Source organism: Natator depressus, chromosome 13 (genome assembly GCF_965152275.1).
Source record: "Natator depressus isolate rNatDep1 chromosome 13, rNatDep2.hap1, whole genome shotgun sequence".
NCBI lineage: Eukaryota > Metazoa > Chordata > Testudines > Cheloniidae > Natator > Natator depressus.
Genome location: NC_134246.1, coordinates 1,288,899 through 1,357,716, shown reverse-complemented (window position 1 = coordinate 1,357,716; position 68,818 = coordinate 1,288,899). Strand labels below are relative to the sequence as shown.

At 56.4% G+C, this 68,818-nt stretch overlaps 3 protein-coding genes across 3 annotated transcripts; 1 reads left to right on the top strand and 2 right to left on the bottom strand.

Moving 5' to 3' along the window:
* Positions 1-9,947: 9,947 nt before the first annotated feature.
* Positions 9,948-21,646, bottom strand: LOC141997644 (uncharacterized). Its single transcript, XM_074970071.1, has 6 exons — positions 21,568-21,646; positions 15,354-15,494; positions 14,371-14,511; positions 13,839-13,982; positions 13,503-13,673; positions 9,948-9,988 (listed from the first exon to the last, which is right to left on the bottom strand). The coding sequence occupies exons 1-6, from the start codon at positions 21,644-21,646 to the stop codon at positions 9,948-9,950; spliced, it is 717 nt and encodes a 238-aa protein (XP_074826172.1).
* A 5,227-nt stretch (positions 21,647-26,873) lies between these two features.
* LOC141997354 (uncharacterized) lies at positions 26,874-42,836 on the bottom strand. The gene is made up of 7 exons (XM_074969680.1): positions 42,644-42,836; positions 36,202-36,342; positions 35,153-35,293; positions 34,621-34,764; positions 34,285-34,455; positions 28,270-28,410; positions 26,874-27,009 (listed from the first exon to the last, which is right to left on the bottom strand). Exons 1-7 carry the CDS (start codon positions 42,720-42,722, stop codon positions 26,969-26,971), a joined length of 858 nt encoding a protein of 285 aa, XP_074825781.1. The 5' UTR covers positions 42,723-42,836; the 3' UTR covers positions 26,874-26,968.
* Positions 42,837-58,438: 15,602 nt separating this feature from the next.
* LOC141997356 (WAP four-disulfide core domain protein 18-like) lies at positions 58,439-63,845 on the top strand. The gene is made up of 4 exons (XM_074969681.1): positions 58,439-58,534; positions 59,087-59,230; positions 59,629-59,763; positions 63,550-63,845. Exons 1-3 carry the CDS (start codon positions 58,459-58,461, stop codon positions 59,760-59,762), a joined length of 354 nt encoding a protein of 117 aa, XP_074825782.1. The 5' UTR covers positions 58,439-58,458; the 3' UTR covers position 59,763; positions 63,550-63,845.
* The last annotated feature ends 4,973 nt before the right edge of the window (positions 63,846-68,818 follow it).

Here is a 68,818-nt window from a genome sequence, read left to right as displayed (position 1 = left end):
AGAATACTTCGCTCTCCCCGGCAGCTGCACTGCCCCTGAAGCTGAGGGGCCTTGCCCCTGCCCCGGCAGCCAGAGAGGAAAGGCCCAGCATCTGCTAGCAGGCAGGGCCAGCGAGCCACAGCCCGGACAGGCCCTGCCAGCTTGCACCGAACCCTGGAGCCTGACCAAGCTGTATGGACCCCGGCACCTTCCCAGCCCCGCCAAGCCCACGTGAGGGGCTCTGAGCTTGTACAGCCAGGGGCAGACAAGGCTCGAGATGCTCCAGAGCTGACTCTGTGCCTACCAGGCTAACACAGCGCTCAGCCCCCGAGCCAGCCCTTCCCCCTCACCACCCAGAGCCAGTCCTTTGGCAGGGAGGGCAGGTGCCCGGCGGAGGTTCCAGCCAGAAGCCCGCATCGCTGTGACCAGACTTGGATAAATCCTGTGTGTGCAGGGGGCAGCGTGGGCAGTGGGGAGTGCATGCACTCGGGACACACCAGGGCTCAGTAGCTGTGCGTCGCACACACGCCCTGCAAGGCGGGAGGGTCCTCAAGCTCAGGCCAAACATCTACACAGCCACGTTTAGTGCCCTGGTCCGAGTCCCTTGGGGGCCTTGCTGCAGGGCTGTTATCCCTGTGTAAACGGACCCTCTGAGCATGGGCGAGTCCAAACCCGGCCATAACATTCGATAGGGCGCTTTGGGAAGCCTGGCCAATAACCCACCGCGCCTGCCGCGCCCCGGCCAATAACCCACCGCGCCTGCCGCGTCCCGGGCAATAACCCACCGCGCCTGCCGCGCCCCGGCCAATAACCCACCGCGCCTGCCGCGTCCCGGCCAATAACCCACCGCGCCTGCCGCGTCCCGGCCAATAACCCACCGCGCCTGCCGCGTCCCGGGCAATAACCCACCGCGCCTGCCGCGCCCCGGCCAATAACCCACCGCGCCTGCCGCGCCCCGGCCAGCAGTTCCTCCGCCTGCATCTCCCTCCCTGCTGCCTGCCGCAGGTGCCCACATGTAGACTGGGGGATTCCTGGCCCTGCCAGAATTAGTGTGACCTGTGACCTGCCCTTGTCCCCACGAGGTGGCGCAGAGCCGAACCAGCGCATCCCGCCCCCGGCAGCAGCGATCAGCGACCGCGCTGTGATGAGCTGGCCCGCAGCGCAGCCCTACGCGGCGTGTCCTGCTCATTGTCACTTTCCGACGGCCCGCTCCAGAATTCAGGAGGCGCCCATCAAAGCACGCTCGCTGCAGAGCCAGCCCGGCCCGGGGAGAACGGGCAGCTTGCGGCCCACGCCCCACTCTAGCCCACTGGGGACTTTCCCCTTCCACAAAGGAGGAATTTCCGTGCCGGCTCCAGGGCTCCGTGGAGCAGGTAGACATTGAGTTGAAGAATAAACTGGCCCTTTCGGGGGCTTTTCATCTTTTCTGTGCAAAGCTGCTCACTCTCCCCGTACCAAGCTTGCCAGAGGCAGCGAGCACGGCACGCGGGCGGCGATGGGGCGTGGGGGAGGGGATGCCCGTGGCGCGCCGTCTGTGCTCGGTAATTATAATCCAGAAGAACAAGCTGAGCCCTCTTCAAAGCAAAGCCCAGCAGGGAGGAGACGTGGCTCGTGAGTGCTGTGGGGCTGTTCCTGGGGCGTCTAAGCGTCTGGGTGCGATGAGCTCGGCCCTGGTGCCCGGGAGACCCAGACCTGCCCCATCCCAAGGCACGGCAGGGGCTGGGGGCGCTGGGAAGGGTGCGTGGATCCCCCCAGTTGGCCCCAGAAGGGAAGGTGACTCTCATGTGGCCCTTCAGTGACACCGGGTGATGACAAGCCCCGCAGAGCCCCGGGGCTCAGGGAAACGGGCCCGGACTTGCGGGTGAAACCAGGGGAAGGGGGGGCCTCTCCTGGTACAGTCACTGTCAGGAGCGGGGGTGCGGAAACGCTGGCTGTGGGGGAGAGCTCCCAGCTACTGCAGCCCCGGCCTCGCCCAGCAGGGGGCGCTGTGGGGGGGAGCTCCCAGCTACTGCAGCCCGGCCTCGCCCAGCAGGGGGCGCTGGGGGGGGGGAGAGCTCCCAGCTACTGCAGCCCCAGCCTCGCCCAGCAGGGGGCGCTGTGGGGGGGGAGCTCCCAGCTACTGCAGCCCGGCCTCGCCCAGCAGGGGGCGCTGGGGGGGGGAGAGCTCCCAGCTACTGCAGCCCCGGCCTCGCCCAGCAGGGGGCGCTGGAGCTCCCAGCTACTGCAGCCCGGCCTCGCCCAGCAGGGGGCGCTGGGGGGGGGGGGAGAGCTCCCAGCTACTGCAGCCCGGCCTCGCCCAGCAGGGGGCGCTGGGGGGGAGAGCTCCCAGCTACTGCAGCCCGGCCTCGCCCAGCAGGGGGCGCTGCAGGGGAGGGGTGGGGGCTGAGGATGCCAGCACCAGGAGGGGAGTTCACAGCTGCTGCCGCAGGTCTAGCAGTTCCCTACAGCTGGTGCAGCCAGGAGCAAACCTCGGCTAGATCTGTCCCGCTCCATTACCTGGCTCAGCTCCTGGGCAGAGGCTGGTTTGTGCCATGGCCGGGTCTCGGCCAAGGCTGCAGCCATCTCCTCCCCCTGTGCCAAACAGAAACTCTGCGGAGACACGGCCCTTAGCAATTCATCATCCCACCGACTCCCTTCGGCGCCTCCTTTGTCTGGAAACCAGCTACTGTGCCGGGCCGCAAGCGCTGGGGGGAGAGGAAGGCTGTGCCAGCTCCGAGGCCGCAGCCCCCCAGCCCTGCACTCCCTCCCCTGGGGGTGGGAGGGTGGACAGGCAGACACAGCACCGGCAGCAGCTGTGCCAGCTTCCCCCCAGCTTCCCTCCATGGCCCCAGCAGCCCTCAGTCCCTCTGCCGCAACAAGAGCGCCCCACAAGTGCCATGCACGGTGCATTGTGACATGATCACTTGTCCCGCTGCCATCTGGCCTGAGACCCCCCCAAACTCATTGCCAGCTGCCCCCGGCTTCCCCTTTGCCCACCCCAGCCACCCCCCAGTCCTGCCCGAGCCGCCGGGCAGAGCTGGTACCTGACCAGAGAGTAGGCGAACACATGGGCCCTGGCTGCTATGCCAGCCCATGAGCAGGGCAGCTGCACGGCAGGAAGGGCCATTGCCCCCCTCGTAGGGCGCTGCCTTCCCGGAGTCCCCGGCCGCAGGAGGTGCGACTGGCTGCCACAGGCGGGGGCAGCTCCAGAGCTTTTCCAGGCCAACCTCTTGTGTATAAATACGTAGAGCTGGAGCCAGGTGTCATGGCCCCCTCCATCCCACTTGTTAAAAGTGGGACAGCCGGGCTGCTGCGGGGGCCTTGGCTCTGGCATTATTGGGCCCAGAGAGGGAGGCTCTGCTGGGGCTGTATTTGGCGTTTTCCAAGAGCCGGGACATGTGGGAGGCTGGGAGACGGGAGGCCAGGTCCCAGTAATGGCTGAGAGCCTGAGTCTGCTGGCAGGTGCGAGAGAGATGAGCGTGGGGGTGGGTGTGAACGGGACGAGGGTGGTTTCTGATCCTCTGAGGGAAGGCGAGTGCAGGTATGTGGAATCTCAGCTTTCCTTTGGGATTGGGCTCTGGCTGGGGCCGGGTCTGTGGTGCAGTGAGTCAGAGCACCAGCCCGCGGATCGCGAGCCATCTTCATGATAATACTTTGTGCTGTGCGAGGCCTCAGCACCCCGCGCGAGGGGCGGCGTCATCCCAACAGGTGCACAGTAGGGAAACTGAGGCACCGGCCAGTTCAATGACGCCCAAGGTGCCATGGGCAGATTGGAACCAAACACTGGACTCTCAGCTCCTGAGTGCACTGTCCAGCTCCGAGGCCCAGCTCGCATCCCGATGGGGACCAGCAGGGGGTAAGGAGGCAGACAACCTTGCGGTGCAGCTCGCCGGGCAGCATGAAGAAGAACACGTTTGCTGTTGGGGACTTGCCCAATCCCACGCCTCATCCTGCCTTGTGAGCTGACGTCTGGCTTCCTCTTCTGCAGCCAGGTGTGGACAGAAAATGTATCATGCCCATGAAGTGCCGAGTCCCTTTCACACCCCCTGGAGCTGGCAGGTGTCTCACTGCCTTGATCTTGCTGGGATCTGCTTTCAGCCCCTCAGCTGTGAGCAGAGGGCGGACGCATGGCAGCTCACGCTGGCTGAGTCAGTTATTCCGGGTTGAGTTTTACGTTCGTGGCCCTGCTTGGCTGTAGAAAAGCTTTGTTCCCTCAGCCGTGCTGTCACACCAGGTCTGAGCGGGCGCGCAGGGCTCGGCGCAGGGCGCTCGGCCGGCGTCCCCCAGTGCTGGCAGGCAGCACGCACACGCGGCCAACCCCCTCTGGCAGCTCCAGTGACTATCTGTGCTGCGCCCCAGACGCTCCCTGGCAGGGGAGTGATGCTGTGCAGGAGGTGATGTAATACCAGGATGGGCGGGACTATGCTAATGCCCGTGTTGTGCTGCCGAGCATGCTCAGTATGAGCTAGCGGCCGAGCTATTTCCAGGAGCCTGAGCTGACTAGGCTGAGCTGAGTGTCTGAGCTGTTAATAGAAGGGGCTGTGCCGTTAGGTGCCTGCGTGTGCCCATGGTGCCCTCTACCAGCCCTCACAGGGCTTGTGGCTCACAGCCCAGGGAGTCGCTCCGTTCGCTGCCACGCTAGAGGCTGTTGCTGAAGGTCCAGGGTTCAAGTCCCTGCAAGCTAAGGGCAAAATCATCACCTTGGATGCAGGTGTGGGGGGCCCGGGGCATCCGTACAACCCCGTGAGCGCCCTTGGGCGGAGTGTGTCCACAAGGATGGCAGTGAACGTGGTACTGGGCACGTGGCAGCTGCCCTCTGCTGAGTGGACCCAATGAGCGAATCCCCGTCTGCTCTCGCAGCAGGGCCTGTGCTACCCTGGTGCTGCTGGGCCATTCCGGGAGAGCCGGAGCAGGGGCAGCCAGGAGCCCTAGCTGGCTACGGGTCTGTTACAGCACCTTTGGGTCAGATGCCAGGGCATGGCAGCCTTTGCGGCATGATGGTGTGATGCTGACCCAAGCCAAGGGCATGGTGGAAATGCCCCTGCTGCAGGGCGACGCACCGGGAAGGACCGGTCCTGGGAGAGGTGCTTCTGGTAAGAGGTTGCACCAGATCCCCTTTCTCCCTTCTGCAGTGCCTGGGGTGGGCTCAGCGGGCAGCACAGGCCCTGGTGCCGGCGGCTGTCTGCGAGCTGTCGCAGGGCACACTCTGCCTGGCACATTGGCTTGCACTGCCAGCACCTCGGGCTTTGAGACGCACGGAGCAGGAAAGGCACTGGGCACGGAAAAGAATCCAGAGCCTAGAGAGAGGCACAAAGGGGCCGGGGATCAACGGTGCAGCAGTGCCACCTGCCGGCGGACGAAAGGCTGTAGCTTGTTGGGAAAAAGCCCCAGGAATTTTCCACTCCCTGGCTTCTGTCTGTCTCACCAGGACTTGCACAGTTAGATCCCACCTGCTGTCCAGCAGCACGTTGGAAGCCCGCATGGACAGGCCGAGCACAGTTCATTGCAAGGCTGACTGAGAACCGGGTTCCCAGCAAGTCTCTGGTCCCCTTCCACCACCTCATGGGGCTCCCGGCAGGTGCCCCTGGCATGTCGCGGTCACACAGCAGGAAGCTGACGACAGGTTACATCGAAATGTGACACTTTCCTAAACCCTGTAAATCTAAATCGCCAGTGACGGGGATTCGAGCTGTCTTCACTGGCGCTTTTCAGCGCTAACACTTTTGTCGCTCAGGGGTGTGTTGTTTTTTCACACCCCTGAACGACTAAAGTTTTAGCCCTGAAAGTGGCAGTGCAGACACAGCCTAAGCTGGCTCCCTGCCCGCGCGCTCCGCACTGCGCCAGGAAGCGGCCAGCACATCCCTGCAGCCCTGGGGGGCGTGGGGGGGGCCTTCACGAGCTGCCCCCACCCCGAGCCGCTGCCAGAGGGGTGTGCAGGTCGCTTTCGGGAGCCGGCGCCGCCCAAGGTAAGCACTGACCCCCTGCCCCATCCCAGAGCCCGCACCCCACACCCAAACTCCCTCTCACCCCTCACCCCTCCTGCACCCAAACTCCCTCCCAAAGCCGAACCCCATCCTGCACCCCAACCCCCTGCCCCATCCCAGAGCCTGCACCCATACTCCCTCCCAGAGCCTGAACCCCCTCCCACACCCAAACTCCCTCCCAGAGCCCAAATCCCCTCCTGCACCTCAACCCCCTGCCCCAGCCCAGAGCCCACCCCACCCCCAAACTCCCTCCCAGAGCCTTAGGCGGGGAGCGGGGGACTTGGACCCCTTCTGGGCACCACCACAAATTATCCAAACCTGCCGCAAGTGTCGGGATCTGCTGCTGCAGGGGTGAGTGTGGGGTGGGTGCGCTCCCCCCGCCCCCCGCCGTCTTTTTTCCTGCACTTTTGCTGTGAAATTTACTAAAGTGAGCGGAAGGAACAGGGGATGCCAAACCTGTAGCTTCATCATGATCCCGCTTCCCTCCTTTACAAACGCGCACATTAAAAACAAAGCCCTGACGCCCAGCCCCAACCCCGTGTCCCTTCAGCCAGAGGCTGCTAGCACAGAGCCGAGCTGGAGTCCCGCCTTTACCACACGCTCAGCGGGTTCTCAACAGGAGACCACACGGGAGCGACCTGTCTCTGTCTCCCTGTCACCTGCCTCCGAGTCCAGCAAACCACGATCTCCGTCTGCTGGCGGGTCTCACACGACCAGCCATGTCACAGCCTTCGATGGAGGAGCAGAGCTGTGTACTCGTTCCTGGCCAGTAAACACACTCTCAGCCCATCCCAGCCAGCTGTCAATGTCCAGACGTGAGGCGTGTGTTATTTGCACGAGATCCCTACGTACTGAGGCGGGGACAACCGCTCGGTGTTGTTTTTCTGGGTTGACTTTTATGTTCTTGGCCCTGCTTCGCTGTAGAAAAGCTTGTCGTTTTCTGCCATGGTCTCATTCAGCTCGTAGGTCCTTGCTCCCTTCACCTACAATGAGGATATTGTCTGCAATGATTTTCAACCCAGGCAGCCCTGCCGGCACTTGGGTGAGTCTTCTCTGGAACAGCTCTGGTGCTGGGCTTATGCCATCTGCATGGGCAGCCATCGGTAGTGACCAAATGGTGTTGTCAGCAGGCTGGACCCTTTACCAGGCTTATGTGCCAAACCCCCATGCCTCACATCACAGACCGTAATGATTCTGGCTGGGGCGAGTTCTGGCAAGAGGTCAATTGTGGGCAGTGGATAGTGGCATCTAGTCAATGCCTGGTTCAGTGGCTTGGGTGTATGCAGATGCGTCACGTCCCGATGGCTTCTTTACCTGCACCATGTTGCTTACCCAGGCTGTAGTGGTGCTAGGATACCTCAAGCTCCTTGTGTACTGGATAAAGTAGTGCCATGGGATGTTTCCTTCGTGGTAAGCACACAGGTTCCCCGGTGGGGTCTCTTTCCAGTTGCAGCTTTCCTTCAAGGCTCCTGTTGCCTTTGGAAACCTCCCCAAACGCTTTTACAATTGTCTCCATTGTTCTCAGGAGACTCCTCCTTTTGCTTCTTGCACTGCAGCTACACAATTCTGACACGGCATCCTGAACAGAGCCATGGCTCATGTGGCTGTATTCCCCACGAGGGTCTGTGGCACTTGCCATCTGTGACCCAGAAACCTCTTGGAGCCAGCTGGCAGAGAACACAGGGAGTGCATGGGGCCTGACAGGGATCCCCTCGGTCAGATATATGGATAACGGTTCACCAAAGAGAAGAATGTGAGGTCTCTACCACCAGCCAGTAGCCCACTGGTCGTCATAATCATTGCAAAAAACTGCACTGAAAATTATATTCTCAAGGTCCTGGGAGGGAGGTCACCAGGAGGTAACAGCCTTGGACATGTTCCTTGCAGGCAGGGGGTAACAGACGCTTACCTCTCAGTCTGGCCATGAGACTCCTGTGTATTGTGTGCCTCCCAAGGGATGAACCACAGAATCATTGAATACCAGGGTTGGAAGGGACCTCAGGAGGTCATCTAGTCCAACCCCCTGCTCAAAGCAGGACCAATCCCCAACTAAATCATCCCAGCCAGGGCTTTGTCAAGCCTGACCTTAAAAACCTCTAAGGAAGGAGATTCCACCACCTCCCTAGGGAACCCATTCCAGTGTTTCACCACCCTCCTAGTGAAAAAGTTTTTCCTAATATCCAACCTAAACCTCCCCCACCGCAACTTGAGACCATTATTCCTTGTTCTGTCATCTGCTACCACTGAGAACAGTCTAGATCCATCCTCTCTGGAACCCCCCTTCAGGTAGTTGAAAGCAGCTATCAAATCCCCCCTCACTCTTCTCTTTTGCAGGATGCCAGTTTGCATACTGAGCGAGAGACCAGTGATATCTACAAGAGAGAAAATCTACAGGAACCAGGAGGGGTGGGGGTGTCCTGTTTGTAACTGAGATCAAAGGCGTAGTCTGGGAATGGAAAGAAACAAACAGGATCCTTCACCAAGGAGGCAAGCTGCCCAGAATCCTGTTTGCCGACTGTGGCCAACGCCGGGTGCCCAGAGGGAATTAACAGAACAGGGAATCACCAAGTGATCCATCCTGTCGCCCATTCCCAGCAGCCTGCAGTTACAGGAGAATCTCAGCTTCCATTTACAATCGCCAGCTAGGTTCGAGCACCCGTGGCTGCAGAGAAAAGCTAGGAAACATGGTCCCAGCGCAGCCCGAAGGCCGAGAGGCCCGACAGCAAAGGAACAGAGCCCATCTTTTTTTGTTTTGTTTTTTTTAAGTCTCATGATTTTTAAGCCAGTCTCATGGTCTGGGGGGTCTGACTCCTGGCTTGTGAACGCTCGTGGTTAGCAATGCTGCTGAAGAGACGCCTCAGGCCTTGGGGGTCCCTCCGTGCAGGGGGAATTAAGATGCCACAAGTCCTCCTTTTCTTTTTGCGAATACAGACTAACATGGCTGCTACTCTGAAACCCAGCACACGGGAACCTTCCGTTCACCACATCTTGGAGGGGATGCAGCAGTGCCCGCAGGCTTGCACAGCCACCCCTAGGACAGACGCAGCATCCCATTGGACTGCCAGGGGAATCTAGGCTGGTGACGCTGTAATGACTTCCTGGGAATACGGCCCGGCCATGGGGGCAAGGCCCCTCCTCCTGAGGAAACGCCTGGGGAGCTGGAATGATGGCAGTGGGTGGGGCCGGGCACAAGGCATTATGTTCCTGCTGGGGCCGAAGGAGGAACTTCACAAACGTCTGATTTTGAAATAATTCTGCTACCCAGCCCCCGTCTCCTTGCTCCCCTGGTGGAGGCTGTTCCTGGATCCAGCTCACAGCATAGCTGGCCGCTGAGACAGCGCAGACTGGGTGGCTATGAAGTGACAAAGGCTGAGCAGCAGGAGCCACAAAGAATGACCCCGTCTTCCTGCAGCTTCCCTGAGTCACAAAATACAGAGGGAAGGAAATAACCTAGGGGCTAGGCACTGGGAGGCCACAGGGCCTCTCAACAGAGGATCTGTCCGGGTCTCCAGGCAGCGTTGGAAACCACTGCAAGAGGGAGGAGCACCTCTGAGATCAGAGGCAGCCCCATGGCGCTGGGCAAGGGCAGCCCACGCAGCTCTCTGCCTGGCTCTACAAACATGGAGGCCATTCTCAAGAGCTATTCCCAGGCAATGGCAGGACTGGTGAGTCGGGCTGTGTCATCATCGCCAAAAGGGGCAGCAGCTCGAGTGCTGGGAGCAGGGCCTGGGTCACTGGCTGAGAAACGGAAGGGGGGCGAGCCAGGGCCCTGCACGTCAGTGCCCAGAGCGATGGGATAATGGCAAGCTGGAGGGGGGTTGTCCCGGGCGGACATGCAGGGACAGTGAGGCCCAATCCAGGAAATCACAGGGAGGCCAGCTGAGTTGAGCTCTTTATTACACAACCCATGTGCTGGGCGAGATCAGGCCCACGGGCGATTGGGGGTGGGTGTCAGGTGGGGGCCGTATTGGAGGATCCTGTCCTGTCCCCACACAGGCCCTGCGGTCACACTCTCGGCTCTTCCCAGTCTCTCTCTCTGATCGGCCCTGTGGAAGAAGGGGCAGTCGGTCAAGCCAGGGGCTGGTCATGAGGCTGGGAGCAGGGAGGGAGGTGACAGCAGCAAGGACCTGCAATCCTGGACTGCGCCATGGGCAGGGGCTGGGCACAGAGATCCCGGCAGGGAGGGGGCTGGGCTCGCCCCAGCACTCAGCTGTGTTTGTGTCCCCCCCGTCCCCCCCATCCCTCCCGGTGTCAGGTGCAGTCAGCGCAGTTCTGCCTTGCACGGCCTTGAGGCGGGGGCTGGGGGCACGGCTGACGTGGTTGCGCCCGGCCCTTCCTGGGCAGTCGCCGTCCTTGCAGCAGGGCTGAGTGCACGGGGATGGGTGACCTCGGGAGCCGCCACTGGGCAAACTCCATGGCACAGAGCAGCCCCGGGGAGGAGGCAGGAGACCCAACCGGCCAGGCCAGCAGCACCCATATCATCCCTGAGCACTCCTCTCCCCATCTCCACGCCAGCCTCCTGCAGCCCTTCTTCTTCTCCCCAGAGAGCTGGGAGCTCCATGGGGGAGAGAGGGCAATCTGCACCTCCAGCTTCCGCCCAGACTCCAGGCCTCCGGGGGAGCTGGGTCACTCGGAGCAGGTCTGTGACCAGAGTGACCTTTTCAAAATGCAAAAATGAGACACATGCCAGAACCCCAGACCCCTTGTGGCCACGCCCCCTGCCCTGCCTTTCCCCATGGCCCCGCGGGGATTCCAGCGAGGGAAGACTGGATAAACACGGCACTAAGGGATGCAAAGGGAGGGCCTGAGGCAGGACAGCTCGCAGAAGCGAACATCTCCGTAGTTATCTGTGAATCCTCTACAAAGAGCTCGTCTCTCACATGCTGGGCTGATGTGAGATCCTGTCTGTGCCCAGCACCTTTGGGGGCCATAACAGTAACAGCGTTTCCAACGTGTGCAGAGTGGCAAGCGGGAGGGCTAAGGGCTCGTCACAGCTACGCCCTCATGCCAGCAAAGAGTCACCTCCCTGGGTAGCCGTTTATTCTGTATAACAACAGGAGAAGGGGAGCAGTTGCTTCAGAAGCTGAAAGCCCAACGGCCTCAGGAAGCGGCCAGTCAGTTCCTGTTCCAACGCAAAATGTAGCAACAGGAGAGCAGCTTAGCAATGTGGCAACTGCCTGAGCAGGTCAGAGCTTTATCCCACCCCATCCTAACAAAGCCAGGTTGGTGTGACACTCGCAATCCAGGTGCCAGCTCATGTCAGAGTCCCTGTGTCTCAGTGGAACAGTGACAGACACACAGCTGGAATCAGTCTGGCTCACCTGTGCGTTAGTGTTGTTAAAACAGGGATTAGAATGATAGGAATCTCTTTAGTGTTTCTTCTTTATTGAATGCTGGTGTGTTGCTGCCTGCATTCATCTCACTTATAGCATCTGTATCCCACAGTGTAAGGTAATATTTGAGCGGTTGTACAGTGAGCCCCTGTGACTGTGTAACTCACCAGACAGGAGAAAGACAAGAATTAGTGTGAATGGCTGATCTCCTACAGAAGATGTTATGTCCTGCCCAACAGGAAAGGTCCATTGACACCAGATGGACTATTGTGGGACATTAAAGAGGACAGACAATGTTCATTGTTTTGCCCTCCCCACCCCCGTGAAGATGAGTCATCCAAGTGGATTCCTCCCATCACCTGAGGTTGAAGCTGAGAACACAAGGAAGGATGGGGATAAAAACCCCAAACAGAAGGAACTGATGATCATGATGCAGTTTGGACTCTGGGGTGGCAAGGTTTCTAGGCATAAGCAACAGATCCACAGCTGCTCAGCCAGGGTTAGTCCTGAAGGGCATGTAAAGCTTACTCATGATAGAAGCTTCTGTTTCCTTGTGAAAGTTGAGATAGTAACTCATTTGTATTTCTATGTTTACTTTCTTTAACCTTGTAAATAACTCTCTGGTTTCCTTTTCCTAGTTAATAAATCTTTAGATAGTTTATTATAGGATTGGCTAGAAGCGTTGTCTTTGGTGTGAGATCTGAGGTGCAGTTGACTTGGGGTAAGTGACTGGCCCTTTGGTATTGGCAGTAAGGTGAATATTGCTGTGATTGATGGTGTAAGGAACCAGCTATCACAAAGGTACGCTCACCTGGGTGGCAAGACAGACCGGCGTACCCAAGGGGCCTGTCTGTGACTCCCTGGTTAGGCTGTTATGGTGCCTGAGGAGTTCACACTGGATAACTGGTTGGTGAACCCCAGGTAGAGAGCTCACAGCCCGGTGGGGTTTGTGCTCCGGTTCCTAGCAGTGCCCTGGGGCTGGTTCTCATGCTCTGGAGGCCCTGCTGCCAGGGGCACAGTTAGGATTCGACTGCCAGAACTGGCAATAGGCCCTTGTATTTAGTCCATTTCCCATCACAAACAGCGCCGCAGACTCTCCTTCTGCGATACGGGAACAGCCCCTAGTGTATTTCCAGCACTGTCCCTCTGACCTGGGCAGCTCACCACCCACCTAAGGCCCCGTCTACACCAGCAAGCTTCGAGCAGCACAGTTGTACCAGATCGCTCGTGAAGCTGCTCTGTGCCGAGAGGAGAGAGCTCTTCCCTTGGCACAATTAATCCATTCCCAACGAGTGGCACTTACTGTGTCGGTGGGACAGCATCTCCTGCCCGCACAGAGCTGCCCACGCTGGCACTTCTGTCAGTGAAACGTATGTCGCTCAGGGGTGTGTTTTTTCACACTTCTGAATAACAGAAATGATACTGGCCAAAGTGGTAGTTTAGACATAGCCTCCCTGCTCCTCCACAGGCCCTGAGACATCCGGCTCTGGTGCCAAATTGTTCCCAGTGCCCTGGCAGTGCCACAAACGACCTCGTCCCATGTCTTGGTGACGGAGCCGTAGAAGTAGGTGTGACTGCAGGCTGAACATGCGCCGGGCCCCACAAGGGCTTGCAGGTCACGTTAGCTACAGAGCACGGAGAGACAGCTGCTCAGCCTCCCCATTGAAATCTAACTGGGACCCAGTCTCCAGCTGGGGTGGGAGATGGGGCTAAAAGAGGACTTGGTCACTAGGGCATATCTGAACCCTGAAAAAACATTTCTTAATGGTCACTTCATTTACATATTAGTTGAAGAACCTTTAGTGCCGGATTTTCAGAAACTACGGTTAGGCAGACAAAATGTACGTGCAAACCCCTCATTTGCTAACAGTTATGGCCCGTGGATGCAGACTCTCAGTCTACGCGTGCCTACGACAGCTCTTGGCCGTTTGCATGCCGCGCTCCTCGCAGGCACAGCCAGGGGCGTCGGCCTGTGAATACTTACGGCACAGATTTGTATGCTGAACATTTTATGAACTGATTTCCATGATCGTCTCCCCTGCCCTGGCCTCCCACAGCAGGGCTAGGATCCAGCCCCAGAACCAGCAACCTCTTTCGCTTCGGTCCCGTTTCCCACCCTGCACTCCTGGTGACCAGTCCGGCCGGCAGCTGCGTTAATTCTCAGCCTGTCCCAGCTTGCTGAGCTGCCCAGCTGCGGCCGGCGGGTTCACGCGCTCGGGCCCCTTACCGAGTGTCCTGCAGGCCTGCTGGCACGCCCGGAGAGTTTTGAAATTGTTCCTGTTGCCCAGGCAGCCGCCATAATAGAATCTCTGGCACGTCCTGTAGGCCGGGTTGTAGAAGAAGCGAACGAGCCGTTGTGCGCAAGGGCCCCTCTCAGGCGGGAGTCGGCAAATGTCACCTGGAGAGAGGAGATGGGTTATAAGGAGGGCAGAGATCTGCAAGGGAGCTCAGGCTAGTGAACCCAGACTGGTGGGGAAGTGGGGATGTCTCTGGCCCACAGGATGCCTGGCCAGTGCTGTGGGGCTGGGGGCTCCACAGGCCCCTCTATCTTTGCTGCTGGTACCTGTTCCAGGGGCCAGGCAGCCGAGGCCACAGCCAGTAAAGCAGCATTTCTCCATGTTGGGACAGTCCCTGTCGTCTCTGCACTTATTCTCACACGGCGCGAACGTCTGCAGCACGGTCCTCTTGGGGCAGGTGCCAGGTTTGGCTGGAAAAGGGAAACAACAACAGCTCTTGTCTCTGTGGGGAACAAACCCCAAACGCACAGGCCTGCACCACGGACCGGAGCCAGGCCCCAGATCTGACCTCTGGCCAAGGCTTTTCCTTGCCGTCCTGGTCTGCGCCTCTCCAGGACTGATCCCTGCGGCTTCCCCCCAGACCCTCCCACCCCACACTCAGCCGCATGCCCCTGGGCCTTAGACCGCCTTCAGTCAGTCCCCTGCCTGTCCCAGCTCTGTCCCTTGCCCCACGTCCATTCTCTGACCCGGCCCCACTTGTGTAGCAGTTTGAATTACTCAGAATGTCCGGGGGGCTCATCTAATAGGCAGGACCAAGTACCCCCCCTTTGGTCCCCCACTCCCAGGTGCGAAGTTTACCTGGCACAGCCCACATGCAATACACATGGCATCCCTGGCTGCAGCACTTCCGGCCAAGTCCGCACTGCCTGTCGTTATTGCATTCCACAAGGCAGATGGTCAGAATGCTGGGGTCGAACTGCGGGCAGTACCCTGGGTTTACTGGGGAACAGAACAGCGAGAGAGCAGGGTCAGCGTTGTCTGGACTCGTGACAATGGGAAGGCTGCTATGTAACCACATAGTGCTCCTGCAGCCACGAGCAGGCTGATCCCCACCCGCCCAGATCGCTGGCCTTGCACACACCGCCCCCTTCAGAGTGTCCGCTAAGGTCTCTGTCTGCAGGGCTGCAGGGGGGCCTGGAAACGTAGCACTGGGAGGGATCCGAGAGGTCTTCTAGCCCAGTCCCCTGCACGGAGGCAAGACTCCGTATTATCTGACCACCCCTGACAGGGGTTTGTCCAACCTGCTCTTCAAAACCTCCAGTGACAGAGATTCCAGCCTCCTGGGCAATTTATTCCAGTGCTTTACTACCCTGCCAGGACGGTTTCCCTAATGTCTAATCTAGTGTCTTGAGTCACTGAAGGCAACTATTGCAGAGCCCCCGGGGCCATCCAGATCAGGGTCTCCTGCCTTCTGGGTCAAACGCAGGGTGGGAATGGGCAGCTGCCACTGGACTGGGCAGGAAGCAGCAGACACGGTCCATTTATCACCGTAGCGTCTGAGCGCCACTGTTGTAATCAGGATAATCCGAGATGCCACCTCCCCATCAGGATCCTCGTACTCTGTGTCACTCCCGCACACCAGGGAGGCCCTGCTGGGCCCGAGTTCTGACCATCCCTTGGCTGGGTGGGGGCCAGGCCCATGCCCATTGGGGTGGGGTTGGGCCCTGGAAGCAGGATTAAAATAGGGAGCCCAAAGGGGTGGGCGTGGCCATGGGGTCACCAGGCCTTGGCTCTCGGCTCCCAGCACCGATGGAGTGGGGTGGAGAAGGAGAGCCTCTCACCTCCTATGGGGAGTCTGCACTCCCTCCCGCAGCCGGTGCTGCAGCAGCGCTCGGATCCGGGACAGTCAGCATCAGTGGAGCAGAACATAAGGCAGTTCACAGCCCACCAGTGAATGGGAGCGGGGCACTCGCCCTTTTTCACTGGAAACAAATGGGAAGAGAACCAGGGTTACAGAGCGTGGGGCAGACACATCAGCCAGGCCAGGGAAAGTGAAGCAGCCTGAGGCAAGGGGGTCATATCCAGGCAACGGACTCTCCCTCCCTTTACCCCCTCCCCCAGGGACGGAGGAATCTAACTGCTCACCCCCCAGGGGTGACCTCCTCCGCTCCCCAAAGACAGCTGGAAAACTTGCAATTTCAGGGCTTGTTTTCAACTGCATGTCACTAGAGACACAGGCCTCAAGGAGGAGGCTGGTGGGGAGGGATCCAATGGGCATGCTTTGAGATGGGCACAGGAATTAAAGATGAACCCCAGCCTGAGCCAGTCCCACCTGGGGGGGCCACACGGCAAGCCCCCACCACAGCAGGGCCCTTACATGACTGAAAAGAGTGTAAAGTCAGAGCAATCAAGACAAGGGAAACAAAGCAACAGAGAGAAGGCCCCTCTCCCAGGGTGAATCCTCTTTGCTGTGCTCTCTACCCTGTTCCCCAGCAGGGTCTGTTGTAATATATTCTTGTGGGTCTGTAAAGATCCTGGCTTATGACACAGCATCGTATAATATAGGTCAACCCCTGCATCCTGCCCAACGGGGGTTGGAAACAAGGGCATCCAGAGGTGCCATCCCCTCCTTCTGCCTTTGTTCTGCAAAGGCAGGACCAGCCCAGAGGTCTGGCTCTCGGGCTTTTACATGTCACAGGTACGGAGATAGCTGGGAGAGCTTCCCACCGGCAGCAGGGCTGGGAGGCAGCTCCGGGCCTTAGGCTCTGGCTCCCCTCGAGAGCTCACAGCTGCGCCGACGCAGGTCTCTAGTGGACCTGCTCTAAGCCGACAGGAGTCGCTCTCCCATCGACTTAATTAATCCACCCCTAACGAGCAGTTGTAGCTTTGTCAGCAGGAGAAGCTCCCCATCGGCTCTCCACACCATTGCTTAGGCTGGTGTAACTGATCTCACTCAGGGGTGGCTTATTCACACCCCTGAGCAACGTAAGTTCTGCTGGATAAGCTGTGGTGTAGACTAGTGGTTTTCAACCAGGGGTACCTGAACCCCTGGGGTACACAGAGCTCTTCCAGGGGATACATCCCCTCATCTAGAGATTTGCTTAGTTTTACAACAGGTACATAAACAGCACTAGCAAAGTCAGAACAAACTAAAATTTCATCGGGACACTGCCTTGTTTATACAGCTCTATCTGCTCGACACTGAAACGTACGCAAAATCTTTATATTCCAGTTGACTTATTTTGTCATTGTCTGGTCACAATGAGAAAGTCAGCCAGTTTTCAGTACTAGTGCGCTGTGACCCTTTGGGATTTTTACGTCTGATTTTGCAAGCAAGTCATTTCTAAGCGAGGTGAAACGTAGGGTACGCAAGAGAAATCAGCCTCCTGAAAGGGGCACAGGAGTCCAGAAAGCCTGAGAGGCAGTGGTGTAGACATAGCCTGAGTATCAATCTGTGTGACTGATACCCTGTCATGGGCACACGCAGCGAGGGGCCAGGAGTGAGCTGCACCGAACAACGGATGGCGCCTGCCCTGACCCATCTCCACCCTCCCAGGTACACGTGTTGACAGCAGGGCGCTCTGCTGCACAGGACATGCTGGACTGAGCAACGAGGGAAAAGTGGCTTCGCCAACACGTGTTCACTAGTATTTGCCCTTTGAAGAGTTGAGGCAGCCGCTGGGCATCAGGAAAATATTAGTGACTCTCATACATTTCACACGCTTCAGCACCGATGATGGAGCATCTGATGCTCCACCCCAGACTGTGCACAACTTGACATTCCTTATTCCCTGGTTCCAAATGCTTCAGGTATCAGCTCAGGGGCAGAAACAACATGAAGTGACTTAGGGAGCCAGTGTGACGATGTGATGCACCAGGGAGGGGGGAGTGTTGACCTGGGAATGTGCCCTGGGGAGGGGAGACCTGAGAGCCTGTCACCTGAGCCAGGAGGGGGAGGGGGAGGTAACACCCTGCTCCCCCAGAAGGACTTGACTGAGGGGTCCTGGGTGTACCCACAAGCTCTGTTTTGGACTGTGTTCCTGTTGTCCAATAAACCTTCTGTTTTACTGGCTGGCTGAGAGTCCCAGTGAATCCCAGGAAGAGGGGTGCAGGGCCTGGACTCCCCCACACTCCGTGACAGCCAGTCACACGACAAGAAAAAGGAACAGTGCCATTTAAAGGAGACAGTTCACAACCACCCCAGCGTCTCACCCCACAGGTTTTCCCCCCTATCTGGTGAATCCATCTAATAACACACATGCAACGATGCTCGTAGAGACTTGATAACGAGTCAGCGCAGCTCAGCTGGCAACAAACATGACTAGGGCCGGACAGCCTAAGGGGGTTCCAGGGGAAAGAGGCCCCAGGGAAGTCCGGACAGCAGGAAGGCTGCATGCAGGAAGGGAGTGTTTATGGATTGTTGGCAGTGAGGAAGGAAGGTGCTGGGTGCATGGGGCTCAGAGGCAGCGTGGGGCGTAGGAGGTGGCAAAGAAGCCCAAGGCTCTCCGAGTTTCAGTGGGGGGCCAGCAGCCCCCTGACACCAAGATGCTGCAGGCGGATGTTTGACTTACTGGTTACAGCGTTTCCCCAAATTACCGCTGGGTTTTCTCCTTTTTATAAAAGCTTCTTTTGTAGGACACAGACTTGGTTCCTGGGAGTGGGGTGGGGCTGTCTCCTGAAAGCCCCCGGGGTGATTTATCATCTCCCAGAGAGGCACCCCCCAGGGCACCCCCCAGCTCTCCTTTGACGTGCTGGGGCAGTTTGAACACAAGGCTGCCAGGAGCCCCCGCAGCAGGGCATTGCAGCCTGTGTGTGGGGGTTCTCTGCCTGTCTGCATCGGGGACACCCTGGCTCCCCCAGGCACGTTGCCACCGCAGACAGCCACTCCACTTCTGAAACACAAGGGGCATGCCTTGATTCAAGGGTCAGGGGTGGGCTAGCTGGGCCCAAAGGCTCTCCTTAACTCCTGCTGTGCTAGCTGACAGTTTCTCTGCTTCATCAGACTGGGTCAGACCGATGGTCCATCTAGCTCAGTACTTGTCTCTTGACAGGGGCCAATGCCAGATGTTTCAGCAGGTCTGAGCAGAACAGGTAATCATCAAGTGACCCATCCCCTGTCGTCTAGTCCCAGCTTCTTCCAGTCAGAGATTTAGGGACACCCAGAGCATGGGGTAGCATCCCTGACTGGCTAATAGCCATTGATGGACCTATCTTCCAGGAACTTATCTAATCCTTTTTTTAACCCCAGTAATTTTTGGCCTCCACAACATCCTCTGGCAACAAGTTCCACAGATTAACTGTGCGTTGTGTGAAGAAACACTTCCTTATGTTTGTTTTCAACCTGCTGCCTGGTAATTTCATTGGCTGGCCTCTGGCTCTTGTGTTATGTTAAGGGTTAAATAACACTTCCTTGTTCACGTTCTGAGGACCCACAAAGGGAGCGCAGAGGGTGGAATAGCCCAGTCCCCTCATTATTTTGTCCACCAATTAGGTCTAATATCCAACACGCCAATTTGGGTCATTATTTTCCGGTTCCACATCTTCTGTTTTTACCAAGTGTGATTTCAACACAGTCCTTGAACCACATCGGTACGGCCTTTTATCTAGATCAGGGTGGCCAGCCTGAGCCTGAGAAGGAGCCAGAATTTACCAATGTACATTGCCAAAGAGCCACAGGAATACGTCAGCAGCCCCCCATCAGCTCCCGCCCTCCAGCCCCCAGCACCTCTCCCCCGCCGTCACCAGCTGTTTCACTCGCGCAGGAGGCTCTGGTGGGGAAGGGGAGGAGCGAGGGCATGGCAGGCTTTGGGGAAGGGGCAGGGGCCTTGGGGGAAGGGGTGGAGGGGGGGCAGGGCCTGGGGCAGAGCAGGGGTTGAGCAGCGAGCACCCCCCGGCACATGGGGAAGTTGGCATCTGTAGCTCCAGCCCCGGAGTCGGCACTTATGCAAGGAGCCGCCTATTAACCTCTGAAGAGCCGCGTGCGGCTCCGGAGCCCCAGGTTGGCCACCCCGATCTAGATTAATTCAGGCGGTTTCCTTTTCCTACCTTCCCCGTCAGCATTTGTTGCTCTGCGGTATTGTTACATCTTATGAACTTTCACGGCCCTTTAATCCTCGTGCTCACAATTAGAGCAAATTTGTAGGCCCAATTATCACAGCAGTGGCATGATTCCAGCCCTGTCCTGCAGAGATGAGCAGCCCAGGCCAGGCACAGGGGAGGGGGGCTGATGGGCAGGATTTCCTGCTGCCACCTGACACTCCTGGAGAGCCTTACCGTTGTTCTTGTTGCCCTGGCAGCTGCCATAATCGATGTTTTGACACCTCCTGGAGGCCGGGTTGCAGAGCGGGCAAGGAGATGGGTTCGAAAGAGAGCCGAGATCTACCAGAGAGTCTCAGACTACTAGACACAGACAGGGTCTCTGGTCCCCAGGAGGGGAGGGGGATCTTTCTGGAGGGCACATTTCTGGGGCTAGACAGCTGTGGCCACAGTCGGACAAGCAGCATTTATGACTGGAGGGACCCGTAGTCAGCGCAGCTCAGCGGGCAACAAACATGACTAGGGCCGGCCAGCCTGAGGGGCTCCAGGGCACAGAGGCCCCGGGGCAGCCCGGACCGCAGGAAGGCTGCATGCAGGAAGGGAGTGTTTACGGGTGTTTGGCAGGGGGGAAGGAAGGCGCTGGGTGCATGGGGCTCAGAGGCAGCGTGGGGCGTAGGAGGTGGCAAAGGAGCCCAAGGCAGGTCTCAGGGAGAGGCGCGGGCAGAGGAGGGGATGAGGGAGAGGCTGGATAAAAACTGAACGAGGAGCCAGAGCAGAGCTGTCCAAATGGCCTGGGGGCAAGGGCTGAGCAGCGGAGAAGGAAGATCCTGGGGGGATCGTTTGGGTGGGGCAGGGAGGGGAGAGGTTACAGGGGAGGCTGGTAGCCCCACAGCCCATGCAGTCCATCTCCCAGGGCCCGGGCTCCTGTCCGGGCAGCCAGGAGAGGTGAGCAGTTGACCCACCCCCAGCCTGGGCTCGGCCGTAGGCTTGGTGAGTCTCCTGCCCTTGGCTCCCCTGCGGGAGCCCCCGCTCCTGGACGATCTCACTGGTCCTGGCAGGATTTCAGCTCACCCCTGCGGGGTCTGTCCAGACTCCAGCTGCCGTTGACGTGTCTGCAGCCCCTGGAGCTGCTCCCCAGGTCCTGCCATAGGTCGCTGGCAAGGAGCAGCCCTCCAGGGCCCCTTGCGTATCAGCCTGGTGGTACCTGTCTGCCCCCACCAGTGCCCCTCCGGCCCGAGCTCACTCACAGCCCCCAGCAGCCTCCCCGCGCCTGAGGAAACGTCTCCCCCTTTCCTGTGGCCCCTGGCACCATTTGAAGCTCCCCGCTGCAGGGGCATCATGTTCTGCAGGTGGCCCAACTGGGGCTGCCTGAGTGCAGGAAGGCGCCTGCCTTTGTAGCTGGTGGGGTGGGGGGTCCCATTGCCTGGGGGTGAACCTGGGGGTGTCACAGAGAAAGACCCTGGCAGGACATGCGGAGGGCCTGGATGTGGGGGGAGGGGTGACGGAGAGCGTGGGGGTTATCCCAGAGATGGGGAAGGGGAGGGAAGAGAGCTCACACTGAGCCATGCATGGCAGGGAGACACCCAAGGGCACAACCCAGAGCCAGGCTGCGACCCGGCCCGGAGGGAGGTGGGTTCAAGGGGGGCTGTCTGGGAGTCACTGGCTGGAGCCATGGGCATGGGGGGCTCACCAGGGAGACCCTAGAGGGTAGAAAGGCTCCAGGAGCAGCCAGAGGGCTGGGGAGAGCCAGGGGGGCTCAGTGTCCCAGGAGCGGGAGGAGAAGAGCAAGGAGGCCTCACTGGGGTGAAATGGGGGCAGGCACGGGGACAGCCCCACACTCAGGGGGCTGGAGACACTGGGGCAGGCGGCAGAGCCAGGGATGCTGCGAGGGGCTGTGTCGCGTGGGGGATTTGGGGCAGGAGCCGCCGAGAGCGAAGGGGGCTGGGGGCAGGCTGTAGGGCTGGGGGCAGGCAGAGGGAAGCCAGGCTGGCTGGGGAGGCAGGGGCAGGGAGCCCTCACCTTGATGGAGCTGCCCAGAGGCAGACGGCAGATCAGCCCAGAGGGTGAGGAGCCCCAGGAGGAGGAGGCCTGATTTCATGGTGCTGCTATGCCAGGATACCCAGCGCCAAGCTGCACCAGCTTATATACCATCATGCCAGCCTGGTACTGCGGCCACAGGAGGGGACATTACACAAGAGAGCTGCCCCCGGTTTCTGCCCCTCCCAAAGGGAACAGGGAAGCAGCAGGGCCCTGCGAGAGTTGGGAAACATCCCTGGTGTGAGGAAGGTGGAAATGTAATAACAGGCTGCAGAGGTGAGCTCATGTTTCCCCCCAAAGGCTTGTGCTATCCCTGTTTGTGGTCATGTGCTCTGGATCACGCCCCGTCCAGCTCAATTGCCCCCCGTCCTGCCCCGCCCCACGGGTTCCCTCAGCTGATGTCTAACGATGGGGGCTGAATGTTTCTGTGCCCCGACCCTCGTCTCTGGGACATGACCAGAGGAGGGTGCGTGGGGAGGTCTCGGGGCTCCCACCACCACCTCCCCATTAGGCTGTGATGACCCCAGAGAAGCAGTACTCACATGTCCCCGTTAGGGTTGTTGACCCCGTATGAGTGGCTCATGCACGTTCCCCTGAGGGTGTGATGACCCCGGTAGGAGCAAACCCTCTGGCTCTGACAACAGCCCTCCCAGCAGCACAGCATCACCCAGCGGGGGTCCTGGCAGGAGGACGTGGGCTGGGGGACTGTGTGAATGTCCGTCACGCCATTGCTTTCCCAGAGCAGCACATTTGTGCTTTCCAGGTATTTTTATGAGCTGCAGGGACATCACGGGGCAGGGGAGATTTATTACAATGGGGTCATAGGAGCCACAAACAGTGGAGGAATCTGCTCGACATCTTAGATGTCTGTGTAAGAGGGGGAATGGTCCCACTATTGAGGGGAACTTTCCTGGCGTATGCACTACCCCGGTGAAATGGGCTAGGGAACGGATCTGAGTCCTCACTCCCACTCCCTTCACCCGCAGGCCGGCCTGCCCTCGAGGACCCCCCCGTAATCCCAACAAAGCTGGACCCAGGATTCGTGGGGCCTGGGCTCGCAGTCTTGTCATGGTCATGTAGGACAGGGGCTTGGCTGTCCCCACTCCGGGGTGCTCTCTCCGCACCGGACGCTTCCCTGCCCCAGTGCTCACCGCAGAGTTCAGAGCAAATACGATTTATTAACCAGCAACTAATGAGAACATGGGAAAAGGGGAAGGTGCAAGGGAAACATGTCACCCGCCCCGTGGACCTGGGGCACCACCCTCGGCCATCTCAGGGGCACAGGGACATTCCCAGCCTGCCCCTCGCATGTCCCAGGCCCCTGCCCAGGCCCTGGCTCTGCTGCCGTGACACCGGGGCTCGCACCCTGCTCTGGCGGTGCCCACATGCCCACAGGTGCTAGGGGGCAGGGCCCGTCCCCCCAGCCTGGCCCCCGTCGGGGTCACGAGCCCCTCCCAGCCCCACCTACAAGGCCTCGTGCCTGGGGCCTCCCTGCGCTGGGCCTGGGGCCCGGGGCCCCTGGACTCCCCAGCCGCTCACGTGCCCGGCCCCAGTCCCAGCCCCATTCATACCCTGCCTCCAGCTCAGCTCCTGGGGCTGCTCCTCTGGCCCCGGCTCTGGCCCTGCTCCCAGCCCAGCTGGGCTCCTGCTCTCCCCTTAGCTCTGCCCCTCCGGCTCCAGCCCTGGCCGCTCCACCTCACACGGGACCCTGGCCTCCTGACCCCCTCATTGGCCTGTCTGCCCTGTCAATCAGCCTGACCTGGAGCGTTGGCCTCTCCCCATTGGCCCTGGGGACTGTCAGTCCTGATTTCCTGTGGCCCGTCCCCTTTTTTTTGGCACTGGGAGAGGGGAACCAACCCCCCCGCCCCAAGTTTCAGTGGGGGGCCAGCAGCCCCCTGACACCAAGATGCTGCAGGCGGGTGTTTGACTTACTGGTTACAGTGTTTCCCCAAATTACCGCTGGGTTTTCTCCTTTTTATAAAAGCTTCTTTTGTGAGACACAGACTTGGTTCCTAGGAGTGGGGTGGGGCTGCCTCCTGAAAGCCCCCGGGGTGATTTATCATCTCCCAGAGAGGCGACGCCATCGGAGCCAGGGCACCCCCCAGCTCTCCTTTGACGTGCTGGAGCAGTCTGAACACAAGGCTGCCAGGAGCCCCCGCAGCAGGGCATTGCAGCCTGTGTGGGGGGGTTCTCTGCCTGTCTGCATCGGGGACACCCTGGCTCCCCCAGGCACGTTGCCAACGCAGACAGCCACTCCACTTCTGAAACACAAGGGGCATGCCTTGATTCAAGGGTCGGGACATTTCTGAAATCCTCAGGTCCTGAGCCAGGGAAAGGCCTGGAGGCTGGAGTGGGAGTTTGCCTGGGGATGCACTGCAGGAGTATGGACAATACCGTCGCCTTTCACTGCTGATCAAAGGGACACGGAATGAAACCAGCCCAGTAACTCTCAGGAGAGTCCCCGGCTGGGGTGGCTGCTGGGTCACAGTGACTGGGGAATCCTGAATGTATCTTAGTGACGTCACCATGCACTTCATGCTGCGTCATGCTAAAGAGCGTCTGCACACCCGGCTTGTAATAAATAACGCCAGAAGGTGGCTGCTGCTTCGGCTCTCTGGAGACCAGGATCCCTGAGCCAAAGGCAAAGCTGGGCTTGTGGGCGCTCTCAGGGGTTAGAGAGGAAATGCCCAGCACCCATGGCAGCTGTGTGAGCCATTTCTCCAGTGTCCTGCCCCTTGAGCCTGCACCCCAGCTGTGCCCCAGACGAATATGACCCCTCTGAGCCCTGGCAGGAGGTCCACGCTCCTGGGTGCCAGCCTACAGTTTGGTAGGACTGGTATTGTCATTAACTCCCAGCCATTGGCTTCCACTGCAGGAGAGGCCCTGGGCAGAGGGCAGCCCATGTAGCTCTCTGGCTGGCCCTACTAACATGGAGGCCATTCTCGAGAGTTATTCCCAGGCAATGGCAGTGCTGGTGAGTCGGGCTGTGTCACCATCGCCAGAAGGGGCAGCAGCTCGAGTGCTGGGAGCGGGGTCCGGGTCACTGGCTGAGAAACAGGAGTGGGGTTGAGCCAGTGCCCAGAGCGATGGGGTAATGGGACCTGCGACCCTTCTGCCAGGTGGAGCCGGCAGCAACCAGGGCCGGGTTCAATATCTAGGGGTTCCTCTTCAACAATGCGACACAGAACCAGCACGAGCCCCCCACCCAGTAACCTGGGACAATTACACACCACTCTGGGTGCCTCTGTGAGGCAATACTTCTCCTCTCGCAAGCACAGCATCTGAGTGTAGAAAAACTTTTAATGAAAGGAGGGAAGTCACCCGACATTAATTAGGGAAAATTCCACAAGCAGGATTCATAAAGATAAACCGTGAGCAGGACACCCACCCCAGAGTGCGTGGGGCAGAGCCTTCTACCTCGTGTTCTTGAGTTCTACAACCAACAGTTCCTTTTCTGTGCCCCTCTCTTCTCCCTCACCACACCCCACTCACAGGGGTTGTCCTTGGTCAGTGAGGACCCAGGGTTCAGAGGTGCATCTGTGTGAGTTCCCCTCCCACCTGGGGAAGAAGGCACCTGGCTTGATCTGCCATCTGAGCACTTGTTCTGGCTGGCCACCCTGCCAGCCGCGGTTCCTCTCCCACCGGCCGCCTGTTTGCCGCTTCTGAAGCGGCTGACTGTTCGTTGTTCCCGCCAGCTGACTGTCAGTTATCTTCTGTTGCCACCTCTCTGCTATGACCTCTGCAGGTCAGTCTCTTAGTGATTTTCAGCTTTTAGCAGGCTGGGCAGAAACACTGCCCCACCACCAGTGATTTCAGCTCTCATTTAAACACTTAAAATAACAAAGGCTCCTAATGGAGCCTATTTAGCTCTGTCTTTGAACAGTGGGGAGGAACAGGTTAAACCAGACCAGGGACCCTTAGGGAGAGTCCACATCTCCTGGCTGGGACACTGTCCCCATACTCTTACTTTCTCAGGGCTCTGGCATTCAAGCCCCTGACTTAAGGAGGTCCTTTCAGCTGAGGTGACCCTGTCATTTAGGACAGGTTTAATAGGGTGACCAGATGTCCCAATTTTATAGGGACAGTCCCGATTTTTGGGTCTTTTTCTTATATAGGCTCCTATTACCCCCCACCCCCTGGCCCGATTTTTCACATTTGCTGTCTGGTCACCATACAGGTTAAGCACAGTTCTGGTCCCCTTTAATCATGTAATAAAGACAACAACACTGATAACATTTCACTACCTACCCCTGCATTCAGTACTAAAGTGATTTGTAACCCAGCACCAGTCAAAGTTGATCACTTTGAACAACAGGGCTCTGTCTGCTGGATATCTTGGCAGAGTAGGTGTGTTCATCTAAATACAGTTTGCTCCTGAAGTCTCTCCCCTTTCCAGCTAGCTGTCACGGGAGAACTCATTCAGACCCTGCTTACACAGGCTTGCTCCTTTCCATGGCAACCTGGGGGTCTCTGCTCCCACTGTCCATCACTTTGTTGTTTGTGAAGCGTGGCCACTTCACTCCCCACTGTGCTGGGGGAGCCAGTCAGGAATGTGCCTGACCCACCCCCCAAGCTCAGATCAGACCCACAGGTCTCTGCCTGGCTCCCATCCCTTCCAGAGCTCAGCACCGGTGGGGTGTGGCTGGGGTCCGGAGCAGGAACCCCAGAGAAAGCCTTTTCCCCTGGGATTTAGAGGCGGGTCCCATGGACCTTGGGTCTGGTCACTCCATTGGGGATGGGAAAGCAAGCCAGAGCATGGGAAGGGAGCAGGGTCAATTGACTCACACCCCCATGCCTCCACCAGCATGCCCCTCTCCTGCCCAAAGGGATTGTCCAACAGCCCCAGCTTCTGCAGGGAGTCTCAGGGTGGCAGAGCCAGGCTGCCACTGCTGGGAGAAGCCATGTTTATCAGGACTGAAGCTCCAGCCCCAGGCACTGGCTGCAGCTCGCTGCACTGGGGAGATGCTATGAGAAGTGCTGGGTAAAGAGGGAACATGATCCTCTTGTAGCGAAGGTCCTGTGGGGTGGGGGACTGTGATCCTCGGGATCTGGTGTCTCCAGACCGCAAACAGCTGCTCTCTGGAACCCAGGGACTAGGCGGCAGCTTACGCTCTAGTGACACTGCCCAGTGCTTGCCACGCCCCCAGGGAGATCCTGGGACATTAGCCTGGGGCACAGGCTCCAGCTGGAGGGGGGTTGTCCCGGGCGCACATGCAGGGACAGTGAGGCCCAATCCAGGAAATCACAGGGAGGCCAGCTGAGTTGAGCTCTTTATTACACAACCCATGTGCTGGGTGAGATCAGGCCCACGGGCGATTAGGGGTGGGTGTCAGGTGGGGGCCGTATTGCAGGATCCTGTCCTGTCCCCACACAGGCCCTGCGGTCACACTCTCGGCTCTTTCCAGTCTCTCTCTCTGATCGGCCCTGTGGAAGAAGGGGCAGTCGGTCAGGCCAGGGGCTGGTCATGAGGCTGGGAGCAGGGAGGGAGGTGACAGCAGCAAGGACCTGCAATCCTGGACTGCGCCATGGGCAGGGGCTGGGCACAGAGATCCCGGCAGGGAGGGGGCTGGGCTCACCCCAGCACTCAGCTGTGTTTGTGTCCCCCCCGTCCCCCCCATCCCTCCCGGTGTCAGGTGCAGTCAGCGCAGTTCTGCCTTGCACGGCCTTGAGGCGGGGGCTGGGGGCACGGCTGACGTGGTTGCGCCCGGCCCTTCCTGGGCAGTCGCCGTCCTTGCAGCAGGGCTGAGTGCACGGGGCTGGGTGACCTCGGGAGCCGCCACTGGGCAAACTCCATGGCACAGAGCAGCCCCGGGGAGGAGGCAGGAGACCCAACCGGCCAGGCCAGCAGCACCCATATCATCCCTGAGCACTCCTCTCCCCATCTCCACGCCAGCCTCCTGCAGCCCTTCTTCTCCTCCCCAGAGAGCTGGGAGCTCCATGGGGGAGAGAGGGCAATCTGCACCTCCAGCTTCCGCCCAGACTCCAGGCCTCCGGGGGAGCTGGGTCACTCGGAGCAGGTCTGTGACCAGAGTGACCTTTTCAAAATGCAAAAATGAGACACATGCCAGAACCCCAGACCCCTTGTGGCCACGCCCCCTGCCCTGCCTTTCCCCATGGCCCCACCCCCTGGCCAGGCCAGAAGCCGGAGCCAAGCCATGGGGAGAGCTGCCCAGGGAGCCCGGGCCGCTGTGGGGAGACACAGACCCTCCACCTGCCCTGGGCAGGGGCCGACGTGCCCAAGAGCAGCTCCCGGCCGGTTTTCCTGCCCCCTGGGGTACGGTGACCAGGGCAGATGGAGGGTCTGGGGCTCCCCCCAGCAGCCTGGGCTCCCCTTACCATGGCTTGGCTCCGGCTTTCAGCCTGGCCAGGGGGTGGGGTCTCACAGTGAATGGGGGCTAAGGCCCACCTCAGCCCTCCCCCCCGCCAACCAGAAGAGGCTGGCACCACCCCTGAGCATCAGGCAGGCTGTTCTGGAATCATGCACCCAGGAACGAGACTTGAAATGTACATTTTGGGACATTTCCACCCAAGTCAGGACAGGTGGTCACCCCTTCTGTCATGTTGGGGCCCTGGCCGCGTGACTCCGATTCCTCCCAGCGCTCAGAGATGGGGGCAGGGAGCCCTCGTGCCTGGTGATCAGAACGGTCCCGTTCTGCAGAGCCCCGGCACGATGCTGAACCTCACCTGCCACGGGGGTTTGGCAAGTCCGGCCACACCCAACACTGCAGCACTTTTCTGCTCCAGGGCAGTCGTCATCACTGAAGCAGAGCAGAGCACAGATCCCCATGGTGTCTGGGGGGAACACACGACAGAACCCAGGTTTCTCTGGAAGACAGAACGGTCCCATGGCAATGAGACACCTGGCTGAAAATCCCAACAGCTCCATGTGGGGCTGAGTGGGGTCCTGAGAGAAATGGACCAGCCCTGGAGACGTCAGTGAGAGATTAGATATCAGATGGAAAACTGCCCCCATGCCTGCACTCTGGGCACCTCTGGCCTCGTGCCCTTGAGCTAGGGGTCCCTGTCCAGTCCCTGTCCAGTCCCAGTCTCACCGAGAGCTCAGCGTAGGGAGGGGCGTCCTTTCAGGAGAAAAACATCCACTTCCAGCTTCAGCCAAGCTCTCCGGGGCCAAGCCCCGTGCAACTGTAGGGGTTAGGAGAGGAATTCTGTCCGAGGGATTCCAGCGAGGGAAGATTGGATAAACACGGCACTAAGGGATGCAAAGGGAGGGCCTGAGGCAGGACAGCTCGCAGGAGCAAACATCTCCGTAGTTATCTGTGAATCCTCTACAAAGAGCTCGTCTCTCACATGCTGGGCTGATGTGAGACCCTGTCTGTGCCCAGCACCTTTGGGGGCCATAACAGTAACAGCGTTTCCAACGTGTACAGAGTGGCGAGCGGGAGGGCCAAGGGCTCGTCACAGCTACGCCCTCATGCCAGCAAAGAGTCACCTCCCTGGGTAGCCGTTTATTCTGTATAACAACAGGAGAAGGGGAGCAGTTGCTTCAGAAGCTGAAAGCCCAACGGCCTCAGGAAGCGGCCAGTCAGTTCCTGTTCCAACGCAAAATGTAGCAACAGGAGAGCAGCTTAGCAATGTGGCAACTGCCTGAGCAGGTCAGAGCTTTATCCCACCCCATCCTAACAAAGCCAGGTTGGTGTGACACTCGCAATCCAGGTGCCAGCTCATGTCATGTTGGATCATATTAAAGAAGTTCTGTATTAAAATCACAAATGAGTTTGATTCCCCATAGTTTAAATTCCAGGGTATTACTAATTAAGAGGTCTCTTGGGTTTTGGTACTGTTTCTCTCCCTCTATGTGTGAAACTTGCAAGCTGCTAATTGTGTTAGTACATTCTAAGACAGAATCTGTTCTCAAAGCAATTCACAGAGACTCAAAGCAATACTCTAACAACAGAAACAGCACCCAGAGACTCCCCGCCCTTTTGTTGTATTAACAATTGTGATTAAAATAGAGATAGAGGATGTATGTGGATGGATGCTTGGTGTGGATAATAACTGAATGATCAGGGAGGTGCCAGCCTAAGAATCCAGTGTCCATCGGCTGAAGAAGGCGTCAAGTGGAAATAACCAGAGGACCCCCGGAGGGCAGACTGGAATCCACCCAACAGCCTCAAGAATGGGAGAACCAAAGAACAAGATAACATCTAGCAGCACGGAGCCGTCAGGAATGTGCCATCTGCTGATTGATTCAGCAACAGCATGATGAAGCAATTCCCACAGACTGGCCTAGGAAGAAATTCCTATAAAAAGAGACTCTAAAAAGTGAGAACTTTGGGGTCTGATTCTGCAAACCAACTTCCAGGAGCATCAGATGAGCATCTGACAAGGCCCTGCTCCCTCCTCATGTCCAGGCCACCTGGCCAGTGGCTTGGCATGAGCAACTCTAAGGCTGGTAACTATGATGACAACCTTGCAGAACCTCTGTGTGTGTGTGTGTGTGTGTGTGAATGTGTGAATAAATATGAGATTGAATGGAATGTTATAGCTATAACTAACTGCTTACTATGATAACAACCTTGCAGAACCTGTGTGTGTGAGTATGAATGAATGAGTGAATAAAGATGAGATTGAATGGAATGTTACAGCTGTAACTAACTGCTTACTATGATTCTTTCTGTATTCACAATAAATGTGGTATTTTGCCTTTTTCCCTTTAATAAGATCCTGCTGGTTTTTAATTTATTGGTACAACATTTTGGTGGAGAATTGCGAAAGGGGGAATATTGGTAAAAAACCTCAGTTATTGTAAATATTGGTGTGCACACCGCCAGCTCTAGTGAGCTAGGCATTTCTATTAGGTTAACCAGACCTGCTGGCCTCCGAGAAGGTAGCAGGGGACCTGCTGGCCTCCGAGAAGGTAGCAGGGAAAACAGATTAAACCAGACCTGCTGGCCTCCGAGAAGGTAGCAGGGGACCTGCTGGCCTCCGAGAAGGTAGCAGGGAAGAACAGATTAAACTAGACCTGCTGGCCTCCGAGAAGGTAGCAGGGAAAACAGATTAAACCAGACCTGCTGGCCTCCGAGAAGGTAGCAGGGGACCTGCTGGCCTCCGAGAAGGTAGCAGGGAAGAACAGGTTAACCGGACCGGCTGGCCTCCGAGAAGGTAGCAGGGAGAAATAGGTTAACCAGACCTGCTGGCCTCCGGGAAGGTAGCAGGGACCTGCTGGCCTCCGGGAAGGTAGCAGGGGAAAAACGCATAGATTAAGCTATGATTTCAGAATCTAGGCTGTGTCACTTGCTAAGTAATACCAGCAGTGACAAAGAGATTGAAATATCCATGTTAAGATGTTTAAAAGAAAACAGGGTAAGCCAGTACCAGAGGGAGGAATGGAGTCAGAAGGAACTCCAACCTCACCTTTTGTTAAAGAAATTACACCTTTTAAACAAAACCTTCAAAAATTTGGGCACAGTCCTTGGACTAAACAAGCCCTAGCTGATCTCTGCACTATTTCGGACCTAGAGGATAGATTGGCTCAGTATATCCTCATATACAAACCTTCTAGTGCTGCCAAAAGAGATGCAGCAGCAATTTGGTTGTTGTGGGAGGCATGTAAGGATTCTTCCCTCCGCTTGTCTTCATGTAAAGAGGAAAAGGCACAAACGGAAAAGGGAGCAGACAATTGGAAGGTGCTGGCTACAAATACCCAAAGCCAGCTGAAAATAGTGAAAGAGGCACTCCAGGAATACAAAAAGAGTGAAAAAGTTAACTCTGCAGAGGCTGGAGGGAATTAAGCAGCTAAACTTTGTGAAAATGTTAAAAAGGAAAAAAAAGTGTTAGAGAAAGAGCATTCTTGGTTTCTTTGCAGCCATTCTGAGGGAAAAATGGGCCCTTTTCCAAAGGAATGTCTGTAAATTAGCCAGGCAAAAGAAACTGATTAAAATCATTTGACTGGACAATTTAGTCAAATTTGCTAAAAGAACATAAGGGGGTTCTATTGGAACTTAACTGCCTCAAATGTATAAAGGGAATGTAAGATGTAAAAAAACAGAGCAACGTGGAAGGGATGTTAAAGAAAAGAAAATGTGTATGTATCTATCTGTGTGTGTGTGTGTGTGTGTGAATGTGTGAATAAATATGAGATTGAATGGAAGGTTATAGCTATAACTAACTGCTTACTATGATAACAACCTTGCAGAACCTGTGTGTGTGTGTGTGTGTGTATATGAATGAATGTGTGAAGAAATATGAGATTGAATGGAATGTTATAGCTATAACTAACTGCTTACTATGATTCTTTCTGTATTCACAATAAATGTGGTATTTTGCCTTTTTCCCTTTAATAAGATCCTGCTGGTTTTTAATTTATTGGTACAACATTCACCCCATCCTAACAAAGCCAGGTTGGTGTGACACTCGCAATCCAGGTGCCAGCTCATGTCAGAGTCCCTGTGTCTCAGTGGAACAGTGACAGACACACAGCTGGAATCAGTCTGGCTCACCTGTGCGTTAGTGTTGTTAAAACAGGGATTAGAATGATAGGAATCTCTTTAGTGTTTCTTCTTTATTGAATGCTGGTGTGTTGCTGCCTGCATTCATCTCACTTATAGCATCTGTATCCCACAGTGTAAGGTAATATTTGAGCGGTTGTACAGTGAGCCTCTGTGACTGTGTAACTCACCAGACAGGAGAAAGACAAGAATTAGTGTGAATGGCTGATCTCCTACAGAAGATGTTATGTCCTGCCCAACAGGAAAGGTCCATTGACACCAGATGGACTATTGTGGGACATTAAAGAGGACAAACAATGTTCATTGTTTTGCCCTCCCCACCCCCGTGAAGATGAGTCATCCAAGTGGATTCCTCCCATCACCTGAGGTTGAAGCTGAGAACACAAGGAAGGATGGGGATAAAAACCCCAAACAGAAGGAACTGATGATCATGATGCAGTTTGGACTCTGGGGTGGCAAGGTTTCTAGGCATAAGCAACAGATCCACAGCTGCTCAGCCAGGGTTAGTCCTGAAGGGCATGTAGAGCTTACTCATGATAGAAGCTTCTGTTTCCTTGTGAAAGTTGAGATAGTAACTCATTTGTATTTCTATGTTTACTTTCTTTAACCTTGTAAATAACTCTCTGGTTTCCTTTTCCTAGTTAATAAATCTTTAGATAGTTTATTATAGGATTGGCTAGAAGCGTTGTCTTTGGTGTGAGATCTGAGGTGCAGTTGACTTGGGATAAGTGACTGGCCCTTTGGTATTGGCAGTAAGGTGAATATTGCTGTGATTGATGGTGTAAGGAACCAGCTATCACAAAGGTACGCTCACCTGGGTGGCAAGACAGACCGGCGTACCCAAGGGGCCTGTCTGTGACTCCCTGGTTAGGCTGTTATGGTGCCTGAGGAGTTCACACTGGATAACTGGTTGGTGAACCCCAGGTAGAGAGCTCACAGCCCGGTGGGGTTTGTGCTCCGGTTCCTAGCAGTGCCCCGGGGCTGGTTCTCATGCTCTGGAGGCCCTGCTGCCAGGGGCACAGTTAGGATTCGACTGCCAGAACTGGCAATAGGCCCTTGTATTTAGTCCATTTCCCATCACAAACAGCGCCGCAGACTCTCCTTCCGCGATACGGGAACAGCCCCTAGTGTATTTCCAGCACTGTCCCTCTGACCTGGGCAGCTCACCACCCACCTAAGGCCCCGTCTACACCAGCAAGCTTCGAGCAGCACAGTTGTACCAGATCGCTCGTGAAGCTGCTCTGTGCCGAGAGGAGAGAGCTCTTCCCTTGGCACAATTAATCCATTCCCAACGAGTGGCAGTTACTGTGTCGGTGGGACAGCATCTCCTGCCCGCACAGAGCTGCCCACGCTGGCACTTCTGTCAGTGAAACGTATGTCGCTCAGGGGTGTGTTTTTTCACACTTCTGAATAACAGAAATGATACTGGCCAAAGTGGTAGTTTAGACATAGCCTCCCTGCTCCTCCACAGGCCCTGAGACATCCGGCTCTGGTGCCAAATTGTTCCCAGTGCCCTGGCAGTGCCACAAACGACCTCGTCCCATGTCTTGGTGACGGAGCCGTAGAAGTAGGTGTGACTGCAGGCTGAACATGCGCCGGGCCCCACAAGGGCTTGCAGGTCACGTTAGCTACAGAGCACGGAGAGACAGCTGCTCAGCCTCCCCATTGAAATCTAACTGGGACCCAGTCTCCAGCTGGGGTGGGAGATGGGGCTAAAAGAGGACTTGGTCACTAGGGCATATCTGAACCCTGAAAAAACATTTCTTAATGGTCACTTCATTTACATATTAGTTGAAGAACCTTTAGTGCCGGATTTTCAGAAACTACGGTTAGGCAGACAAAATGTACGTGCAAACCCCTCATTTGCTAACAGTTATGGCCCGTGGATGCAGACTCTCAGTCTACGCGTGCCTACGACAGCTCTTGGCCGTTTGCATGCCGCGCTCCTCGCAGGCACAGCCAGGGGCGTCGGCCTGTGAATACTTACGGCACAGATTTGTATGCTGAACATTTTATGAACTGATTTCCATGATCGTCTCCCCTGCCCTGGCCTCCCACAGCAGGGCTAGGATCCAGCCCCAGAACCAGCAACCTCTTTCGCTTCGGTCCCGTTTCCCACCCTGCACTCCTGGTGACCAGTCCGGCCGGCAGCTGCGTTAATTCTCAGCCTGTCCCAGCTTGCTGAGCTGCCCAGCTGCGGCCGGCGGGTTCACGCGCTCGGGCCCCTTACCGAGTGTCCTGCAGGCCTGCTGGCACGCCCGGAGAGTTTTGAAATTGTTCCTGTTGCCCAGGCAGCCGCCATAATAGAATCTCTGGCACGTCCTGTAGGCCGGGTTGTAGAAGAAGCGAACGAGCCGTTGTGCGCAAGGGCCCCTCTCAGGCGGGAGTCGGCAAATGTCACCTGGAGAGAGGAGATGGGTTATAAGGAGGGCAGAGATCTGCAAGGGAGCTCAGGCTAGTGAACCCAGACTGGTGGGGAAGTGGGGATGTCTCTGGCCCACAGGATGCCTGGCCAGTGCTGTGGGGCTGGGGGCTCCACAGGCCCCTCTATCTTTGCTGCTGGTACCTGTTCCAGGGGCCAGGCAGCCGAGGCCACAGCCAGTAAAGCAGCATTTCTCCATGTTGGGACAGTCCCTGTCGTCTCTGCACTTATTCTCACACGGCGCGAACGTCTGCAGCACGGTCCTCTTGGGGCAGGTGCCAGGTTTGGCTGGAAAAGGGAAACAACAACAGCTCTTGTCTCTGTGGGGAACAAACCCCAAACGCACAGGCCTGCACCACGGACCGGAGCCAGGCCCCAGATCTGACCTCTGGCCAAGGCTTTTCCTTGCCGTCCTGGTCTGCGCCTCTCCAGGACTGATCCCTGCGGCTTCCCCCCAGACCCTCCCACCCCACACTCAGCCGCATGCCCCTGGGCCTTAGACCGCCTTCAGTCAGTCCCCTGCCTGTCCCAGCTCTGTCCCTTGCCCCACGTCCATTCTCTGACCCGGCCCCACTTGTGTAGCAGTTTGAATTACTCAGAATGTCCGGGGGGCTCATCTAATAGGCAGGACCAAGTACCCCCCCTTTGGTCCCCCACTCCCAGGTGCGAAGTTTACCTGACACAGCCCGCGCGCACTGCACATGGCATCCCCGGCTGCAGCACTTGCTGCCCGCTCCACACTGCCTGTCGTTATTGCATTCCACAAGGCAGATGGTCATACCATTGGGGTCAACCTGCGGGCAGTACCCTGGGTTTACTGGGGAACAGAACAGCGAGAGAGCAGGGTCAGCGTTGTCTGGACTCGTGACAAGGGGAAGGCTGCTATGTAACCACATAGTGCTCCTGCAGCCGCGAGCAGGCTGATTCCCACCCGCCCAGATCGCTGGCCTTGCACACACCGCCCCCTTCAGAGTGTCCGCTAAGGTCTCTGTCTGCAGGGCTGCAGGGGGGCCTGGAAACGTAGCTCTGGGAGGGATCCGAGAGGTCTTCTAGCCCAGTCTCCTGCACGGAGGCAAGACTCCGTATTATCTGACCACCCCTGACAGGGGTTTGTCCAACCTGCTCTTCAAAACCTCCCATGACGGAGATTCCAGCCTCCTGGGCAATTTATTCCAGTGCTTTACTACCCTGCCAGGACGGTTTCCCTAATGTCTAATCTAGTGTCTTGAGTCACTGAAGGCAACTATTGCAGAGCCCCCGGGGCCATCCAGATCAGGGTCTCCTGCCTTCTGGGTCAAACGCAGGGTGGGAATGGGCAGCTGCCGCTGGACTGGGCAGGAAGCAGCAGACACGGTCCATTTATCACCGTAGCGTCTGAGCGCCACTGTTGTAATCAGGATAATCCGAGATGCCACCTCCCCATCAGGATCCTCGTACTCTGTGTCACCCCCGCACACCAGGGAGGCCCTGCTGGGCCCGAGTTCTGACCATCCCTTGGCTGGGTGGGGGCCAGGCCCATGCCCATTGGGGTGGGGTTGGGCCCTGGAAGCAGGATTCATGGGGCTATCGTGGCTGCAGGTGTCCAGACTTTCTCAGGGGGCCGTGGCCACCTTGTTAATATTAAAATAAGGAGCCCAAAGGGGTGGGCGTGGCCATGGGGTCACCAGGCCTTGGCTCTCGGCTCCCAGCACCGATGGAGTGGGGTGGAGAAGGAGAGCCTCTCACCTCCTACGGGGAGTCTGCACTCCCTCCCGCAGCCGGTGCTGCAGCAGCGCTCGGATCCGGGACAGTCAGCGTCAGTGGAGCAGAAGATATCGCAGTTCGCAGCCCCCTTGTTGATGGGAGCGGGGCACTCGCCCTTTTTCACTGGAAACAAATGGGAAGAGAACCAGGGTTACAGAGCGTGGGGCAGACACATCAGCCAGGCCAGGGAAAGTGAAGCAGCCTGAGGCAAGGGGGTCATATCCAGGCAACGGACTCTCCCTCCCTTTACCCCCTCCCCCAGGGACGGAGGAATCTAACTGCTCACCCCCCAGGGGTGACCTCCTCCGCTCCCCAAAGACAGCTGGAAAACTTGCAATTTCAGGGCTTGTTTTCAACTGCATGTCACTAGAGACACAGGCCTCAAGGAGGAGGCTGGTGGGGAGGGATCCAATGGGCATGCTTTGAGATGGGCACAGGAATTAAAGATGAACCCCAGCCTGAGCCAGTCCCACCTGGGGGGGCCACACGGCAAGCCCCCACCACAGCAGGGCCCTTACATGACTGAAAAGAGTGTAAAGTCAGAGCAATCAAGACAAGGGAAACAAAGCAACAGAGAGAAGGCCCCTCTCCCAGGGTGAATCCTCTTTGCTGTGCTCTCTACCCTGTTCCCCAGCATCAACTTGTCTCGATATTTGCCTAGTTTTACAACAGCCTCCATGAAAAGCACTAGGGAAGTCAGAACAAACTAAAATTTCATCGGGACACTGCCTTGTTTATACTGCTCTACACACGATACACTGAAATGTACGTACAATATTCATATTCCAGTCGCTTTATTTTAGAATGATGTGGTACAATGAGAAAGTCAGCCATTGTTCAGTACTAGTGCGCTGGGACCCTCTGGGATTTCTATGTCTGACTTTGCAAGCAAGTCGTTTTTAAGTGAGATGAAAATTGGGGTACGCAAGACAAATCAGACTTGCATGCATTTCACACGCTTCAGCACCCATGATGGCGTGTCTGATGCTCCACCCCAGACTGAGCACAACTTGACATTCCTTATTCCCTGGTTCCAAACACTTCAAGCAACAGCTCAGGGGCAGAAACAACATGAAGTGACTTAGGGAGCCAGTCACACGACAAGAAAAATGAAGAGTGCCATTTAAAGGAGACAGTTCACAGCCACCCCAGCGTCTCACCCCATGTCCCGTTAGGGTGTGATGACCCCCGTCTGAGCCACTGAGAGCGAAGGGGGCTGGGGGCAGGCTGTAGGGCTGGGGGCAGGCAGAGGGAAGCCAGGCTGGCTGGGGAGGCAGGGGCAGGGAGCCCTTGTCACGGAGTGTGGGGGAGTCCAGGCCCTGCACCCCTCTTCCTGGGATTCACTGAGACTCTCAGCCAGCCAGTAAAACAGAAGGTTTATTGGACAACAGGAACAAACAGAGCTGTGGGTACAACCAGGACCCCTCAGTCAAGTCCTTCTGGGGGAGCAGGGAGCTTAGACCCCAGCCCTGGGGTTCCCTGCGTTCCTCCACCCAGCACCAAATTGAAACTAAACCCCCCCGCGGCAGGCTCCCTCCTGCAGCCTCTGTTCACATTCCCGGGCAGAGGTGTCACCTCCCCCTCCTGGCTCAGGTGACAGGCTCTCAGGTCTCCCAGTGAAACTCCCCTGCCACATTCCCAGGTCAACACTCCCCCCTCCCTGCTGTGTCCCATCTCTCCCCCCTTCGAGACTGAACTGAGCGGGGTCACTGTGACCAGTGACCTGGGGAAGTTCAGGGCCCCCTCTCCGGGACAACGCATCCGCTATCAGGTTGGCACTTCCCTTCACGTGGACCACGTCCATGTCGTAATCCTGCAGGAGCAGGCTCCACCTCAGGAGCTTGGCGTTGACTCCTTTCATCTGGTGCAGCCAGGTCAGGGGAGAGTGGTCGGTGTAGACGGTGAAGTGTGGCCCGAAGAGATAGGGCTCTAGTTTCTTGAGGGCCCACACCATGGCCAGGCACTCCTTCTCGATGGCCGCGTAGTGTTGCTCCCGGGGTAGCAACTTCTTGCTCAGGTACACGATGGGGTGTCTCTCCCCCTTTTCATCCTCCTGCATTAACACCGCCCCCAGCCCCGTGTCTGAGGCGTCGGTGAACACCACAAAGGGCTTGTCAAAGTCTGGGTTTGCCAGAACTGGGCCACTGCCCAGAGCCTCCTTCAGCGCCCGGAAAGCCTCCTGGCACTGCTCGGTCCAGACCACCTTGTCTGGCTTCCCCTTCTTGCATAGCTCAGTGATGGGGGTGGCTATGGCGCTAAAGTGGGGCACAAATCTTCGGTAGTATCCTGCCATCCCAATAAAGGCTTGGACCTGCTTTTTGGTGTGGGGAGCGGGCCAGTCTCTGATCACCTCCACCTTGGCTGGTTCCGGCTTTAGGCAGCCGCTCCCCACCCGATGGCCCAGGTAAGATACTTCCGCCATCCCCACCTTGCACTTCTCCGCTTTTACAGTCAGCCCAGCCGCCTGGAGTCGGTCCAGCACTTGTCTAACCTGGGACACATGGTCCTCCCAGGTCTGGCTAAAGACACAGATGTCATCAATATACGCCACGGCAAAACTCTCCATCCCCCTCAGGAGCTGGTCCACCAGGCGCTGGAAGGTGGCCGGCGCTCCCTTGAGGCCGAAAGGCAGGGTCAGGAACTCATAGAGCCCCAGAGGGGTGATAAAGGCCGATTTCAGCCGGGCATCTGCATCCAGCGGCACTTGCCAGTAGCCCTTTGTAAGGTCTATGGTGGTAAGGTACCGAGCTCCTCCCAGCTTGTCTAGGAGCTCATCAGGCCTGGGCATGGGGTAGGCATCAGATACAGTGATGGCATTGAGCTTCCGATAGTCCACACAGAACCGAACCGACCCATCCTTTTTGGGGACCAGCACCACCGGCGAGGCCCAAGGGCTGGCCGATGGCTGGATCACCCCCAAAGCCAGCATGTCCCGGACCTCTCTTTCCAGGTCCTGAGCAGTTTTCCCTGTGACTCGGAAGGGGGAGCATCTTATTGGCGGGTGCGATCATGTCTGCACCCGGTGGAGTCAGATAAGTGAGTCCAGGCTGTCAAGACTTCCTTGGGGAACCCCACTCGGCTGAAAATGGTCAGGAGCGCATCTGCCACGGTGTCTGCTTCAATGGAAGCTAAGGGCACTGCCTCGGGGAAGCGGGTGGCAAAATCTACCACCCCCAGAATGTATTTCTTCCCCGACCGGGTCGTCTTGCTGAGAGGCCCCACGATGTCCATGGCCACCTTCTGGAAAGGCTCCTCTATCATGGGCAAAGGTCTCAAAGCTGCTTTCCCCTTGTCCCGGGCCTTCCCCACCCTCTGACAGGGGTCACAGGATCGGCAATACTGCCGGACGGTGGTAAAGACCCCGGGCCAGTAAAAGTTCTGTAGCAACCTCTGCCGGGTGCGCCGGATTCCCTGGTGCCCTGCGAGGGGGATGTCATGGCCCAGGGACAGGAGCTTGCGGCGATACTCCTGGGGGACCCCCAGCTGCCTCCTGATCCCACAGGACTCCCCTTCCCCTGGGGGAGCCCATTCTCGGTACAGGAACCCCTTCTGCCACATGAACCTCTCCTGGCAGCCTCTCCTCATGGTCCGTCCCACACTGAGGTCGGCCAGGTCCCTGAGCTTCCACAAGGAGGGATCTTTCCTCAACTCGGCCTGGAAGTCAGCAGCTGGGGAAGGGATGGGGCCCGGTTCCCCCTCACTGGCCGGGTCTGAGGCCACAGCCTCTCTGAGCCGTGCCCCTCGGCGCTCCCTCCCCACCAGGGTAGGGTCCTGCGCCTCCGGTGTGGTACCGTCCCCAAGGTCAGGGTGCAGTGCCCCTCGCCGGCTCTGGCTACGGGTCACAACCACGGCGGTCTGGGGGTTGCTTGGCCAGTCCTCTAGGTCTCCCCCCATCAAAACCTCAGTGGGCAAAGGGTGGTGCACCCCCACATCCTTGGGGTCCTCCTTGGCCCCCCATTTCAGGTGTACCCTTGCCACGGGCACCTTGAATGAGGTCCCGCCCACCCCCGTCAGGGTCAGGTAGGTGTTGGGCACCACCCGATCTGGGGCCACCACCTCGGGCCAGGCCAGCGTCACCTTCGCGCCTGTATCCCAGTATCCATTGACCTTCCTCCCATCCACCTCCAGGGGAACAAGGCACTCTCTCCGGAGGGACAGCCCTGCGCCCACCCTGTAAACTGAGCACCCTGAGTCCAGAGCCTCTGGCCCTCTGGCGGGGCTGGCCTGGGGTACTCTTCCCTCCTGCGCAGGTGGTAAACTGGTAGCCCCCCTTTCCTGGGTCGTCTGCCCCTCGTCCAGCTGAGTCCCTACCCAGTTAACCCTGGGTAGGTTGGGTCTGTTCAGTCTGTCCCTGAGCCCGGGGCACTGGGTCCATACGTGGCCTCTCTGGCCACAGTGATAGCAGCTCAGGTCACGTTGGTCCCCTCGAGCGGGTCGGAGGGTCCCGACACCAGGCGTTCCCCTTTGGAGGGGGTTCTCCCTATTTCCCCGCTGGGAGGCCCCATGGTGACTCTCTCCCTGCATCGGGGGGGGGCCTGTTCTTTTGGGACTCCTCCCTGCTACCCCCTGACCGACTGTTCACAAACTCGTCGGCCAGCTGCCCTGCGTGTCGTGGGTTCTCGAGCTTTTTGTCCACCAGCCACAGCCTCAGGTCGGACGGGCACTGTTCATACAGCTGCTCCAGTACGATGAGGTCAATCAGGTCCTCTTTAGCTTGGGCCCCAGCTGTCCACTTGCGGGCATATCCCTGCATCCTGTTGACCAGTTGTAGGTAGGTGACCTCAGGCGTTTTACGCTGACTCCGGAACCTTCTCCGGTACATCTCGGGGGTCAGCCCAAACTCACGGAGCAGGGCCTGTTTGAACAGTTCGTAGTCCCCTGCCTCCGCCCCTGTCATTCGGCTGTACACCTCCACGGCTTTGGGGTCCAGTAAGGGGGTGAGAAACTGGAGCCTGTCTGCAGGGTCAACCCTGTGCAGCTCGCAGGCATTCTCAAAGGCCGTCAGGAAGCTATCTATGTCCTCCCCCTCCTTACGCTGGGCCAGGAAGCACTTATCAAAGCTCCTTGCAGTCTTGGGTCACCCCGCACTCACCGCAGCCGAGGCCCCACTGCTCCTCAGCCTGGCCAGCTCCAGTTCATGCTGTCTTTGTTTCTCCTTCTCGTCCTGCTCATGCCTAGGTTGCCTCTCCTTCTCCTGACGTTCCCGCTCCTTCTCCTGACATTCCCGCTGCTTCTCCTGACGGTCCCTCTCCTTCTCCTCCTGCTCATGCTTACGTTGTTTCTCATGATCCTCCAGCTCCCTCATTTTCATCTCCCTCTCCCATTCCAGCCGCATCCGCTCCAGGGATGGGGAGCTCCGCCAGGAGGATCCCCTGCTGGCTGCCGGGGTCAGGGTCCCCTCGGTATTCGCTGGGCTTTCCCCAACCCCTCCCCTAGGCATAGATAGGACGGGTCTCGGGATGTCCTCGGCAGCAGTCGGACCCATCCCAGCCCGGTCAGGCCCCAGGGCCCACGCTGCGTCCACCGGGCAGCTTCCCTCAGGGACTGGGATCGGATCATCCAAGTGATCCCTCTCCTCCAGCTGGGCAATCAGCTGTTCCTTGGTGGACCTCCCGACGCGCAGCCCCCTCTGCCTGCACAGCTCCACCAGGTCGCTCTTAAGGCGTTTAGCGTACATCTCCCGGCTGGCCACTCGCAGGCCGGGCAGCTTTCCACGGTTTCCAGGAAGAAGCCCTCGTGTGCCAGTCCTTCTTGAGGTCACCACCTCTTTGCCAGGGTCGAGCTGCAGACTCCTCCGCCCCTGGGACCGCTCGCTGCAATCCCCCAGGGGACCCTGTTACTGCAAAAGTCCTTCTCTCTGGTCACACACTCCCAGGGGTTAACCGCCCCCTGAAACTGTCTCTCTCTGAATCTTCAGCACGCCTGGTCCCCGTCAATCCCCCTTCGTTTTACTGCTCCCCAGTCACTTACTGCAGGAAGTGCCATCCACGGGGTGCAGTACATCCCACCTCTACCACCAATTGTCACGGAGTGTGGGGGAGTCCAGGCCCTGCACCCCTCTTCCTGGGATTCACTGAGACTCTCAGCCAGCCAGTAAAACAGGTTTATTGGACAATAGGAACACAGTCCAAAACAGAGGTTGTGGGTACAACCAGGACCCCTCAGTCAAGTCCTTCTGGGGGAGCAGGGAGCTTAGACCCCAGCCCTGGGGTTCCCTGCGTTCCTCCACCCAGCACCAAACTGACAACTAAACCCCCCCTCAGCAGGCTCCCTGCTGCAGCCTGTCTTCACATTCCGGGGCAGAGGTGTTACCTCCCCATCCCCCTCCTGGCTCAGGTTACAGGCTTTCAGGTCTCCCATTGAAACTCCCCTGCCACATTCCCAGATCAACACTCCCCCCTCCCTGCTGCATCACAGCCCTCACCTTGACAGAGCTGCCCAGAGGCAGACGGCAGATCAGCCCAGAGGGTGAGGAGCCCCAGGAGGAGGAGGCCTGATTTCATGGTGCTGCTATGCCAGGATGCCCAGCGCCGAGCTGCACCAGCTTATATACGATCATGCCAGCCTGGTACTGCGGCCACAGGAGGGGACATTACACAAGAGAGATGCCCCCGGTTTCTGCCCCTCCCAAAGGGAACAGGGAAACAGCAGGGAACTGCGAGAGTTGGGAAAGTCCCTGGTGTGAGGATGGTGGAAATGTAATAACAGGCTGCAGAGGTGAGCTCATGTTTCCAGGAGACTCCATGCCCTGGCTGGGGCATCGGGACAAACAGCTGAGCCAAGAGGCCACTGATCACTGGGCTTCCCTGGAGTGAACCTCTCGTGAAGCCTGCCCAGCGCCGGCCCCTGGAGCTGTGCGGAATGGGACGCTCTCACCTCATGGCAACGAGGTGGTTGCCCCAGAGCCAGATATGCCATTCTCCCAACACACACCCATCTTCATTCCCTCTGCTGCTTCCCATGAGGAGTGGCTGGGCCCACGCCTGCCAGGCTGTAATTACTAACGCTGGGCCCACTGGCCTGGCAGCTCCCCATGGCCCAGAAAACAGGACTCATGCGCCCTCCCCTCCCCAGAGCTGGCTGCAGACTCAGCTCCAGAACCTAACCCTGCCCCTGTGTCACGGAGTCCTTGGGCGATGCTCTGGAACTGCTCCCCATGAAGCCAGTCAGGACTCTGGGGAAGTCTCCTCTCTGGGAGCAGCCTGTCTGCAGGGCGCACAGCTCACATGGCTTCCACCTTCCTGGGTCTGACCTCGGAGCATTCAGCCTCTTCTGCCCCTCCGTGCACTTCCCACAGCCAGTCAGCCGAGGCGGCGCTCCTAGGGAAGCCAGAGGGTCCTGCCCCCCAACTCCACAGTCAGACGTGACTCTCAGCCAGCCAGTAAAACAGAGGTTTATTAGACGACAGGAACATGGTCTAACACAGAGCTTGCAGGTGCAGAGAACAGGACCCCTCAGCTGGGTCCATTTTGCGGGGGGCAGTGAGCCAGACAACCATGTCCCAGCCAGCCCCAAACTGAAACTCCCTCCAGCCCCTCCTCCTCTGGGCTTTGTCCCTTTCCCGGGCCAGGAGGTCACTGGATTCCTTTGTTCTCCAACCCTTTAGCTCTCGCCTTGCAGGGGGGAAGGGCCCAGCGCATCAGTTGCCAGGAAACAGGGTGTCGGCCATTCTCTGTGTCCAGACCCCTGAACACACCTGCCCTCTAGGGCTCTGCAATGATCATACACCCTTACCCCACCACCTAGATACTTAAGAACTGCATAGGGGAAACTGAGGCACCCCCACACTATTCAGAGGAAACATTAAGAACAGTCTCACTTTGTCACATCTCTCCCCCCTTCGAGATCGAACTGAGCGGGGTCACTTTAGCCAGTGACCTGGGGAAGTTCGAAGCCACCAACGTTCCCATGGATGCCCCAGCATCTCTCCCATTCCTTGGTAGGAGTTACACCAGGCCCTTCCAGCTTCACGCCCTCCCTTACGTCGGGGGTGGTTGATAGCACTCGCATGCCGCATGTGGGAAGGCTTATGCGGCCCGTGCCCTTTGGCCATTCCAAAACCCCAGGGGGTCAAAGTGGGATTGGGTCTTCTCCCCAACAAGCTGGCCAAACACAGCCACTTGGTTATAGGACTGTTTAACTTTCTTAACAGCTTTCACTTCATCTGAGACCTCCTCAAAGCTATCCACACTGGATCCTTCAACAGGAAAGTCAGTGGATCCATTCATAATGGAAAATTTCTGGCTGTTAGGAACTGAAACCTTCTTGATTAAATCACTTTCACACCCTTCAGTTGCAGTAAACTGCTTGCAAAGACTCCATGAGGATTCCTTTCCCTAGGGCTTTTCTATGCAACAGTTCACCCCTCCCAGAAATTCTGCCCTTACCCTCTTCACCTAGGGCTTGCTCTAGAGGAACACTTTCCTGAGCAACAACAGACTCTTTCTGGGTCTCCCTTACATCCAGAATCACCTCTGTCCCATCCGGCGGATTTCCCACACAACCCCCTCTCAGGCAAACTTACAGACTTCCTAGATAAAAGGTTAGAAGCATTCTCCTTCCCTTTGCCACACACAAGTTCAGGAATCTTTTCCTTCTTGCTACAGGTTTCCACACCCTCCGTAGGTAACACAATCAAATCACCTTCCTGCTCTCCTTGTGCCCTGGCTAGGATCTCACCCTGATTAGACAGAGTTGCGACACCCTTTCCCAACAACACACTAGCAACAGGCAAAATACAAGCACCAGAATTGTCTGGGCTCTGGGATTTTACATAGACACTAACTGGATGCGACCTAGTTACAGGGCCATTCTCCCAAGCAGACGCAAACTTAAGACCCTTCCCTTCCTGGGCTTTAGCTGAATCCAGAACCAGCTCTGAGACAACTGCACAACGCTCAACCATCACAGGCTGAAAGGCCCCTTCTGTCTGCTCCACAGACAAAGAAGAGCCGGACACACTTTCTCCTTTCCCAGACACACAGCTTGGGATCTCTTTCCTCTGGTCCCAGCACACAGGGCTGTTCACAGACAACTGCTTGGAGATCGGGGTAGCTCCCTCCACAGGCAAGTCAATACCCCTGACAGACACAGGCACGTTTCCTTCCCTGTCACAATTCTCCACCCAGCTAACAGGTAAGGTCCAGGGACACTCATCTTCCACTCTCCTCGCCTTCCCACCCTGCTGACTAGACACAGCCATCAGCTCACAAGGCTGCCTAGGCTCATCCAAACTTTCCTTACCAAGCACCTTGCCACTCCCAACAGATCCCCTGCCCTGCCTGTGTCTCCCCCCACTCAGCTGGGGTCTCAGCCCCCACTGTGCTCAGCGCTGCCCTTGCTGTCCCAGTGGGGGTAGGCAGCGAGCTCGCTGCTTTCCTCACTGCATCAGAGCCAGCCTGAGCCCCCTCTCCGGTGTGCAAGGGGGCGGGGAGCCCCAGGGGTCTGGTTACAGGCAGGCAGGTTGCCTGAACCTAGCAGCTCCTCCCTGCTGCCAGCCAGGTCATCTGCATTTTCACTGACCATTTTCCTCTCCGCCGATTGGTTCCCTGGATTCAAATTCAAACCCTTGGCAGTTACAAGAGCAGGGCCTGGATCCTGATCCAAAGAGACAGTCACTCCCCAACAGGGTCTCGCAGCTGGTATCCTGGAGACCCCAACGGCCAGCCAGCCCCACCCCTCCTGGGTCTGCACAGGGATCTGGGCCATAGGCAGGGCGAGGGGTTTCATCCCTGGGACCCTCACCCAGCTCACACAGCCCCTCAGCCTCTGAGGCTGCACCACCAGGGGCCTGACAACAGTTCTCTCTGTCCCAGGATCTCGCCACCCCAGGAATGTCTCCCCATTGACCATCACCTTCTGCTCCTACTGGAGGCCGGAGGGGCCCGACCCCAGGGAACTCCACACAGACATATAGGTTAGGACCAGGAGTGGGAGTCTGGCTGACGGAGTCTATGGCCTTGGGACCCAGCAAGGGAGCTAGATACCGGGGCTTTTCTGCAGGGTCCCCCTGGTTCAAATCTCCAGCCTGCTCAAAGGCAGTGAGGTGGCATCCACATCCCCCCTCTCCTTACCCAGGGGCAGCAATTTAGTCTCCAAGTTCCCTGCGGAACTGGCCCCCCGGGGTCTATCCCCACTCACCCCGGGAGGTCCCCTAGGCCTCTCCGCTCCCCCACCGCCAGTTCATGCTGCTGCTGCTTCTGCAGCTCTTTCTCGGGCTCTCGCTGTCTCTCACAGTCCTCTTGCTCTCTCAGACTCAGCTCCAATCCCGTCCATCTCCGATCCCCGGATGGGGAAGCCGATCGTGAAGATCCCCGTCTGGTCGGGGACAGGAGTCTTGGGGATGCCTGGCTCCCACTCCAGCTGCTCCCAGATCCTGCTATAGCCCCATTTGGGGTCAGGAATCTGTTCCTTAGAGCGGTCATCCTCCTCCAGCTGCACGATTAACTGTGCTTTGGTGAACTTTCCAATGCTCAAACCTCTCTTTCTGCACCGGGTTACAATGTCCTTCTTAAGGAGACGGTGACAGGCCATCACTCCGCTCTTCCCACGTTGTTGTGGACTCACAAGGCTGTGCACTCTTAGCTCCCCACGGTTTCCAGGGAGAACCTGTAGTGTGCCAGCCCTTCTCAAGGTCACCACCTCTTTACCAGGGTCAAGCTGCAGACTCCTCCGCCCCGGGACCGCTCGCTGCAATCCCCCGGAGGACCCTGTTATTGCAAAAGTCCTTCTCTCTCCCAGGGCCAAGCCGCAGGCTCCTCCGTCCCTGAGACTGCTCCCTGCAGTCCCCAGGGGGACCCCATTACTGCACAGTCCTTCTCGCTGGTCACACACTCCCAGGGGTTAACCGCCCCCCAAAACCGCTCCTCTCTGAGCCTTCAGCACACCTGGTCCTCGTCAATCCCCCTTCATTTTACTGCTCCCCAGTCACTTACTGCAGGAAGTGCCATCCATGGGGTGCAGTAGATCCCACCGCTAACACCAGTTGTCACGGAGTCCCTGGGCGATGCTCTGGAACTGCTCCCTACGAAGCCAGGCAGGACTCTGGAGCAGTTGCCTTTCTGTGAGCAGCCTGTCTGCAGGACACACAGCTCACACAGCTTCCGCCTTCCTGGGTCTGACCTCGGAGCCTTCAGCCTCCTCTGCCCCTCCGTGCGCTTCCCACAGCGAGTCCGCTCAGGCGGGGTCCTTGGGAAGCCAGAGGGTCCTGAACCCCAACTTCGCAGTCAGACGTGACTCTCAGCCAGCCAGTAAAACAGAGGTTTATTAGACGACAGGAACATGGTCTGACACAGAGCTTGTAGGTGCAGAGAACAGGACCCCTCAGCTGGGTCCATTTTGGGGGGCAGTGAGCCAGACAACCACGTCTGCCCTTCACTCCATGTCCCAGCCAGCCCCAAACTGAAACTCCCTCCAGCTCCTCCTCCTCCTCTGGGCTTTGTCCCTTTCCCGGGCCAGGAGGGCACCGGATTCCTTTGTTCTCCAAGCCTTTAGCTTTCACCTTGCAGGGGGGAAGGGCCCAGGCCATCCGTTGCCAGGAAACAGGGTGTTGGCCACTCTCTGTGTCCAGACCCCTGCACACACCTGCCCTCTAGGGCTCTGCAATGATCATACACCCTTATCCCACCGCCTAGACACTTAAGAACTGCATAGGAGAAACTGAGGCACCCCCACACTTTTCAGAGGAAACATTAAGAACAGTCCCACTTCGTCACACCCTGGCACTCTGCTCCCATGGGCTAGGGGCTAAGGGAGGGGTCGGTACGTCCTTCTCGCTCTCCCACCGGGTCTCTGACACTCCTTCAGGGGGTCAGGGATCAGGCACTCCCCAAAGGTCTGGGCTATCCATGTCTGTGTCGTGTGCTGTGGATCACGCCCTGTCCATCTCACTAGTCGCCCCCCGCAGCAGGTTCCCTCAGCTGATGTCTAACGATGGGGGCTGAATGTCTCTGTGCCCTTGACCCTCGTCTCTGGGACGTGACCAGAGGAGGGTGCATGGGGAGGTCTCGGGGGTCCCACCACCACCTCTCCATTAGGCTGTGATGACCCCAGAGAAGCAGTACTCACATGTCCCCTTTAGGGTTGTTGACCCCGTATGAGTGGCTCATGCACGTTCCCCTGAGGGTGTGATGACCCCGGTAGGAGCAAACCCTCTGGCCCTGACAACAGCCCTCCCGGCAGCACAGCATCACCCAGCGGGGGTCCTGGCAGGAGGACGTGGGCTGGGGGACCGTGTGAATGTCCGTCACGCCATTGCTTTCCCAGAGCAGCACATTTGTGCTTTCCAGGTATTTTTATGAGCTGCAGGGACATCACGGGGCAGGGGAGATTTATTACAATGGGGTCATAGGAGCCACAAACAGTGGAGCAATCTGCTCGACATGTTAGATGTCTGTGCACAAATACAAGGAGTGTGTGGAATAAACAGGCTGAACTGGAAGGATTAGCACATAAGCAAAATTATTACTCAGTTGGCATCATTGCAACTTGGGAGGCTAAATCTCATGGCTGGAATATTGGTACAGAGGGGTGTGGTAATCCAGGAGGACAGGTAGGGGAAAAGGGGCGAGGTGTTGTATGATACCTCAAGGATATACACAGCTGTTCTGCGTTCCAGCAGGCGTGAGAGTCTCTGGCTTTAACTAGCAGGGCGAACTGCAGCCTGTGTGCGTTCTCTCCCTCTCCGTAGGGGAGTAGCCCTGGGAGTAGCCCAGCCCAGGTGTGTTTGGTGGAAACAAACACTCTGTCCCTGACAAACAGCCCGAGGTTGTTGGGCGTCACAGCATCAGCCAGCGGGCAGGACGGGGGGAACGTGTAACAGTCACTCACCCTGGCACTTTCCCAAGGCAGCACATTAGCCCTTCACTGGGATTTTTGAGAGACATGGGGGACGTCATTGGGCAGAGGTGATTTATCAGCTCCCCAAGTGGAGTGTATGGGATCCTGGGGAACCCCTGGCTCTCCTTTAACATGCCGATGGGACTGGGACCCAATGCTCCCAGGAGGCCCTGCAGCCAAGGGCGCTATTTCAGATGTGGGGGGAGGGCAGCTTTAACCGTGATTCCAGGGGCTACTTAAGCACCTGTAAACTCAACAGGGTTTGGGGTTTTTTGGCAGATAATAACTTGGAAATCAGAGGACAGGAGCACTGTATCTAATTCCTATATAAAAGAGACTTAAATAAATATTAGACCCACTCAGCTCTAATACTAACATGTTCTCTCATCTTGTGTCAAGTCACTGAAGGGACACTGGTTAGGTTTAACATTTTAATGAATATGTATCTATTTGTTACTAACTCAACAACAATTGAAACAATTGTAGAAAAATCTAGAGGACTTTCAATCACTATTTTGCAGTTCACCAAACATGGAATAGATCATTTAATTTTGGAAATATCCTGCTAGGACAAGCCCCCATGAGTTTATACTGCACCTGCCTGGGGCTCAAGGGGTGTTACCTCACTACAAATTTAGACTAGAAATGAACCTTAAACAGGAGTAAAACTGACACTTTCAAGTCACTTTCACAGTATTGCCAACCCCACCTGTTCAATAATCATGAGATTGGCTTTAAAATCCTGAGATGATGTAAATATACCAGATGTGGGGTTCTTTTCATTTGCCTTCTGCTTTTTGAGCCTGTAGGGTGCCCTGGGGTCACAATTTGAAGCTTTCTCCACAGCCACGAGGGCTAGAAACTTCATTTTTTTTTATGAATGAAGGCAGAAATCATCACAGATCCATTTGACTCCAGGAGCTGGGCCTTTAAGGAAACCAATAATTATCATGAGACTCATGACTAAAACATGAGAGCTGGCAACACTGCTTTCCCTTCTGTTAAAAGGCTCGTTACATAAGATCATCAGAACAGCAGACTGGGTCAGACCAAAGGCCAACCTAGCCCCGTGTCCTGTCTGCCGACCGTGGCCAGTGCCAGGTGCCCCAGAGGGAATGAACAGAACAGGGAATCATCAAGTGATCCATCCCCTGTAGCCCACTCCCAGCTTCTGGCAAACAGAGGCTCGGGACACCATCCCTGCCCGTCCCGGCTAATAGCCATTCATGGACCTGTCCTCCAGGAAATTATCTAGTTCTTTTTGGAACCCTGGTATGGTCTTGGCCTTCACAACATCCTCTGGCAACAAGTTCCACAAGTTGACTGTGTGCTGTGTGAAGACGTACTTCCTTTTGTTTATTTTAAGCCTGCTGTCTATTAATTTCATTTGGTGACCCCCTAGTACTTGTGTTATGAGAAGGAGTAAATAACACTTCCTTATTTACTTTCTCCGCACCAGTCATGATTTTATAGACCTCTATTATATCCCCCCCCCTTAGTCGCCTCTTTTCCAAGCTGAAAAGTCCCAGTCTTATTAATCTCTCCTCATTCAGAAGCCATTCCATACCCCTAATCAATTTTGTTGCCCTTTTCTGAACCTTTTCCAATTCCAATATCTCTTTTTTGAGATGGGGAGACCACATCTGCACGCAGTATTCAAGATGGGGGCGTACCATGGATTTATATAGAGGCAATATGATATTTTCTGTCCTATCATCTATCCTGGTCTTAATGATTCGCAACATTCTGTTCACTTTTGTGACTGCCGCTGCACATTGAGTGGATGTTTTCAGAGAACTCTCCGCAGTGACTCCAAGATCTCGTTCTCGAGTGGTAACAGCTAATTTAGACCCCATCATTTGATATGTATAGTTGGGATGATGTTTTCCAATGTGCATTATTTTGCATTTATCAACATTGAATTTCATCTGCCATTTTGTTGCCCAGTCACCCAGTTTTGAGAGATCCTTTTGTAGCTCTTCGCAGTCTGCCTGGGACTTAACTGTCTTGAGTAGTTTTGTAACATCTGGAAATTTTGCCACCTCACTGTTTACCCCTTTTTCCAGATCATTTATGAATATGTTGAATAGGACTGGTTCCAGTACAGACCCCTGGGGGACACCACTATTTACCTCTCTCCATTCTGAAAACTGACCATTGATTCCTACCCTTTGTTTCCTATCTTTTAACCAGTTACCAATCCATGACAGCTCACTTTTCTTAAGAGCCTTTGGTGAGGGACCTTGTCAAAGGCTTTCTGAAAATCTAAATGCACTGTATCCACTGCATTCCCCGTTGTCTACATGCTTGTTGAGCCCTGTGACGTTATTGACTTGAACTGGGACCACATAGAATGTTGTTGCAACCAAGGTCCTGTAGTGGCACCAAATCTTGTATAAAGGGGGTCAAATAAAGTGTCTAAGTCAAGGATATGGTTTGCTGGTTATGATTATGCTGTCTATATGCATGAATCTTTTTTGTATTTAAAGGTATAAGTATTGGCTCTATACCGTCTGTAGTTCAAACATGTGCTGTGCTTCTGGGGGACACCCCAGACAAGTTGGTGTCAGCTCTGCCTAGCTTGCTGGATGGCCCATTAAGGACCATCCTCTATACAATTGACCCACTGAGAGAAGGCAGACACGCCTTGGGACTCAGTCAGGTGTGCAGGGACCTGCCTATGGACAGAACTCTGAGGTGTTTCCAGGCCATGTGCTGGGCAGCTTGTCCTTGGGACAAAGAAAGACAGACCACATGGCAAGAGACTATACAAAGCTGCGGCAGCTCCTCCATCTGGTCTTCAATCCTGCTTCCTACCTCTGGAGGGACTTCGCTACCCTGAAAAAAGAAAAGGAGTAATTGTGGCATCCTAGAAGCTAACACAAGCCCTCCTTTTCTTTTTGTGGATACAGACTAACACGGCTGCTACTCTGAAACTTTGGCTACACTGAAGCTTTGAACCAAGGACTGAATGACCCACCCCAGCTGGGGATGTTCTCCAGAGACTTGATTTGAACCTGCCGTTTATTCCATCACTGCTGCAAGCCTGAACCAAGAACTTTGCCATCGCTGTATGTCATTGATTCCATTTAACACATTCTAGCTCCCATCTCTATCTTTTTCCTTTTATGAATGAACCTTTAGATTTTAGATTCTAAGGGATTGGCAACAGTGTGATTTGTGGGTAAGATCTGATTTGTATATTGATCTGGCTGTGGGTCTGGGTCCTTTGGGATTGAGAGAACCCTTTTTTCTTTTACTGGGGTATTGGTTTTCATAACCATTTGTCCCCAGAACGAGTGGTACTGGTGGAGATACTGGAAAACTGGAGTGTCTAAGGGAATTGCTTGTGTGACTTGTGGTTAGCCAGTGGGGTAAAACCAAAGTCCTCTCTATCTGGCTAGTTTGGTTTGCCTTAGAGGTGGAAAAACCCCAGCCTTGGGTGGTAACTGCCCTGCTTGATGCAATTTGTCCTGAATTGGCACTGTCCGTGGGGTCCCGCCAGAACCAGCCTCGTTACAACCCCCTCAAAGAATTCCAGTAGATTGGTGAGGCAGGATTTCCCTTTACAAAAACCATGTTGACTCTTCCCCAACAAATTATGTTCATCTATGTGTCTGACAATTTTGTTCTTTACTATAGTTTCAACCAGTTTGCCCGGTACTGAAGTCAGGTTTACAGTAATTGCCGGGGTCACCTCTGGAGCCCTTTTTAAAATTTGTCGTCACATTAGCTGTCCTCCAGTTGTTTGGTACAGAAGCTGATTAAAATGATAGGTTATAGATGACAGTTAGTACTTCTGCAATTTCACATTTACAAAAAGAGAAGGCGTACTTGTGGCACCTTAGAGACTAACCAATTTATTTGAGCATAAGCTTTCGTGAGCTACAGCTCACTTCATCGGATGCCTTCAGTGGAAAATACAGTTGGGGAGATTTATATACACAGAGAACATGAAACAATGGGTGTTACCATACACACTGTAACCAGAGTGATCAGGTGAGCTATTACCAGCAGGAGGGGTGGGAAAACCTTTTGTAGTGATAATCAACGTGGGCCATTTCCAGCAGTTGACAAGAACGTCTGAGGAACAGTGAGGGGGAGGAATAAACATGGGGAAATAGTTTTACTTTGTGTAATGACTCATCCACTCCCAGTCTCTATTCAAGCCTAAGTTAATTGTATCCAGTTTGCAAATTAATTCCAATTCAGCAGTCTCTCGTTGGAGTCTGTTTTTGAAGTCTTTTTGTTGTAATATTGCGACTTTTAGGTCTGTAATCGAGTGACCAGAGAGATCGAAGTGTTCTCCGACTGGTTTATGAATGTTATAATTCTTGACGTCTGATTTGTGTCCATGTATTCTTTTACGTAGAGACTGTCCGGTTTGGCCAATGTACATGGCAGAGGGGCATTGCTGACACATGATGGCATCTATCACATTGGTAGATGTGCAGGTGAACGAGCCTCTGATAGTGTGGCTGATGTGATTAGGCCCTGTAATGGTGTCCCCTGAATAGATATGTGGACACAGTTGGCAACGGGCTTTGTTGCAAGGATAGGTTCCTGGGTTAGTGGTTCTGTTGTGTGGTGTGTGGTTGCTGGTGAGTATTTGCTTCAGGTTGGGGGGCTGTCTGTAAGCAAGGACTGGCCTGTCTCCCAAGATCTGTGAGAGTGATGGGTCGTCCGTCAGGATAGGTTGTAGATCCTTGATGATGCGTTGGAGAGGTTCAGCCCCCAACTAAAATCTCTATCAGTGTTACAGAGGGCGAACAGTTTATCCTGTCCTGAGGTGACATGTACCCAGTCAATATGGGGATAGTTGAAATCCCCCATTATTATTATTGAGTTTTTTATTTTAATAGCCTCTCTAATCTCCCTGAGCATTTCACAATCACTATCACCATCCTGGTCAGGTGGTCGGTAATATATCCCTACCACTATATTCTTCTTCTTAGGGCATGGAGTTACTATCCATAGAGATTCTGTGGTACAGTTTGGTTCATTTAAGATTTTTATTTCATTTGATTCTATGCTCTCTTTCACATATAGTGCCACTCCCGCACCAGCACGACCTGTTCTGCCCTTCTGATATATTTTGTACCCTGGTATTACTGTGTCCCATTGATTATCCTCATTCCACCAAGTTTCTGTGATGCCAATTATATCAATAGCCTCATTTAATACGAGGCACTCTAGTTCACCCATCTTATTGTTTAGACTTCTAACATTTGTATATAAGCCCTTTAAAAACTTGTCACTTTTTAGCTGTCTACCATTACATAATGTAATTGAATGCGACTTTTTTTCATTTGACTGTTTCTCATCAGATCCTACTTGTATTTTATCATCTTCCATCCTCTCCTCCTTACTAGGACATAGAGAATCTCCATTATTAGATCCTCCCTTAAGGGATGTCTCTCACCGAAGGCTCTTAAACACAACACTACAGTGACTGAGTTGCAGTTCTCACAGGAGAATATTTAAAACCAAACACCAAGAAAATTCTGCTTTTTAAAGTTGAGAAAGAATTGAATCTTCTGAGGTCTATCAGGGCCACTGCAGGCAGGAAAGGAAAATATACAGGCACAGGAGCTCTGGGCAGCTCTTCTTCTTGAAAGAAAGTTGGAGGGTTAAATCTTCTAGTGCTTCATCCAGGAAAACTTTTGTTGCCATCAATGCCTCCACTCACAGATGTTAACAAGTGCTCAATAACTATACACTTCACCCTTAAATATCTGAGCCATCTTATCGAGAGTTGCACATCGTATATGCATTGGCTCAGGGACTGGATTTTTTGGCATATTCTGAACAGTGCTGAGCGCACAGATGGTGCTCAGTGAATAATACAAATCATGACAATAATTGTCGGCTTTATGGACTCTGGATGCAGTTTCTGTTCTTTGTTCTGGAATTGGCCTGGGTACAACTGAAACCCGAAGAAATTGAGGCATAAACACATCGGATACTTATGACACTTTCTCATTCCTTCCTTTTCTCAAACTCAGGACAAAAAATGACTGAACAAAATGGTTTTCAGTTAAAATGTAAAATTGCCCAGTAGCCATTGCTGTACAGCCCAGCCTCGGGCCGAACCTGCCACCCCTGGGGAGTTAAGTCATCTCCTCTCATCTGACTCTCATTCTCCAGCTTTCCGGATCTCTGTGCTGCTTTTCATGCTGTCAGCCATGACCTCCTTCCTAGCTGCCTGGGACCGTGTGCTGGAGTCTCCGAGAACTGGCCAGCTTGGTTTTGCTCCCAGCTATCAGAGTCCTCTCTTTTTGCACCATACAGCAGAGAGAGCGGCTGGTCTTCTGGACAGGGAGCTAGCCCTGAGAGACCTGGGTTCTGCTCCCCCCAGGGACTTCCTGTCTGACCCCACACCAGTGCCTTAAGGACAGAGTTTCAAAACCTTTTACACACCCAAAGATGCAGCTAGGTGTCTAGTGGGGTTTACAAAGCACCAAACCTTCTCGTCACTTGGATGTATTTTTTATGAGATGGGGGGACATGGGTGGGGCATTGCCACCCAACCGTAGATGTCGATAGTGGGAGGAGGGTGCAATTTAAAGCTTAGGCTGCCCCCCGAAGAGCTTGAGTCACGCCCCACCTCCCCTTACCCTCAGTCTTCCGGCTGCAGCCCCCGATGCTGGCTGCTACTTTGATGGCAGCTGCCACTTCCACTGCTTCATGTTCCTAGAAGCCGAGCGCTTGGGGATCTTCTTCCTCTTGTTGGTACTGAGGCCCTGCAGGAAAAGCTGCTGCTCTTTGTAGAGAAGCAGCAGGTCAGGGCATTGCCCGATGGCAGGGGAGGCCATAGCCAGTGAGCCGCCAGCCAGCCCCAGCCTTGCCAGCAGCTCTGAGCAGCTGGAGGGTGGCCCGGAGCGTAGGGTGGTCGTCAAACCTCAGCCTGGCTGAACAAAGGGGTGGGGAGCAAGGGGAAATGGAGCAGAGGAGACAGGGCATGAAGCAGCTACCCTGTCCCCAGCACCACTTCCAGGTTTGCAAACGCAGCTGCAGTGGGAGTCACCCTGTAAAAAACCCCACAGGGGCAAGTTAAATCAAAATAGGTCTTTTATCTTGGACTAGTACCTGAGCGAGCCAGTCAGCAATCCCAGCCCCACTGCGCTAGGGATGTAAAAACACTTCTTTAAAGACACATTCCCTGCCCCACCATGCTTCTATCCCAGGCCCAGATCCTGCCGGTGATGGGGCACATGTGTAGCAGGGCACCCTGTGTAACTGTACGGTAAAGTGAATGCATTGGCCTCCCGGTGGGGCTGCTGCTCCCAGCATCCCTCGGTGTGACGCCCTCGAGAACAGACGCTGCTGAGCAGCGGGAGAGGTTTCAGGGTGTGGCTGACATGGGACGGCCAACCCCCTCCCTCACGCCAGGGCTGAACAGCTGAGCTTAGTGCCCCGAACACTCCGCAGCCACCATCACAGCCCCGGGGCTGCAGCAGAGCTGAACAGCGCTTGAGGCTTCCCTGACCCACCCACCCAGGCAAGGCAATGGCTGGTGGAGCCCGAGAGCCCTGCCCTGGCCCTCACCAGGAGCCCGAGCTCTCCTACGACACCCCTGCTACCTGCCCACCGCCCATGCCTCAGCACATGAGCACACAGGGAGTCAAAAGGAAACCCACGGGCCGGAGTGGGGAGGCCCAGTCCTGCCCAAGCCCCTGGAGACAGAGTGATTTCCAGCCATGGCTTCCAAGGCCCCCCAGGCTGGGGGCTCCTGTGCATTAGCCACCCCCGGCCCTGATAAAATCCCCCCCGGGTCCCTGTGGAAGACCCAAACAAACACCAGGGCAGGCGCCCAGCCCCACGGGCCAGCGGTGACCCCACTGCGGGCCCAGCCCTGCAAGCCTCAGGCAGGCGCAGAATTTGCCTCCCTCAGAATGCGCGGCCCCATTGGCCTGGCGGGACCCCCCCCCGCCCCCGCACAGAGTCTAACTCCGCCTAGGAGCATCCGGTGGAGGATCAGTCAGGATGTTCCTGCTGGGACACTTGGGGGTAGGGGGGCTCTGGTCTGAGTTCCCAGGAGTCTGGGCTGGAGTCCTCGTGCTCCTGAGAACAGACACGTGTGGAACGTGCCAGACCCTCCTCTCCTGACGCACGCTCTGCTCCCCGCTCCTGGGCCATTTTCTCCACCAGTCACTCGGGCCGTTTCACCAGGAGCTGTTCCTCACTGGGCCTCACACTCCTCCCCAGCCGGCCAGGGGCTCAGCTCACCCTGGGCCGCAGCTCGGAGCAGGGTCAAAACATCGACCAAAGGGGCCTGACATTTAGCAGCAGCTAGAGACTCTCCCCTGCAGAGTGCAGCTGGCCTGTGGGACCCCCGCTGAAGAGCCCTGTCGGGCGTCGGGCGTTGTGGCTGGATCTGCCAGGGCAGGACTGTTCTCTGATTGCTAATGACAGCAGGATGGGGGCAGGGACGCTATCTCAGGGCTTCCGTCCTAACGACATCCCAGTGGCAGGAACAAAGAGAGAGAGAATCCTGATTCCCAGCTACCCCATGGCCACTGCCCCCCAGTCACTCCCCCCAGCCCGCCCACCACTGCCACGCATGGCATTCGGCGCCAGCCCTTTAGCCAAACACAATCCCTGGGCTCACAGCCTGGGGAGGGAAATGGTCTGGCCTGTGCCCTGCAGGAGGTCGGACTTGATGAGCTAATGGCCCCTCTGGCCTGACACTGTGGCTCTGTCCACACTTGGCGCCGGGGGCGTGATTCCCACACTAGCTCTCATCCAGCTCGTGCACTCAACAGGGAGTGCAGCCGGAGTAGCACTGGCAGCGGCAAGCAGGGCATGGGTTAGGCATCCCGAGTATGGACGCGCCTGAACCCCAGGGGTATGTCCTCCAGGCAGTTCGCCTCATGCCGCCACCCACCATGGCCCCGCTGCCCCGGCGACATTCCCGTTCTTAGCTCACTAGCTGGATGAGAGCATGTCTGCCGGAGCTGGCAATTCCCCCTGAGCTCCAAGGGTGGACATAGCCTGTGGATCTGTGAGCTGCCCACCCAGGCACCAGCCCACCCCACAGGGACAGTTACCCTTGCTTGGGGGGTGAGCAGAACATGGTGGGACCCCCCTGAGCTGCTCCTGCCACCCTCTCTGGTGGAGCCCCATCCCACACGGCACAGGCAACAGCTCCCCGCATACAGCTTTGGGCTCTCCGCCTTCCAAGGGGATTTCTCAACAGCCCGACCCTGCCCAAAGGGACAGGACAGGCCCTCAGGGCTACAGCGCAAGTTCTCCTGTGAAATGGAGTCAGGAGGAAGTTAGGTCCCTGTTGCTCAACTGTGAGCCAGCCCCTCCCTCTCCCACCCAGCCCCACCCTGCGCCAGGGTTTAAATCCCAGCCCGGCTCAGCCCTGGGCACTCAGACCCAGCTCCCGGCAGCACCATGAAGTCAGGGGCCATCGTCCTCCTCCTGGGGCTCCTGGCCCTCTGGGCCCAGCTGCCACCTACGGCTGCTCAAGGTGAGTAGAGAGAGCAGCTCAGGTCAGCAGAGAGGAGCCGCCTGCCAGCTCAGCCCAGGCCATGGTGGCAGCATCCCCTCCTGTCCTGCTCTGTTCGTAGGTATGACGGGAGCCTGCCCTGGGTAAGCAGCTGGTACTCCTGGCCTTGGCCCTGCTAGTGCAGCTGGGAGAAGAAGGGCTCAGGGCAGGGCTCTGTTGCCATTGGGCTCTGTGACTCTCCTCTCCCAGAAGCCAGCAGGCACCCCACCTCCTCGGTGGGGCCAGGTGAGTCCTGCTGGCTGCATGCAGCATGCGGGTGTCTGGCAAGCAGGTCTCCCCACCCGCTCCAGGCTCAGCAGCAGGCTGGGGCCCTCGACCAGGGTGAAGAGACGAGCGGGGAGCGGAGTCCGCATAGCGGGCGGAAGCTCTGGGTACCAGGTCTCTAAGTGCGGAGCAGGAAGCCAGCGGGCAGGGGCCTGTCCTAGGCAGCAGCTGTGCAGCGAGGCGGGGACAGAGTCAGGGCAGCTTTAGGACGATCCTGCTTGACTGCCGTGTGCCTATTCTGCGTTGCAGTGCGACCTGGAGCCTGCCCCAACATCCGAGGCCCAGGGATCTGTGTGGAGAGATGCCGGGGGGACAATTCCTGTCCTCCAGGACAAAAGTGCTGCAGTAATGGGTGTGGCCACATCTGCATGACACCAATAACCCGACTGCGAGGTGAGGTCAGACCCAGGTTCACGTCAGACTCTGCCCTGGACTCGGACGCTCTCGGCACCTTGGGGGGATGAGCAGGGAGGAGAGGTCAGGGTCACTCAGGGAAGGGGCAGGACCTCAGCCCCATTAACCAGCCCTGGATGATCCCGCTGCCCCCAGCCACCGGGCTCAGAGTCTCTACTCAGACTGGATGGGGTGGTTTCTTTCCTCTCCCCTATGGTGAGCTCCCAGCTCAGGAGGCCAGGGGCAGGCGGCAGGGTATCTCTTCATCCCTAGCCCGAGTCACTTCCCTTCCACTCACACCCTGGCTCACACCCACCCTGCATCCTCACGTGGAGCGGGTAGGGTTGAGCTGGTGTCTCCAAGGGGTGTGACTGCCAGGAGATTGTTCTGTGCTGCAGGGAGACCCGGCGTTTGTCCAAGGCCAACTGGCTTCGGCATTTGTGTGGAATTGTGCAGTTCTGACGTGGAGTGCCGCAGGAGACAGAAGTGCTGCAGCAACGGATGTGGCCACGTCTGCACGACAGTAATGTGAGGTACGATGAGGGGAATCGCTTTGCTCGGAGCCCTGCCCCAGGCTCGGACACTGGGGATGTTCCAATCACAGGACCCCCCAAGTCCACCTCCAGGGCTAATGGACAAAGGAAGGAGTCGGGATCACTCATTGAGAAACCAGGACCTGCCAATTTGCCCAGGGCTCGGTGTCTTGGCTGAAGCCAGAAGTGGATTCCTCTCTCCTGGCTGGGCCCATCTGTGGGCAGTTACAGGCTGTAGCATTGACCGGGGCGTTCCTAGTGAGACCAGCTGGGCTCCACTTGCACCAGCTCTGGGTTCCCCAGGCCGGCAGCTGCTCGCGCTCTCTCGTGGTGAACCTGGAATTCAGAGCATCTCTGACGAGCAGCAGTGCAGAGCAGAGATGAGAAGCAGGGCCCAGGCACAGTGAGCCCGTCACTCAGCACCTGACAAGCTTGAACGGGGGGCACCTTAGGAGTTTTCCAAGGGGCGGGTTAGATTTTTTAAAGCTGAAATCTAACAAGCTAGGCTTGCCAATAGGGTCCGTGCGATGGGGGATATTCGCACAGGATCTAGTAGGAGAACCCCTTTTTAGGGAGTCCAGGGAACGTTACCTTACTAATTTAAATTCACCGTTTAACTTGGGCAGGATTTCTCACACCAAGGCACTGAGTTATTCTTAACCGTCCAACAGACTGGCAGCAGTTCGCCATCGACAGCTCACCAGTCACGTGCGGGCACAAAGTTCTGGGCCTGTGCTGAACACAAATACAGTCATGCAAGCAATTGTCAGAGCGTAGGCTTGAGGCTCAGCAAGTGCACCAAAGAACAATGCAAATCACTGAGATTTCTTATTGCACTGACACATGACTGCCTGTGTTCGGTAGGGATCTAACACACTCATCACCCGGCCAGTGTTTCTCCAAGGACTAAGGAGGCACTTCTCTTTAAGGCACTTTGAAGAGTGTGGTCCCTGCTATTGGAATGAATGGGTCCAAAAGGGGTGAGTTTAGAATATCAAAAGCAATTGCTTAAAGCTATGGTTCAAATCTCTTAGGCCAGTTTGCTTGGAGCGCCGTGCATACAGCATTAGTTAACATCTATCACGAGTTACCTGCAGTCTCACTAGGGAGCATAGACTTCGGGCTCGTCTGCATGTGAGCCGCTGCAGCGTTTCAGCGCAGACGCTACCCACACCGAGGGCAGGGGTCTCCCACGGGGCAGGGAATCCACCGCCCCGCGAGGCCGTGGCTAGGTCGAGGGAGGAATTCTCCCAGTGACCTGGCGCCGTCTGCACCGCGGTTAGGTCACTTTACGTTGCTCAGGGGTGTGGGTTTTTCACACCCGGCATGACGGAGCTGGGTCAATTTGACTTTTGAGTGCAGCCCAGGCTTTAGCAAGAAACCTGCAGTTCTGATGTTACAGACTATAGGGGAAACAATCTAAATCTCACTTCTTATTCTCTTAACCAGGGGCTGGGAGAAGAGTCCTTCCCACACAGCTGCTCCAGGCAGCTGTTGGTCCCACTCGGGCTTCTGCAGCTACTTCCCGAGCCCAGTGGCGACCTCAGCTTAACATACCCTGACTCCAGGGCTTGTTGGGGGAGGGGAAGCCAGGCCCGCCCTGATGGCTAGTGCCCACTTGCCATCTGGGTGATCAGATTTCAGCTCTCCAGTTCTCTGCTGCTTCCCTCTGTACCCACTAGATGGCTCTGGTGTAGAACAGATTTATTCAGTCCCTTTCATAGAATATCAGGGTTGGAAGGGACCTCAGGAGGTTCTAGTCCAACCCCCTGCTCAAAGCAGGACCAATCCCCAACTAAATCGTCCCAGCCAGGGCTTTGTCAAGCCTGACCTTAAAAACCTCTAAGGAAGGAGATTCCACCATCTCCCTAGATAATCCATTCCAGTGCTTCACCACCCTCCTAGTGAAAAAGTTTTTCCTAATATCCAACCTAAACCTCCCCCACTGCAACTTGAGACCATTACTCCTCGTTCTGTCATCTGCTACCAGTGAGAACAGTCTAGATCCATCCTCTCTGGAACCCCTTTTCAGGTAGTTGAAAGCAACTATCAAATCCCCCCTCATTCTTCTCTTCCGCAGACTAAACAATCCCAGTTCCCTCAGCCTCTCCTCATAAGTCATGTGCTCCAGTCCCCTAATCATTTTTGTTGCCCTCCGCTGGACTCTCTCCAATTTTTCCACATCCTTCTTGTAGGTTGGGGCCCAAAACTGGACACAGTACTCCAGATGAGGCCTCACCAGTGTCGAATAGAGGGGAACGATCACGTCCCTCGATCTGCTGGCAGTGCCCCTACTTATACATCCCAAAATGCCATTGGCCTTCTTGGCAACAAGGGCACACTGTTGACTCATATCCAGCTTCTCATCCACTGTAACCCCTAGGTCCTTTTCTGCAGAACTGCTGCCGAGCCATTCGGTCCCTAGTCTGTAGCGGTGCATGGGATTCTTCCATCCTAAGTGCAGGGCTCTGCATTTGTCCTTGTTGAATCTCATCAGATTTCTTTTGGCCCAATCCTCTAATTTGTCTAGGTCCCTCTGTATCCTATCCCTACCCTCCAGCGTATCTACCTCTCCTCCCAGTTTAGTGTCATCTGCAAACTAGCTGAGGGTGCAATCCACACCATCCTCCAGATCATTTATGAAGATATTGAACAAAACCGGCCCCAGGACCGACCCTTGGGGCACTCCGCTTGATACCGGCTGCCAACTAGACATGGAGCCATTGATCACTACCCGTTGAGCCCGACAATCTAGCCAACTTTCTATCCACCTTATAGTCCATTCATCCAGCCCATACTTCTTTAACTTGCTGGCAAAAATACTGTGGGAGACCGTGTCAAAAGCTTTGCTAAAGTCAAGGAATAACACGTCCACTGCTTTCCCCTCATCCACAGAGCCAGTTGTCTCGTCATATATCTTTCTCAGCAGAGGCTTTTGAGGTTTGGTTCATTTCAAGGGCTGTAGTTCAGAATTAGCCCATGTTATTCATTGAAATTTCCCCCCTTTTAAGCAATTTCTTTTAATAATTCAAAGTTGTACCCTGGTTTGGTGATTTGATTGGTCAGGTTCCTTCCTGAGCTATCCAGTGCCTCTGCCTTCGAGAGTGCAGCTGTCCTCTACCATGAAAACAAGCAAAATCCATTAACACCTTGTAAATGTGGTGGATACACTCCAGACGTTGTTTGAGTGCAGACTTGCCTTTCACAATTTCGGGCTTACAATAGAACAAGAGACAATCTACAGAGAAAGAAAAGGAGGACTTGTGACACCTTGGAGACTAACAAATTTATTTGAGCACAAGCTTTCGTGAGCTACAGCTCACTTCACTGGATGCAGCTGCAGCTCACGAAAGCTTATGCTCAAACAAATTGGTTAGTCTCTAAGGTGCCACAAGTCCTTCTTTTCTTTTTATGGATATAGACTAACATGGCTGCTACTCTGAACTGTACAGAGAGAGAGTTTGATTCACAGGGCAGAGACGTGTGCAGTATCTGGGACAATACAGCTTAGCCTGTTAGATGTGATTTAGAAGGAAAACAGTTGTCTTGTTTATAATCTGGGGAGAAAGCCGGTGGCTTGGGTTTCTGGGGAGCCCAGGCAGTGAATCCCCAGAGGAACGCCACTGAACACACACTTTGTCACGTCTCGTAGCTCAGTCCTGCGGGATGGTCGGATACTGCAGTAGTGGGCGCGGAACGGAGCAGAACACAGCGTGGGGGCCGGGGCCATTATATAGAACTCATGCTCATTCAAGTCTCTAACTCATGTCCCCTCCTTCTCTCCAGGGCTTGTGTTCCCTCCCCAGGCCTGTGAGTGCTGGTGCCCTGGGATCCACCTGCTACAACGGCTGGGGAAGATGCTCCTTGGCCCAGTCGCTCTTCCCGTCTGGTAGCTTACTCTCCCAAGCACCCCCTGCCCTCCATTAACTGTTTCGGGGGGGCCCTGCTGAGGGACTGCTTTGTGTCCTGAATTTGGGGCCCCTGGCCAGGGAGCCAGGGGCTGTTCCTGCAGCCTTGGGGTGTGTTCCTCTCTGGCCAGCTCAGGCCACTGTGTTTTGCAAAGAACCTTTTCTCTCTTAATAAACGTGTGATTCATTAACCCACCTCTGCTTTATCCCCCCCAGCTTGCAGCCTGGGCTGGTGCCCCGCGCACCTCTCGCAGCTCCCAGGACCCCCGTCACCAGACCCCCCCGGCTGGGCCAGGCCAGGCCTGCGCTGATGTTCCTGTTTGGAGCCGCAGCTCTCAAAGGGAGAAAATTCACTCAGAGAGAAACGTGCTCCAGGGCTGCCCCCGATCTGAGACCAGCCCCAGGGCCCCCAGAGCTAACCCAGGGCTCAATCCAACCCCAGTCCCTTGCAGAACAACATGCCTCTCTCTCACCCTCCTGCTCGTTCTGGGGCACAGCAGCAAAGGTGCAGCTCCAGCACGCCCCCTTGTGGCAGACGTAGCAATGCAGCAACTCTGTCTCAGTTTCCCCCACGGCCCTTTGGCCTGCCCAGCGTCGGAGTCCCTGGCCCTCTGGCCAGGCCACTCCACAGGGGTCAGTCCCATCCAGGGCCACAGCGTCATTTACCCAAGTTCAGCAGAAATGACAAAACAACCAAACCTTTGGCCGGTCACCACCTGATAGTGGGGGCCGCCGCAGTTGCAGACCGCCTGGCTGTCTAGCTTCAGTTGGCCCCACAGCCCAGGGGCTGGCACACTCCACCCCTCACCCTAGGGCTCAGGCAGGCTCCAGCTCACTCTGCTCCATGCCCCTTCCTCCTCCCACCTGTGGGCTTCCTCCGATTTTAGATGCTGCACCCAGGCCTAACCTCCCCACCCGTACACCCACAGAGGAGCACCTGAGCCCCTGGCTTCCAGTTAACCCCTTCCAGACCAGGACAGAGTTATATACCCCCTTACAGGCACCCAGCACCAGGGTATCTGGGTGCCCATACAAAGAGAAACCCCTGCAAGCAGCTGGCAGTTAAGCGAACCATGCACTATGTTCTAAAGACCAAGCCATTCCGCGCCAACGTGCTCACTCCTCCAGCCGGGCATGAAGGGACTTCAGTCGCTCTGTCTCCCCCCCGCATCCCCGCCACCGGGCAGCGTGCAACAGTGCCTCCTACCTGGGCCCCGGAACGGCAGTCCAGGCTGGCTGGGATACTGACGGGGTAGCACGCAAGTGAACTGCCAGCTGACGCTAAACGTGGGGAGCTGCAAGCCCCAGAGAGGAGGGCAGGAGAGAAGCAGGAAACATGGGTAGGACCTGGACAAATGCAGCTAATGCATCCGGGGAAAATAATGCCAACGGCAAACCTGTAATGGGAGGGAGCATGGAGGGCAAACCTGGCCTGCAGCACTGGACGGGCGAGCGCATGGTGCTGGGGTATCAGCCTCAGGACGCTTGCCCAGAGGATTCCCTTCAGGGATGGGTCCAGGCTCATTCGCTGGTGTCCTGCATAGGCCAGTCCTCCCCCAGCCAGAGACACCCCGGCCAGCAGCCTCCTGCCTGCTCTCTGCCTCTGAACACAGCCCCACCCGAGAGGCAATACGGGGCTTCCACAAATGCTTAGCAGCCACAGACATTGCCACAGCCATCCCAACGCCAGGCCAGGGGCTGCCAGGAGCCCGCCGCCTGGCAGAGAAGCATCTTCCCTCTCATTCGGCACATGGGGCTGCTAAATAGGGTTTGGTGCTTGGTCTGAAGAACCAGCCCAGACGCAGCAGGTCCCAGTGTCCTGGCAATGCCAGAGGGAATGAGCAAGTCCAGCTGTGGGGTCAAATCCCCCAGGCTCCAGAAGCCCTGTCAGCCTGCAGGAGACGTCCCCTCACCTGACCGACAGCCTCAGGGCCCAGCAAGACCTGAGTGGCCCCTCCAGAGCCACCCAGCCCATGTGCTGAGTCTGGTGCAGGGGTCGAGCTCCTCCATCGGTCCCTGAGCCACTTGTGGCTCACACCAAACAGCTTAGGTGCAGGGAAGGATTATAAAGATGTTTGCATCTCATTACCACTCAGCTGGCTTGGAGGGGAGTGGGACGGGCGAGCCAATTTAACAGCCTTGTCTTGCCCATAGAGCAGGGGGCCGGGCGTCCTGGAGTGCCTGGGTTCTACTCCCTGCTCTGCTCTGCTCTGACTCACTCGAGGGCCTTGGGCAAGACCCTTCCCCTCTGAGAGTCTCAGTTTCCCCAAGAGAATGTTCCATGCCAAGGTGACTGTTTGCCCAGTGCATTGGCCATGGCAGGTGCCACCCCGGTGCAATGGCTCCACATCTCCTCGTTAGTGCTCAAAAGGAGCTTTGAACATGAGAAGAGCTAATTACTAATGAGGCCTGTGCTCAGTCAGCCATTGCTATCTCAGTGCGGGGACGGCTGGGCTCGGTGCAGAGCGACTCTCCTCACAGGCTGTACTGTGCCTGGAACACGACGAGTCACTGCCTTGGCACAGCACAGAGCTGCTCCTGAGCCTGTGGCCAGCCCTGCCCCTCAGGGCCAGCATCCACCCTTCATGCTGCAAGGGGCATTGGGATGCCCTCACCCCCAGCACAGCCACCTCCTCTCTGGGTGCTGCCGAGCCAGCCCTGCCAGAGACGACTCACCCATACGAACATCAGAACGGCCAGACTGGGTCAGACCAAAGGCCCATCTAGCCCAGTGTCCTGTCTGCCGACTGCGGCCAGTGCCAGGTGCCCCAGAGGGAATGAATAGAACAGGGAATCATCAAGTGATCCATCCCCTGTGGCCCATTCCCAGCTTCTGGCAAACAGAGGTAGGGACACCATCCCTGCCCGTCCTGGCTAATAGCCATTGATGGACCTATCCTCCATGAACTTATCTAGTTCTTTATTGAACCCTGTCATGGCCTTGGCCTTCACAACGTCCTCTGGCAAGGAGTTCCACAAGATGACTGCGTTGTGTGAAAAAATACTTCCTTTGGTTTGTTTTACACCTGCTGCCTGTTAATTTCATTTGGTGGCCCCTAGTTCTTGTGTTATGAGAAGGAGTAAATAACACTTCCTTATTTACTTTCTCCGCACCAGTCATGATTTTATAGACCTCTATCATATCCTCCCTGAGTCATCTCTTTACCAAGCTGAAAAGTCCCAGTCTTATTAAGCTCTCCTCATTCAGAAGCCGTTCCATAACCTTACTCAATTTTGTTGCCCTTTTCTGAACCTTTTCCAATTCCAATATCTCTTTTTTGAGATGGGGCGACCACATCAGCACACAGTATTCAAGACGTGGGCGTACCATGGATTTATAGAGAGGCAACATGATATTTTCTGTCTTATTATCTATCCCTTTTCTTAATGATTCCCAGCATTCTGTTCAGTTTTTTGACGGCCGCTGCACACTGAGTGGATGTTTTCAGAGAACTCTCCACAATGACACCAAGATCTCGTTCTCGAGTGGTAACAGCTAATTTAGACCCCATCATTTGATATGTATAGTTGGGATGATGTTTTCCAATGTGCATTACTTTGCATTTATCAACACTGAATTTCATCTGCCATTCTGTTGCCCAGTCATCCAGTTTTGCGAGATCCCTTTGTAGCTCTTCGCAGTCTGCCTGGGACTTAGCTACCTTGAGTAGTTTTGTACCATTGGTAACAAAACGCAGAGGCGCAAGAGCCCTTGGCAATGCTGCAGATTGGAGACAGTTGCATCCAGCAGCAGAGGCCCCGGGCAGTGGCTTGGCCCCGGTTCACTAGCACGCCCCTGCCACATGTGCATGGGGAGTTCGCACAGGCTGAGGGAGACTTTCATGTGGCTGCCACTTGGCAGAGAGGAGCAGGATGGACCTGAGCTGCAGGCACTTGGCGAGGAGGCCGGGCCCGTGCTGGGACGAGTGTGGGCACGGCCTGGCGCATCACTCCGGGAAACGCTCTCAGACACAAGGAGGTGCCGCTCAGGGAGAGCAGCATCATGTCGCCTTTCCCTCCAGAACCTCCCTGTCAAAATGCAGAGGGGCCCCTCTTCACTCTGCAAACCCTGCTCCTCATTCCAGCCCAGCAGGGTAAGGAGCAGCTCTGAGCTGCCCGCTGGGGCACCAACAAACATGCAGCCCGTTGGGACCGCACCAGCCCCCCCCATGCAATACAGAGACACCCTCTGTCATCCAACCAGTGCAGTGCCCCCAGCAGCTGCCACCTGAGTGCAATGACCCAGTTCTCTGCACAGTGCTGGGAGGACGTCCTTGTCCCATCTCCTATCCCTCCTGCTCCCCACATTCCCACCGGGCTCTGGGCTTTGCCACACGCGGGCTTGAGCATTCTCCGCTCTGCTGAGCAGGGCTCCCTTGGGGCACATGCAGGCTCCCTGCCTTTAGCATGTGGGCCCCAGAGCTCAGCTTTCAGGCTGGTGCTTCCCGCTCAGCAGCGCCCAGTCCCCACATCAGCTCCATCCAGCAAAATCCCTCTGCCTCGAGGTGCTTGGGCCCTGCCCAGCTGAGCTACCTGATGGCCCCTCCTTCCGCCCAAGATGCGGGTCCTGCCAGCCCTCCTCTGGAGCGAGCATGCAGATCCTGGAAGGCTGCAGCATTGCCCTCTGTGGCCCAGCTCCCCGCGGGCTGAGCCCTCGCTGCCAGCGGGAGGTGCCCCCATCTCTGATGCTCCCAATTACTGGCTGGAAGACTCTGGTGCTGCTTTTCCTACAGCCACTTGGGCCTTCCAGGGAGCTTCCCCCGCATGACTGCTGCATGGGGACCCAGAGGGAATCTGCCGGGGCGCCTGGCTTTGCAGCAGGTGACGACCTCTCGCAGACCCTGCTCGCTGACGGTGTGGCTGAGCCAGGCTAGAGACAGGAGAGGAGCATCACTCCTGCGTTCCGGATTCACAGCCGTTTCCATGGACAGCCCTGCAGCCTCCTGCGCCCGCCCGGGCAACACCCAGCACAAGGCCAGCCTGCAGCAGCCTCTCCCAGCCCTTCGCCCCACCCTGCTCGCTGGGCGACAGCCGTGCAGGGGTGGGCGAGGAATGCTCATCCGGCTGCGTCACAGACGATGCACACGTGGCTGCTTTATTGGGGGCCCGCCCTGCCCATTGGGTGTTACGGTTATTGTCTTCTCGGT

What these genes read in the sequence shown, in the direction of transcription:
- LOC141997354 (XM_074969680.1), bottom strand. Translation starts at nt 42,722, where the DNA reads ATGAAATCAGGCCTCCTCCTCCTGGGGCTCCTCACCCTCTGGGCTGAT. An exon ending in GTGCAGACTCCCCGTAGGAG is followed by an intron (nt 35,294 to 36,201) that starts GTGAGAGGCTCT and finishes TCTGTTCCCCAG; the next exon opens with TAAACCCAGGGTACTGCCCG. An exon ending in CTGCCTGGCCCCTGGAACAG is followed by an intron (nt 34,456 to 34,620) that starts GTACCAGCAGCA and finishes TCCTCTCTCCAG; the next exon opens with GTGACATTTGCCGACTCCCG.
- LOC141997644 (XM_074970071.1), bottom strand. Translation starts at nt 21,646, where the DNA reads ATGAAATCAGGCCTCCTCCTCCTGGGGCTCCTCACCCTCTGGGCTGAT. An exon ending in GTGCAGACTCCCCATAGGAG is followed by an intron (nt 14,512 to 15,353) that starts GTGAGAGGCTCT and finishes TCTGTTCCCCAG; the next exon opens with TAAACCCAGGGTACTGCCCG. An exon ending in GCAGGCCTGCAGGACACTCG is followed by an intron (nt 9,989 to 13,502) that starts GTAAGGGGCCCG and finishes CTTCTTCCACAG; the next exon opens with GGCCGATCAGAGAGAGAGAC.
- LOC141997356 (XM_074969681.1), top strand. Translation starts at nt 58,459, where the DNA reads ATGAAGTCAGGGGCCATCGTCCTCCTCCTGGGGCTCCTGGCCCTCTGG. An exon ending in GCCACCTACGGCTGCTCAAG is followed by an intron (nt 58,535 to 59,086) that starts GTGAGTAGAGAG and finishes TCTGCGTTGCAG; the next exon opens with TGCGACCTGGAGCCTGCCCC. An exon ending in ACCAATAACCCGACTGCGAG is followed by an intron (nt 59,231 to 59,628) that starts GTGAGGTCAGAC and finishes TCTGTGCTGCAG; the next exon opens with GGAGACCCGGCGTTTGTCCA.